The sequence below is a fragment of the Triplophysa rosa genome, linkage group LG16 (assembly GCF_024868665.1).
Source record: "Triplophysa rosa linkage group LG16, Trosa_1v2, whole genome shotgun sequence".
Lineage (NCBI taxonomy): Eukaryota > Metazoa > Chordata > Actinopteri > Cypriniformes > Nemacheilidae > Triplophysa > Triplophysa rosa.
Genome location: NC_079905.1, coordinates 16,582,943 through 16,655,031, shown reverse-complemented (window position 1 = coordinate 16,655,031; position 72,089 = coordinate 16,582,943). Strand labels below are relative to the sequence as shown.

At 38.8% G+C, this 72,089-nt stretch overlaps 3 protein-coding genes across 3 annotated transcripts in view; 1 reads left to right on the top strand and 2 right to left on the bottom strand.

Annotated features, from left to right (window-relative positions):
- Positions 1-14,190, bottom strand: part of tent4a (terminal nucleotidyltransferase 4A) — a 15,706-nt gene extending 1,516 nt beyond the window's left edge. The window contains exons 1-13 of the mRNA XM_057354243.1: positions 11,599-14,190; positions 10,209-10,332; positions 10,039-10,085; positions 9,371-9,491; positions 9,142-9,249; positions 6,170-6,298; positions 4,846-5,059; positions 4,609-4,735; positions 4,412-4,518; positions 3,129-3,310; positions 2,709-2,855; positions 2,432-2,584; positions 1-974 (exon numbers count right to left, since the gene is read on the bottom strand). The exon at positions 1-974 is cut by the window's left edge and continues 1,516 nt beyond it. Of these exons, the coding sequence (XP_057210226.1) occupies positions 834-974; positions 2,432-2,584; positions 2,709-2,855; positions 3,129-3,310; positions 4,412-4,518; positions 4,609-4,735; positions 4,846-5,059; positions 6,170-6,298; positions 9,142-9,249; positions 9,371-9,491; positions 10,039-10,085; positions 10,209-10,332; positions 11,599-12,395 (2,397 nt within the window). The 5' untranslated portion in view covers positions 12,396-14,190 and the 3' untranslated portion in view covers positions 1-833. The remainder of the gene's footprint in view (positions 975-2,431; positions 2,585-2,708; positions 2,856-3,128; positions 3,311-4,411; positions 4,519-4,608; positions 4,736-4,845; positions 5,060-6,169; positions 6,299-9,141; positions 9,250-9,370; positions 9,492-10,038; positions 10,086-10,208; positions 10,333-11,598) is intronic.
- A 3,220-nt stretch (positions 14,191-17,410) lies between these two features.
- On the bottom strand, positions 17,411-22,290 carry srd5a1 (steroid-5-alpha-reductase, alpha polypeptide 1 (3-oxo-5 alpha-steroid delta 4-dehydrogenase alpha 1)). Its single transcript, XM_057354255.1, has 5 exons — positions 21,897-22,290; positions 21,626-21,792; positions 21,219-21,320; positions 19,742-19,892; positions 17,411-19,331 (listed from the first exon to the last, which is right to left on the bottom strand). The coding sequence occupies exons 1-5, from the start codon at positions 22,202-22,204 to the stop codon at positions 19,265-19,267; spliced, it is 795 nt and encodes a 264-aa protein (XP_057210238.1). The 5' UTR covers positions 22,205-22,290; the 3' UTR covers positions 17,411-19,264.
- A 539-nt stretch (positions 22,291-22,829) lies between these two features.
- On the top strand, positions 22,830-47,881 carry nsun2 (NOP2/Sun RNA methyltransferase 2). Its single transcript, XM_057354244.1, has 19 exons — positions 22,830-23,041; positions 23,264-23,421; positions 23,593-23,697; positions 23,787-23,892; positions 24,031-24,102; positions 24,269-24,353; positions 24,747-24,939; positions 28,433-28,507; positions 28,784-28,914; positions 29,081-29,154; positions 31,234-31,364; positions 32,362-32,458; positions 32,931-33,145; positions 35,332-35,424; positions 35,889-36,024; positions 36,578-36,658; positions 38,916-39,054; positions 39,258-39,297; positions 46,361-47,881. The coding sequence occupies exons 1-19, from the start codon at positions 22,958-22,960 to the stop codon at positions 46,659-46,661; spliced, it is 2,316 nt and encodes a 771-aa protein (XP_057210227.1). The 5' UTR covers positions 22,830-22,957; the 3' UTR covers positions 46,662-47,881.
- Positions 47,882-72,089: the final 24,208 nt, after the last annotated feature.

The window sequence follows — 72,089 nt, the reverse complement described above, 5'->3', positions numbered from 1 at the left end:
GTCATTTTGCAAGATCTGCCACTTCAACTCCGTCTAATCCAGATGCAACCCATGCGAAGAAAAAGGGGAAGAGGGAATATAAATTCTCTTCACTCAAAAACAGTTTCACGTTTAAAACAGACTCTTCCCTTAAGGAGCCTGTCTGACAGGATCTGTAAACCATAACCAAAATTAAAAACGGTACAAAAATAAAAACGTTTCTGTACAAAAACAAACAAGACAAAACTGCTAGACACAGAACCCCATGTTTCTAGAGTGAACGAAAACACAAATAAACAAGTTATTGCACAAAAACGTAAAGGTGGCGTGATGGTCGATATGGTGGAGACTCTGGAAGCATCTACAGTGCAGGATGTGAAGCCGGCAATACACATACACAATCAAAAGTGGCGTTCACCTTAGAAACACATATCCATAGCCCCAAACAACGAATAACACATACATTCTACTCAATCGACATCTTCCCACACGTGGAGGGTGTCCCCAATATAACACGTGAAGACACGGAAAACAAGTCGCATGACACACAAAACACCAGCTTTTCGCCGTGGAGCGCACGACCGGAAAAGTTTCCTCGAAGCTTCCTCGGGAAGATTGCACGGGTCAAAAACAGTTCAACATACACATGCACAAATTCAGCGGCAGACTGAAATACTTAGCACCACCATCACCACAACTACCAAACAAGGAGCTGGGTTTCAAACGCTGGTCTCTCTGTGCTCACACCATCTGCAGGAGCACTCGATTGAGTTCTCATCATTTAAAGACTGGACCAGAGGCGTGGAAAAGGATGCGAGTGGAAGATAAAGGGTCCAGAGGGGTGCGGGGGGTCCTTATCTGCTGACGCTGGCCGGCAGACTGTCCCTCTTTCTGCGACGCCAGGTGTTGCGGTTGTACTGAAAGTGGCCTCTGTTGGACAGGACGGGACTGTGCACTACAGCGGGGTAGCCCTTCAGAGGGTACTTGGGACCTGTCTGCAGGAGAGATGAAAACAGGGACGACAACCTGAGAAAACATCATCTGACGAAACAAACACTCTCGATCACACAAAGGTAAGAAGGAAGGATACCTTCCTTCAAAGGACTTTGGTTTGACATTAGCATGTTGCTAGGATAACTACTTTATAGGTATAAAAATGCACAGCACAATACTTTGTTTGGTCATTTTTGTATGGAATACAATATATATTTATATAAAATATACCTAAATATACCAAATCTATGTATCCCTCTACTGGCGGTTTATAAAAGATTTGTGACGGCAACAAATGTAGCCAGTACTGCGACATGGCAAGAAATAACATTCTTGTAATGTCTTTCAGTACAAATATGTAAAAATCGTGGACATCGTTTTAAATGACCAAAAATAAAATGAAGTTTGTGTGTAAAATAGGAAAGAAAATTTGCAATAGGGTAACTTTTATCATTTTCAGAAAACGGGACTTAAAGAATAGTCCAAGGTTATTTTAGTTTACTAAAATTACAATTTTGAAAAGGTTTCTGTTCATTGAAATCCAATCAAATATTGACCTTAAAATGATTGGAAAAACTTAAACTAAATGAAAAATTGAAACGTTGCCTCAAAAATAAACTGAAATAAGTTTAAAGCACTAAAATGACAATAATAAACAAAAACTAAAATAGAATGAATTAATCTTATATCGCAACATAAAAATAAACAAAAATTATAAAATGACAAAAGCATACACCAAAATTGCTAAAACTAACTAAAATTAACATAAAAAATAAAAGCTAATTTAAAATATTATTAAAACGAAATACTATAGAAACTATGGAATAGTTCACCCAAAAATTAAAATTTACTCACCAAGTTGTTTCAAACCTTAATTATTTTTTTGTTGTGCCAAACACAAAGGAAGCCATTTGGAAGAATGTTTTTAACCAAACAGTTCTAGGGCACTATTGACTACCATAGTAGGAAGAAAAACTACTATGGTAATCAATGGTGCCCCAGAACTAATTGGTTACAAACATTCTTCAAAATATCTTCTTTGTGTTCAACAGAACAAAGAAATTTATAAAGCCTCGGAACAACTTCTGGGTGAGTAAATTAAATGAATGATAAAGATTTTTTATTTTTGAGTGAACTATCCCTTTAATATCTTAAATCATTTTGCTTCAAGTAAATGTATCTTGAGTTGAATTTTTAGATATTTGTACTGGAAAACAAGACAAAAATACTACAAAATATTTTTTTTTGCAGTGCAGTGCCCTACAACTCTTACGCGTGAATTAGCATTCATATTTGGCTTTTGAAAAATCCTCACAATATACATATTTTGTATAAATGGCCTTAGCCTTTTACATTCTTCGTAGGCCATTACATTAAACTGTGTTATTACGTTGCACATCTGCTCTTTTCATAATCCCTGAATGGGTTCAAAGCATTGTATCGGTACATGTGGGCCTACCTTTGGGTGGTGGTGGGGACTAGGTAGAGGGCTGGGGGGAGCTTGGGGAACTGCAGGAGGGGTCATGTTGTATGGGGGTGGTCCATCTGCCATACACACTTGTCTGCCAGGTAAAGCGTGGATTGAAAGATTGCCTGGTATGGACACTCTCGCCTGGAACAAAAATAAGAGTTGAATTCAAGGTTATGCTAATAAAACTCATTTGCAACCAAGGCTTAATCCCAGAAGTTTTAGTGCTATCTAATGTGTAAACTGGTATTACAGTTTGATATCTCACCTGGGTGGCTGGAGGCATGGCGAGCGCTGCCGTGATGCTGACTTTGCCAGGTCCCATCTGAAGAGCTGGCGGCAGGGGGCCCGGAGCCAGAATCTGGAGAGGGAAGGGGGCTACAGGTGGAGCAACATATGGTGTCGAGTCAGAGTCCTGAAGGAAAAGATGTGGAATGGAAGTCAAATATATGAGGGGGAATGACAACCAAAGACCCAAAAATGAAAACTACAGATTTCCCTCAAATCTGACTTGACACATCTAATGTCACATTATTGGACATGAAAGCTACAGCAAACGGCAAGATTCTCAGTCTGTTTGTGCTTTTTTGTCCTTTTGTCACGTAAAGTCCCCAGTCCCTATTCACTTTCATGATATGGAAAAAAGTTCACCAACTATTCATTTAAAGAAATGGGTGATGGTACTCACAATGTCACTGCCTGAAAGTGAAGATGCGGAGGAGGCTGAGGAGTGCTGCTGAGGGCTGGAGAGGGACATGGGTGAGTCTGCGCTATGAGGGGACACCGAGTCCCTCCGCTGCTGATCTTCCACACCGACACCCAGCAGTGTGCCAGACCCCACCTGCTCCATTGAGTCCTTATGGGGTGGACCTGCATGCAGATGTAGAAGAAAAGTCAGCCAAAATCTGACATGAAACATTTAAGGGAACCCAAAGCCTTATACATTTGACAAAACCACGGGCTGTGAACAGCTTTGTAAAGAAATAGCATTAAAGCTGCAATCCGTAACATTCGCCTCTTTGTCGCCATCTGTGTTTGAAACATAAAATTGCAGGTTGCTTTATGTAGTGACCTATACGTGGCTTGAAGTTCCTGGCCATTTTTAAACACATGGCTGAAAAAAATGAAAGTTCATTTTTGAAAGGTCACCAACTCCTTTATCAAACTAAAATATTCTATATCAATTTAATGAAATCAATCAATCACAATTCAAAGCGTTTAAAAAGAGCAGAAGGTGCTTGAAATGAGATAAAATACTGCCAAAAGACACTTTCTATGATAAAACAGTCCATTGCTTGCTTACATAGGCAGATGTCTTCTAACCATCCTAACCATCATGAAACCTTCTCCTGAGCACAACAATTTCCTGAGCTACATAATAGTGAAAAAACAAAAAAAATTAAAATTGATTATGATGAGATGGATATTAGCATGTTGCTAAACTAACAATATAGTACTTCAAGCCTGCTTCCGAAATCGTATACTTCCATACTATATGGTAGGCGAGAGTGAGTATGAGTCACAAATAGTATGTCCGAAACCCATGATGCCACAGGAGCTGAGCAACGGTCAAATTTCAAAAGGAAAATCAAATTAAAAAAGCAGAAAATAAGGCGAATGTCCGTTTTTCAAATGTAAGTACCTATAAGTGAATTTCTCGTGACTAAATTGTTTTATCAATGCAAATGTACAGGTTGTTGTTAATACGTCATAGGTCAAAGAGCATACGGGTCACATAACAATAAAACATGTCTGATGCAGTATGTCCAAAATGTATTCATACTACTCCCACTCATACTATATAGAAGGTACTTATTCAAATTCAGTACGTACTGTCACAGTATGCAATTTCGGACGCAGCGCAAGACTGCGCCAAATATGTCATGTCTTCGATTGTCGCTTGAAACTTTCTGTATGAAATTCTACACAACTGCAGAAAGCGTGTTACCATTTAGCGTGTGATAAACTCACCTGAATTCCTCTCCATGCGGGAGTTGTGTCTGCCACCCCACTTCTTTATAATCCACTCCCTGTAGTCGATCACTTCCTGTGTGACTTTGATTATGCGTCCCAAAGTGCTGAGGAGAAAAGATCAATCACCAGACCATTAACAAAAGACTTGGGTGGGTGTTTTTAAGGAATTAGGGTGAACATCCAAATGAGAGTACCTGTCACTGTCTTTGTTGGGGTAGGAGCGTGCAAGAGGTGAGACGGCGTGACCCAGTATTATATAAGCATAGTCAAATGCCTCTTTCACCTGCATGGCCCCGTAGGAGCTCCTGCCCACATCATTACCTGAGGGGTAAAAAACAAGTTGATACTTCTTGTGTATTTCTATTTTTTATGTAGGTAGTTGACCATTAGGTTTTGGACCAGAGCTCATTTTTGTATATGTTTGCTAGTACCTGGCAGGAGCGGGTCCTCGATACAAAGCATAGAGGGCCTGTAGCCATTGCTCATAGCCTTCATAATGTCTTCTTTAGCCATGTAAGCTCCACCGTTCTTTATCCTGATACCCGTCTTCAAGTAGTTGAAGTGTCTTCCATACAGCTCGAAGAACTCAATGAGCAGAGTCCCAAGGTTTATGTTGGGATTCCTAGCATCAATTCGTGGGTGTAACTGTGGGCGCAAGCCAAGAAACAAGGAAACAAGATTGAACAAAGTCTCTTCAATTTGGCAAAGGCATTTAAGAAATGAATGTAGCAGAGGCAGTTAGATATAGGGACCAAAACATGAATGACAAGTAATAACAGAACTCCAAATGACAAGTCTTCGATCAACAGATCAAACTTCGATCTGTGGATTTTAACAAATAGTTATATTCATTTTATGAAGCAGGAAAGGATCATTCTCATGAACCACTGAAACATCATGGCAGTAAAGATTTTAATTATAAAACATAATTTGGTAACACAAAATGATCATAATAACATAATTGTGTTCTCTATATTGCCCAAAGGATAATTTAAACATAGGAATGAAGTAATTATTATAGTTTTTTGCTTTTTCTGCAAAAATTCTCATTACCGTAACGCATCCTGGTTTGTCTGATTGCATTATACATGTTATAATTTAAACAGAGTGAAATTTTAACGTTCTGAAGAAGAGCAATTGGATGTTCTACTAGATGTTCTCAAATGACAAAAAAAGTAATTGACAGAATAATCTTGTATAATAAAAATGAAGAAAAAAATGGAAACAAAAAGTGTCCATGACTAATATTCTCATCTTCCGTAACATTTTTAAAAGACACACACACAAAGATTTTGTCATTAAGTATGACTGTGTGAAAAAAAAACATTTTCCAGTACCTTTCAAATGGCTAACAAGTTAACAGAACTTAATTTTTCTAGTTAAAAGCTTAGTGTTCTCTTGTCCCGCTGTGTACACAACTTTTTGGATTCTCATTACCGATACGGATAGTTTTCCACATTTAAAATAAAATGTTCTAATAAAATATACTTCATTAATGTCTTATTATGTACGATTAATAAAACCTTGCTTAGGCCTCATGGCTTCACTTTTTTTTAGCAAAACATGCGATAGAATTGACCGTTGGTTCCGGTAATGAGAATTTAAGGCCTTTTTGGTAATTTTTTTTTATTGTGTTAAACTGTCAGAAAAAGTATTAAATTAATACCTTTAAACATGTCATACCTTGTTTTAAATTAATTAAAAGGAAACGTGTTGATGTGAGTGTTTAAAAAAAATGTTACAAGCAAACTGCACCTGCAAGAAGCTGATGACCATCAGGATGAGACTGTAGGAGCTGATCCCTCCTGTGAAGACTTCATTGAGGTCTCGCTGTAGGAGGAACTGTTTCAGCACGAAGATTAAATAAGGCAGCACGGTATACTTCTGTGTGGACACAAATAAGAGAGAGAAAAAAAAGAGACATTTAAGGCTTGAACAAGCAGAGATAAACTGTTACAGCTGATATAACAAGCACCTCAAATGCAATTTCAGTGACTTCCTGTGACCATACTGAAGATTACATTAAATCTTACAAAATGTATTTTCCGACATTTTTGGATTGGGTGATCATTTTCTTTAAAAGATTGCTGAAAAATATAATATATATGTTCAAAACATTGAACATTGAGCACATGAGAAGGTTGTACGGATCATTGAAGACACCGCGGCTAATGAATTGTACGGTAACATCTACACGGGACCAGTCAAGCCCGCCCTATAAACACAAGTAAACAGTAGCGCTCAGATTTCTTTCTGGGAATGTTTACATTCCCCAACCATTTTCAATGGTTTATGATTATGTGGAGTGCAAAAACTTACAACGAATAGTTAGAATGAGACTAACTATTGAGATTTAAGTAACAGGACATGTACAGATTTCAGCAGATTCCAATGGTTTACAATCTATGTGAAGACATCGAGCGTGAATCATTGAAATCTGCTGAGAAATGTAAACATTTTTGCTTTTAATCCAGAAAAAGTGCCGCTTCTCAATTTAATTGTATGTGTTTTTATGGTGGTTTTGCACCGTCCAATATGGTGGACTGGACTTGACATATCACTGCAATGGGTAAAAGCGGTCAATGCGGCGTCTATCTATGTCTCTGGTTTGAATGCTCGTGTGATCCACCTGAAACAGATAATAATACCAGGTGTTAACTGGGTGAAAGAAGAAAACATGGAATGCAGACGGCCACTCAAGTCAAGGATCAGACCATTAGCCTCTAAACTTCACGTAAAGTGTATTATGATAACTGGAGACTAGGGATGGGCGATATGGCCCTAAAACTTTATAACGATAATTCCTGGTATTTCTTGCGATAACGATAAAAATGACGATATATCCATAATGTCATCCACCGCTGTTTTTTGCGTCAAGTGATAGTAGCTGCATGTAGTCTAGACCCTCAGAAAAACAAATATTATCAAAAAGTAAAACTTACCCCAAATCAAACAGCTCCTAAAATATACCTACAGTGTTTTTGTAAATATAAAATGTAATAGTGAGATTCGACTTCAAAAGGTTGTAGTAAAGAAAAGTTAAATGAACTAAAGCTCAATAAACACATCATGTCATACCTAAAACTGTATATATTCTATTGTTGGGTGGAAACAATCGATCGCATCACGCTGTCAATCACTCTCTCTTGAACTGTGTGAACCTTCTCTTCTCACAGCAACATACACTGAATCTGTCTATGACTCGCGCTACAGAAAGAGAACAGAAAAATGCGGGTAAAAGAAATCTAATTAAATAATCCATGCTTTTATACGCTCATAAACGTATTTAAAATAACGTAATACAAACTCGCATGTGTACCGTATGTAAACAGGCAGCAGTGCTGTGCGCGCTGTGTCGCTATGAAAGCACATGTGGGCGCGAGCTGCGCACGGGACGCTCCGTTCATCCTGTATATAACAAGCAAGAAATCATACTAAACTATTTGCGCACGCGCACATAACATCTAACGAATGTTTAAATAAATACTTTTAGCCAAACTAAATGTTGTGGTGTAACGCATTATGACTATCAACGAATACTTAACAAACGAATTAAATAAAACGAAAGTGAAACTAAACATTAACTCGGACGCATCTACAGTGCCAACCTAAACGAGATTTAGAGCTTTAGTGCAAACTCTTTCTCAGCTTCACGTCCGCCCTCCGCTATACCAGTTTTCACTTCACATGTGAGCTGTGAATGGGTCTCACAAAGATATCTACAAAGAGAGGGGATGACGTCTTCAACTAGAATTTATCGTTTATATCGCGGGAAGACTAATTCCTATCGTGTGGGGAATTTCTACCGGTATATCGCAAACGATATAATATCGCCCATCCCTACTGGAGACAAGCCAACAAACTTTACATTCCTATGAGTAAGGATAAGATCTCTGTTCCTGTCTTTACCTCATCTGAGAATGACACTCTCATTCTAACACAACCCTTGGCAACATGTTCTTGTAGACGCACAGATGAGAGCTATGAAGGTGATCTGCTGTCAGAAGGCGCTTACAGCGGGTATGCTGAGGGAAATGAGTTTGGCAGAGCCGGCAGGTCACCCTCTTATTCAAACAGCTGGGTTAAACGCTTGCTGACAGATGTAGCCTCCTCCCACTCAAACAAACATAAACCCTATACGCCTGGCAGACAAGTCAGCCAATGCGCAGCAAAGCAGGAATACAAAGAACATGTAAACACAAGCAGGATCCAACATTTTCCTGGCATGTGAATGGAGAAAATTTACAAACTAGATTTGGCATTATTTCTTTAAAAATACAGCCTTTTGCTGTGTCTATGACATTCACAGCATCACGCAAATGGCACGTCTTATAAAAACAGAGATCGCCATCGACTTATATTTTGGCATTCTTGAAAAATGGACTATGAACTTCTTTGAATGGCGTTTTTCATCGGTATAAATCTTTTAAGAGATAAAAAAGTATTTAGTCAACTGTATGTATCTTGTAAAATGGTCTGATCGGTATGTGGCTCCAATGTGAATCATTCAATACATGTTGCAATAATGCAATTCTTACTACAGACTAGTAACTACTCAGCAGTTTTATTTATTGACCAAAGTCAAGCTTTATGTGCGCTATGTGAGCGTTTTTTACATTAAATACAAGTATGACTCTTCCTCAACTGACAAACAACATCCAGTTCTTCTAACTCTCGAGACTAAACACAGACGTTCCAAAACACTGCTGAATTTCAGGCGTCATTACCTTCACATATTCTTTGATGAAGCTAGCAGCTTTGATGCCTGTCTCCACATTGAAACTGATGTCCACCTTCACTTCTGTCTCCTGATCGGTCAGTTTGATGATCGGTACCTTTAAAAGAATGACAGATAACAGATGAGAAATTCCTTTTAAGTGAGAACAGAATAATTGTAAAGAAAAGCAAAAAGGAACAAAATAAGGACAGATCAACAACGCAAAGAGAGACACCCACGGTGGCTTTGTCGAGAACTTTGATGGAGTAGGGCTCTGCCACACTGTGTTTTCTGAGGGCCTGCTCCAGTTGCTGCAGGGGAGGTTTCTCCCATTTCCCAAACACCACCAGGTCAATGTCACTACAGTACGAAGAATAAACCAGAAGCAAATGTTTTCATACAGCTCTGTTTAAAAATACCTCACATTTTTTGCTAAGGGAATATGTTCAAATCAACACTGGGCATGATGAAGAAAAAGCACAGATAACACAAAGCTCCCAATGAAGGCAAAACCACAGTGGTTTGGATGGGTCGTAAACATTCATTCATTATTTTACACCAGTGTTTAGCTGACCTACATAGTAACTAATATTAACACAAACCAGATTAAATAAAGAGCTTTTCAGGCTTTGACACAAAAAAATTATATATATATAATTAATAATGATGTCAGTTGTTGAGCTTTAACAATGAGCCAAATTTGGAATGAGAAATAACTTAAACACAGCTTAGTGGTATTTTTGGTCAATAATGAAGGACACATACATACATATAGCAGTTATTACTGTACAACAAGATCACGAGAGCATATATAATCTTATGAGGGTTATAATCTCAATTTATAACCTCTTACTGTTGAATATTTACTAAATGTGCAAGAGCAAGCCAGCCACACTTCTCAGTTTACCTGGTTGGGAGATAGAGTCCAGTGCTAAAGCTGCCAAAAATTTGGACCTAAGCACAGCACAGAAAAAAAAACACCTTTCAGACAAATACAATGTTGAAGATGTGCATTATGACGACTTCTAATTTTAAATGCAAAAAGTCCACATACACCAACACATTTTACTTGCTTACATCAGCAGATGGCCACAACTCTTTGATGATCGACTCAATTCTGTCCACAACCTCCTGCCTCATGGTGGCCTCTTCAGGACGAGGAGACATGAAATTGTAGAAGTCCATGATCTCCTCATGCAGCCTTGGTTGAAATGAAAAAGGAAAATGAAGTAGGTTAGGTGCAGATACAGGAAAATTAAGCATGGGACAGGATATGATGCCATAGAATTACATTAAAAAAGATCAGGAACAGCATACTAAGTCTATACAAGCTGGTTATCCCAATATACACGAACTGGCAATCACCATTTTAACTCTCAAAGTCTTTAAAAAGACGGCCGTGGCACAGAAAAGTCACACTGCCTCTCTAGACAGCATCTGAAGCTATCTAGACACAATGATGTCTAGATAGGTAGCCTTCAGGGTTTTGTAACACAATCATCGCTTCATTTAGTTGTTGATTCAAGAGGGGCGCAACCATCAACAGCAAATATAACATGTTCGTGTTAACCAAATCGACTTTCTTACTAGACTAACGTTACACTCACTGGCTACACACACATTTTATGAGGTGCATAGTTGAAAGCGTTAAATGTCAAGTTTAAGCTCCTTCATTGCAAACAGAAGGGGTTCAAATTCATAAATCAGCAATATGACTAAAATGTGTCCGACAATGAAACAGAACAACACGCACCGGTGCTGTTGTCACATTTACGAAAATTAACCATGTTTTTTTGTGGTACAAGTGTAGTAACCATGGTTTTTTGGTGCATTGATTACTTGGGGCAAAACCATGATTGTACTACAGTTACCATCGTTTACTATGGTTTTGACAAAAAACATGGTTTTCAAAACCATGGTTATTTTGTGACAACCATTGTTTTACTACAGTAACCGTGCTTTTTTGGTTTTAACTGTAGTAAAACCATGGTAAATTTTCGAAAGGGATATCAACACCTAGCTATGGTGGGAAAACTCTACATTTTGAAAAAAATACTGCTTTTATTAATGTAAATATTTATTCAACCGGATGTACTTTTTAAAAGCTCAGTCACGTAACTGTTAATCAATCGCGGAGGGCGCGCACATTCCACACAAGTGACCCAACCCACAGACACCCAAACCCGGGACACCCCAGCTAACAGGCTAAAGCTAAAACCACAAAACACGGCCCAACACGTCAAATAACAGTGACCGACACTGTATCACAGAGGTAGACACCTAAAGCCACATAAAATCATCACGGCGTGATGAATATTCATACCGACTCCCATCTAACGTTCGACTGCAAGCTACCCACACGGACGAACTAGAACGCGCCCATTACAATCAGTGTAACGTTACGCGTTGCCGTCAGATTCCCAAATACCAGAAAATGACACCAGAAGGCCAAAAGAAGTCATCTCACCCGTCAACTCCGGGGTTATATTTCCTCGTCTTCCACGGCGTGCCGGAGCTGACATAATTGCCATTAGTACAGTTGGAGAGCAAGTAGTTTATCCCGTAGGTGCTGGCCTTATTATCGCTTTTCCTTCGGCCCGGGTGATGATGGTGATGGCTCACTGGCGGATGGGACGGGTGTCGCTTCACGCAGTTCTGCTGGAAACATTGCTGCTGCTCTTGGTGAAAATGCCGTAAATGAGGATGCGGAGGGTGGTGATGGTGGTGGTTGACGTTATTCAGCAAGCTTTCGCTGCAACTAAAAGGCAGATGAGTGCCACCCTTGTTCATAATCCCAACGATCGTATTAGAGCTCGTAGTCCTTATTTTAGAGCAGTTTGAATCCGCTGACGACGAAACCGAGCCAGTCTTTTGGGGCATTTCACCGTCTCCCGTACCAACCTTCCCGGCGTTTCCATTTAGCGCATGAGACGCAGAGCCCTGATGGCTGCCGCTGTTCGGTAACGTTGCAAAGCCCGGGTTTACGGTGCCGTTTTTAATGTTCGTGCTGTTATTCGCATTGCTCTGATGATGGCTGCTGGATGGAGCGGAGGAAGGGATACCGCCGCTATTGCAAACGGCGGACGCTACATTCTTAAAAACGTCAAACGCCGGAGAATTGACACAGATGTTGTGGTGGTGATGGTGGTTATGGTGCTGACCTGTGTTGATCCGGTTTACCTGAGACGTTTCCCACACACGCATCCATAAAGCGTTCGCAGGACCTTTCTGTTCCGGCTGAATCCAAGCGACCCTCGGATCCATTCAACTTCTCTTTCTAACAGCCCTGTCAAGCAAATGAACGCCTTCTGCCCCCGTTCAAGCGGACGAGTGCGATTCCGGACCGACACAATCTGCCTGTAAACTGGGTTGCGCGAAACTGTATGGAAAATAAAGAAATGCCAAACGCCACAACCAACGGGAATCAATTAGTGGCCCTTTTACCCCGCTAGCTATAAACTGTTAGCTAAACTATACAGTGTTTCCAATATGGCGTATTCCCTTGAACCCCGAAATCCAATACGCATGTGTAGGATTTAAACCATCGGTCTGCGCCTATAGGCAGTACACTCCCCCAGACTTCACACCGAGCAGGCGCAATCGCGACATTTTCAGCAACCCCACCCTTTTAAACCAAACAGCATCAAGTGAGGAGTCGACTTATTTGAAATATTTTACATCTACAGTGCAAGCGACGCGACACTAGTTACATTTCGTAGTTGCCTACATATGGCCGAATAAAGACGACTTTGTTTTTGTAATCGCATACATGCATTGTATGTATATTCAAAATGAAATGCTTTGTAAAGTGACTGTTCTAGATGTTTAACACAAAACACTATACAGACATACATTACGAATTATAAAAAACAGCTGTTTTTATACAATGTTGCGTTGCCAGATATTCTGATATCTGAGGGGCGTGTAGTAGTACTCTTTGACTAAGTTTTCATTTTTTCATAATTTCATAATTAAGTTTTCATAATTTTCCTCAAAAATAACTGAAATACTTGAATGGCATTTCAATTCAGTCAGTTTTAAACCACTTATAATTTGAATGCAAATGTTAAAAAAATGAACGAGTCGTACAGTCTACAAATTATGGAAGGCCAGAAGGGCCAAAACGTGTGAAACTAACGTGTTAACGCGTAGTTTAAAACGACGTGTTAACACGTAAATTACACACGTGGTTTTGTGCATGCACATTGGACCACGTAGCTTTACCACCACCTACTGGCGTGGCGTTATTGCTTAAACAAAATAAAGCAAGAGACTATAGGCTTGTAAATTACAACATTTGATCTAAAATATATTGTGAACAATGTATTTTGAGGGCATAAGAGGTCAACTATATAGAATGATTAAAACATAATTAAAAATCAAGTATTGCTTAAATGGACCTATTAAACGTTGAAAGGCCATATTCAGAATATCAGGCTAATGAAGTGTAAGTTATGGAGGAATTTCATGATATGTCTTTATGTTTTTGATCTGTCTTTATGTTTTTGATCATTATTCACTATGTATTGCTCTTCGTTTTAAACACATTTGTATGAGATTCTGAAAAGCACCCTGCACAGCTGTGTTTTTGATGTCTGGCAGTGTTTATGAAATCTGGGGACTTTTTCCGGCCCCAACCCTACACTATGACCAAATCTGGACATGTTCCACCCCGTTACTATGACTACAATCTACATTGAGCAAGGCCACAGTTTTGCCACAGATAAAGACAAGAGAAGGAGGTGAAGAAGGGGAAACAGGTCATGATGACCATGACATAATTGTGGTGGGCGAGGATATATAAAAATATATTTAAAAAATGAGGTAATACCCAGCCTACCATGAATAGATACGCACCTTGTTGCCTGGGATATATTGGTGGCAGAAAATCAACAATTGGTTAATAAAAATAAGAGATAACGAGAATCTACCTGATTGGTTTTGGAAAGGACCACCTTTCAGAAGTTTCACTATAACTTTAGACTGAAAGCACTTGGTTTTTAGATGACTTGGAACATCTCACTTTGTTTGACTCGAGCAAATAAAGTTAACTCCTTGACACCTGGACCTTCTTTGTCTGAGAGATTTTTTGAACTACAAGACCGATATTTTTCCACAACAAAGTTTATTTGCATCTTTCTCTAAACATTTTCATATACACTTGCATAATTCTATAGCCATGTTTGTTTAGAAAAGAAGTAAATGAATATCAGTATTCATATGTCAAACCCAATGGATCAATATTTCTTAGTGAGCCCCTTTGATAACATTTATAAAGCTGACATACCTTTGTGCATTGTTCTGAAAAAAATCTGCAAAGGTTCAGTGCATTCAGTAATATAATTCATATAATGCCTTATCATCAGACACACTCAAGATTTGTGAAACCTTTTTTCAAATTTAATCACAATAAATAAAGGTGTATTATTTCAGTGTATGTGTTTGATTCAGGTTAACAGGTGAAAACTGGTGGGGAATAATATGATGTTTGAGGCACCTTTATTTCTTACAGAGTGTAGTAAGTACAGAGTGTACACTTTCAAGTCAGCTCGGTTTTATTGTCATTCTGTTATATGTGGGACATACAAAGGAATGAAATGTCTCACATGACCACAATGTTGCATATTTAACATATAACTTATACCAGTGGTCTCCAACCCCTGAAGAGCTAGCGTCCAGAAGATTTCAGTTCCGACCCCAATCAAACACACCTGAACCATCTTATCAAGGTGTTCAGGGTTGTTTGATCATTACAGACAGGTGTGCTGATACGGGTTGGAGCTGAAGTCTGCAGGACCGTAGCTCTCCAGGAGTAGGGTTGAAGATCCCTGACTTACACATTTAGCAAATAAGATGACACATATCTATACATATATATTATACAAATACTTTTAAACTACGAGTATAAGTGGGTCTAACCAATGAGCTAAAAATTCCCCAAAAAAGCCATTTTCCCAACGAAACTATTTCTCATTATCTTCTTCTGCGGTTTCTCTTGTATTTCTCAGTGGCAGGTTTTGCCTCTTCCGTGTGCGTTTACATTGCATCAATGTCCGTTGCTTATGAGGTAAGGCATTAAGAATGTACATATTTAACTGTTAGAGCACATCAAATCAAAATGTCATGATCTGAAAAAATAAACAGATATCTGGTTTTGTATAAATGAGATTTGTGACTCAGACAGTGGCCAGAGATTCACTGTTTCCAGTAATGCTCTTCCTAAAATGAGATGTTTTGGAAACGTAGTGTTTGGGTCACAACATAATGAATAATTCAAATAAAACGAAGGTGTGTTGTCATGTTGACACTTGGCTGTCGTAACAGCTTGTAATCCTTCTTATGACTATTAATGCAGTGATGCGCGCCTTCGTTTTATTGTGAATATTCATTAATCTGTAGACGTGCACTGACCTAGCTGTTACGACAGCCCAGCTCACCAATTTCGCAACTTCCTTTAGAGGAGGAGCTCTTAACAACGGTGACGAAGAAGAACGTCAATCTTTATACGCTTGTGCCATCTAGTGGTTATTTGTGGTAACGATTAGACATGTAATACACAAATGAAACATTTACATTAGAAACATAAACGCATAGGAAATACGAATGCATTTTAAACAGAGCTCTTAGAATCAGCAATATCAGACAACACAGGAAACACAAATAGTGTGAATGAACATTTTATTGTCAAGTAGCCTATGCTTACACGCACGCAAGCACGCACACACAAGGAATTTTGATTACAGCTTCCAGAGTACAGATTCATTAAAACACATAAAACGAATTAAAACAAACTCGCAATACTAAAGAGAAGTGAATGATATGTCTTAACGGGATTATCGTTAGCGGAACTGATTAAGACGGAACTGTTTTCATCCGGAGATATAAATATACGCACAGCTGAACACTAATGTACTAATGCGCTTGCACTCCTTTTTTTTGTTAAAATCAGACAGGTAAAGTTAACGAAGTGTGGAATAAGTGGAATAGGTTTCTTCCACCTTTCTGTAGGTGGTTACTGTTGAACGTTTATTACTTTGGCATGTAAAGTATGGTGTGTTTGTTTACTTGTGATACTGAATTTTATACCGCATGTTTATGCTTTAGTTTTTGTGTTAGTTTAATTGATATATGATTGTCAGTTAACCGTTATATTCTTCTTTTGGTGTTTGTTGTGATGTTACTATAACAGTCTGTTGATTGAGTCGTATAAAAGACAAATATGCAATTATTTGTCAATATTTTCAGTTCTTATGTCTGATGTGTATTATCGTTGTCGTCATGTTTGTTATTTATGACTTCTGAATAAACCCTTAGTGAGTGAAAAGAGCTTGTACGTGTGTTACTGGAGAAGCCACGTAAAACCACATTAAAAATGATACAATTACAATAGTATGATGCACATAGAATATGTACATACGTATTTAGGTATGTAAACTATGTTCTGTTGATCTCTTTCAGGCGAATTCACCACTTTGTCCAAAGATACTAGTAGTTTAAAGAAAAAACAGGATAAAGAGAAAAACAATATTTGTATGACAGGGACCTGTGAATAGTATTCCAACCTGAAAAAACATTACAATGTGATGGTAAAAATAGTCATTCATATGTGCTATTTTTTGTCTACCCAAAAGCATTGATATTCACAACAATAACATTGATGCGCACAAAAAAAGAGCAATACAATGAAGCTTAAAAGAAAACCGAGTGTGTGTCCTGTCATTCTCTGGAGACACAACTTATTACCTTGCCACTCAGTCAGAAGCTTTAACCCAGAGGCCTTACCTCCAGTTTAGGGCATTGGAATTTAGAATAGGGATAAAGCCTTTCAGAGATGTGATACTCCATGCATTAATTCAATTGTACAAACATGGAAATGTGTATAATTATGTGATAATGAATTGGTGATGAGTCTTTTATAAAGACTGGAAATCCTTAAAGGTTCTACCATTACTTATAACCAGTAAACAAAAATACATAAAAGTTGTGATGTTTGTTACCAAGGCCGGTGTTGGCTATGTGGAATTTATAAAAAAAGTTGACGTGAATATTCTATTCCAAAATTTCAATTAATTTAGATTTATTACTAATGCATTTTTATAATTTAGCATTGTTGCAAAGCAGCTTTACAGTGAATACATATTAGTACAGACAGTAAAGGCAAAGAAAAGTTAAAGAAATATAGGAAAAACATGACCATTACCTATAGCTAAGACTATTATTATGTCTAGCTGTAGCCTATTTACTGTATCCTAATTCATTTTGAACGTATATGGCTGAAATCATTCATTTTCTAGTACATAATAGTATTGTGATTCAATTTGAAAAAAGGTGTTATGTGTCTTGAGTGCAAAATGAAAAAAGGTGTTCATGGATTCACTGAACCTTGAAAAACATTGCAGAACAATGCACAAAGATATCTCAGTATACCAGCTTCCAATACCAATAATGGGAGATCTTTACACTGACCCTGGTTTGAGCCCCTTCTGGGACGGAAAGCCTTTCTGTGTGGAGTTTACATGTTTCCCCAGTGTCAGTGTGGATTCTGTAGGCTACACCTAGAGATGAAAATCTTGCAATTTAGAAACCTAGTCTGTTGGTTCTGTTTGTTTGAGCAATACCACCACGCCAGTAGGTGGTGGTAAAGCTCCGTGGTCCAATGTGCATGCACAAAACGACGTGTTAACACGTAATTACGTACGCGTAAATTGCGCGTTAACGCGTACTACGTGTTAACACGTTAGTTTCACACGTTTTGGCCCTCTCGGCCTTCCATAACAAATTACTTAACTATAAATGATCACGTAACATGTTGTTTTAGAATGAATAACTGCAGCTTTCAGCTCCTCCCACGGTGGTTACGTAATAGGCGCTTAGCCTGCAGTTCACGTGCAGCGTGTGTAAAGGGGGAAGCCCCTCTCCAACTTCTCGTGCGCTTACTGCAGCTTTGCATTGCTGTCACACCACCACAGTATACGCAGCGGAGCATGAAGAGATGCTTCATCATCCACACACTACTGGCAGCCACACTACTATATGTTGCGTTGAATGTTAGTATTTGGTATGCTCCTATCAATCCAAGCCTAAAGCCCATGGATCAGGGGTTTGCTGGTTGCTGTAAAAGGTGTGCCATGTGGTTTGCAAGGGCATTTCATCATTGCATTGCCTGTGGCTATTTCCCCGAAGAACAGTCAGATTGCTCGCTGCCCGACCGACACCTCAAACCGTTCTAGATTGACCATGCATGCCTGAGGGGAATGAACTAGAACAGAGTTGGGTTTGGGAATTCAAATGTCAATAGATAAAAGTTGCTGTAGTGTGTCTGTGGAATTACATCAGAGCCGGATAGAAAGATACATATGGTATAAGGAAAAACGGTAGAACGTCTTTATTTCAAATTATTTAAAAACAGAAACAACTGGTTTAAGAACTAAGTTATTAAAAACTACGGAGATAAGTGAACACAAGCCACTTGTCTTGCTGACAGTGTTCACACGCATAACTCTTGTCATGTTTAATGCATTACGAATTGAAGATATATGAGAACCCACCTGCAGCAAGTCAAGACATGTCAGCGATGGTAACAGATGATGTCACAAACACAATATATACACAAAAACAGATGTGTGAAATTGTGAGTGAGGTTCACTCTGATATTGTAGTTCTCGTTTCCATTAATTTACTCACAAAATAATTTTGTCTTGAAAACATTAAACATTTAAGATAAAGTTGTAGTGGCAAATTGATCACATTTTACAGATTTGTTAATACAATACTGACATCGCCTCATGCTTTTGGTGCTGTCACACACCTGAAGAACATGGCTGGATTATGAGCCCTCGCTGTCCAACAGATGAATCATGTTCGTCTTTTCTGAAGAGTTACCTATATCTCATATGCAGTGTAACTAAATGTGACAGCAGCAGTCAATATTCTACCACAAGGTTTCATTCTTGAAGGAGCAATTGATTGATAAAAAGGGAAGTTCTAGAATATGGATGCACATGTGGCCCTTTTGTATCTCATGTGATCTTTCCATTGAGACATTACATAGATCTCTCATAACCATGCTGATTTTAACTTCATATATTCTGTAAAAAGGTCAAATGAGTGTGGTGATGAAGCTTATCACGAGATCAGAACACGAATGGTATTAATGCTCTTCTTGATTTTGGATAGTCCTCAAATTTGGCAAGATACCACCTGAAAAATGAAACAGCACAAACTGTCACTTACGTCATTATAAACAACAATATTTCAACCAAGTCTTTATGGTTGAATCTTGCAACCTGTCAAGAACATGTCCAAGTAATATATTACATCCTAAAATGAATAACTATATCATATATAAACATCGTGGTGGTATTTGATCTACTGCCTTCATTATACAATGCTTAAATGCTATTGCAATGCAATGCTAAACCTATTAAAAACCCATATTAAAACATTGTATTACACAGTTTATTATTTGTATTGCAAATAAAAATATTATTGTCAATACATTTTTCACGTTCTTTTGAAATTTGATTAAATATTTCCATTCATCCCTATATCTGTCATTATGCTGAGAGTTGAAAACAAATGTCTAATTTTTTCATGCTGTAGTCGCTTACTTGTGGTGAGAAATAGCTCTGCTGGACAGCACAACAAGAGTGAAGATGGCAAAAGCAGCGCTGTGGATCGAGTGAGCAGCTAGAGCAAATCCAGCCCATTCCACAATCTCACCCAAGAAATTTGCTCCAGACACATAATTAAACATGCCTCCTGTAAAAATGCAATGATTGAAGTACCACTTCAAGAATACATCAGTAGATTTATCTATCTACCCGTGAAATATTATAATACACTATCATTTATATTATAAATAAAACTTCTACCACACCCCTAAGGTGCTTTTTTGTCAATTTAGAGCCTGACAGTGGCAGCCCTTATTTACAGTAGTATAATATGTGAAAAGTGTCCAAAACATTTTTCAAAAATTCACATTTTCCGTTCCTCGGAACAAAAAGTCACACAGGTTTGCAATGAAATATGGTTGAGTAAATAAATAATGGAGTTTTCATTTTGGGTTGAACTGTTGCTTTATAGACTGTTTCAAAGCAACAACATAAACAAATGTTACTGCGCATGCACGCTCTTGTGGCCCAAATTTAACTACCGGTGCACATTCGCAAAGAATATAATCCCTGTAGATTATTTCTGACAACAAGCAAAAGAAATAACAAGTAAATGACATTAGCTAGCAAGTTAAAAGTTATGTCTAGCCAGCATTATTTTGGGTTACCAGTAGAAGAACCGTTACTTGGCTAAACTTAAATGCGCCAAAGTTACACGGCCCATTCTGTTTATTCAAAAAATTATATGCAATAAAATAAACAAAAAAATTATTTAATACAATTATTATGCACTGAAATACTAATATAAATTAATATTATTATTATTAATTAAACCAAATTTAAATAGTTGTATTATTTGCCACTAGCCAGATCGATCAACAAACAGACCGGAAGTTAACTTCGGGTCAGGCGCGTGCGTCCGATGAAACCGTCTATATGGAAGACTACCAAAACACTTTTCGCTGACACCTGATTTATCGAGGCTTGCTGACTCACTTGATCTCAGTTTTGCAGAGAGTTATGAAATTAACATTTGATTGAAAATAGCCAATAAATTCTTGTTGTCAGCAGCAAAGGGTACAGGATTGTTGCACTATACTTTACATATTGCATGGATACTGTCTGTCTCTTGGAAAGAGAGATAGAAACTGATGTCACCAACTGTTAGCATCTCTATGCCAGCATCATCCTGACATGTTGCTGGGGCAATTAGTCATGACTCATGACCAAAAAGGGCATCTATTTTTATTTTCAGAGTCAAAACTAGAGGGAAGCAGACTCTTCTTAGTGTTGTGTTTAGCTCAATGATACAACGAGAACACAACACCACTGCTATGAGTGATGATAAAAAGAACAGTGATTATACTTTTTATTGAAATCAACATACAGACGGCCTGTTGTTGTCTCTGCGGGTTAAACTGAGGTTAGAGTAAAAAATTTAAAAAATAGTGAAGGTGGATAGCTGTTTTCTTACCTCTAGGTATCTTATAGCCCGTCTCTCCAGGCTTACGGAGGTTCCTGAGGATATGGTCAGAGTGAATGTTAATGATCCATCCTATGAGCCACAGACAAGACCCTGTAAAACAAAAATCACATTAGAAATGTGTATGCGATTTCAAAAGCTTTGTTAAAATTACAAAAACAACTGATACACTATCTATAGATCTATAAGGGAAATAGGATATGTTGAATGACAGCTACTTTTTGGTTAACCACGATAAATCATCTATAACTAGGAAGGTTTAACCTTTAACCTGCCGTTGCCTATGTAACCACTAACTAAAATAGCCTAAAGGGTTTTATAAACCTTAACATTAGGTTCTATCTTGAAATAGATGGAAATGAACCTTCTTGACTGTGAGGAAACCCACTAGCACCTACCTGTAATGAAATAGGGACGTGTAACCCAATCTGGTGGGTATTCTGCATAGTGACTCAGGTATCTTGTCTGCAGGTACCCATTATAGATGCAGAAGACAAAGGCTAGAGCAAATGAGATGAATGGTGTTGCTTTCCCTCCTCGAATTAAAAATGGGTAGACGAGGGACCTACAAAAATACATGGTCCAAAAAACACAGTGTTTTAATTGCATAACACACAAATCCATACATATATAGATAGATTTACATTTCATTAGATATACAAATCCTACCTTTGAGTATAATGGCAAAAGTACATCAGCAGAAGAAGCTGGTTGGGCAAGTGTGTTATTTTTGCACAAGAACTTAGAGTCAAAGCCAAAGGCAGCAGAATAGCTGGCAGCTCCTGAATGAACCAGGCGATCGTGACGTGTACAGGAAATCCATACCTGCTGGATGCATATCTGCCATAGGGCACGTTTACAAAGAGTAAAGCGAGGAAAGTTACGAAAGCCATAAACATCATAAAGTAGGATAAACAATCCAAAATGTACAGCTCTTCATCTTCAGAAGAAAACAACTTCTTCAGGATAGCGTCCATCGTTGCTGTTTACGAAAGAAAAGTAAATGGAAATCTTTAATATTGTGTGTGTTACAGTGTAAATGTTCGGCAAGCTTACAACGTGACACCCCATGGAAACGAATGAAACGCCCGGTAGGCGGGCTCTGGCGGGTCATGTGCCAAACCGCGCCTTAATTTATGAAATGAAATAAATTCATCCAATTATAAAACGACAGTACACACACACGAGCTCAATGACAAACTTAATTTAAAAAAGATGAAAAAAGTAAATCAAAATACATTTTTAATATATTTTATCATCTATAATTATCATTTTAAATAGAAATGTGCAGAACTTCGAACAAATCTAAAACCGTCAAGCTATTTAAATTATTTTTGTAATGTCTTGGTACATGATATTTTCAAACTTGGTGATTTTTTTTGCATTTCATATTTTCACATATATATTTAATTCGTGTATCCGAAAAAAAATATTTAAAAAAAGATAAAAAAACAAGGTTAAAAATAGTCAAATAAATACTGTCCAAAAATAGTACTGTATTGTTCTACGTTTCACTTTAATCGGAAAAAATCACTTTTAGATATGAGTCAGGCAATAAAGAGGACACCCAAGGGTCTTTCCGCTGAAGCGTGCGCGTCTGACTGCGTGCGCTTGTTTAGATTGCGTCAGGAACTCGTGAGTTCAGTGGGAGCAGAAGAAGATTGCAGTGTCTAATACAGTTAGTCAAGACGCATCGCAGGTTTATATCCAGAGTTATATGCATCTCTAACATGGGAAGAAGAAACAGAAACAGACAAAAACCTCAGAAAAACAGAGACGAAAGACCAGAAGGGAAGAGGAGCAGAGATGACGCTGTGAGTTTCCATCTGCCTCAGCGTCTATATTTCTGACCAACACCACACGTTAATTTTATGGATTTAACTTTTATGGAAATTAACATGAACTGTAGAATATATTTCTCATATAGTGACATCAAAATGACTGCTGTCAAGGATGTGTTACTCTATAAACGCGTTGTAAATGGTGTTGCATAGAGAGTATATTCATTGATGTACTCGCGTGTGTTGTTTTGGCAGGGTTGGGGAGCTGGATACTCTGAAATCGTCAAGGAGAACAAACTCTTTGAGCATTATTACCAAGAGCTGAAGATCGTCCCAGAGGGAGAGTTTGAGAAGTTCATGGACGCCATGAGGGAGCCACTGCCAGCTACCATTCGCATCACAGGATACAAAAGGTAACGTGATCTTCAATGGAGATCCAGATTGTCATGTTAAATAACAAGCAGCAATTTGTTACTTACATTGTGGCTGTAGTGAATAAGCGAGTTAAACGTCTGCTCTCAGCATCTGTTCAGCTTATGTCTAGATGCATAAAAGCTTTTTAAATGGTCATTTCCTAATAACAGCCACGCCAAAGAAATCCTTCATACTCTTAAAGAAAAATACTTCAAAGAGGTGCAGGACCTGGAGGTGGATGGCCAGAAGATTGAAGCCCCGCAGCCTTTAAGCTGGTAAGAGATGATATTTAATTTTGTTACACTATTACATAGATAAATAAAAAATGAAATAATACAAAATCAACTTGCATTTATTATTACAGGTATCCTGATGAATTGGCCTGGCACACAAATTTAAGTCGAAAGATCCTCCGCAAATCTCCACTTCTAGAGAAGTTCCACCAGTTCTTGGTCAGCGAAACCGAATCGGTAAATAAAACATTTGTATTGAAAGTCAAACTCCTCTGTCTCTGCTGTATTTCCAGGTCTTGTGGTTTCAATCAATGCTTAGTTTTGTTCAATCTTTCACCATCAGTGTAACAGTTTTGTTCAATCTTTCACCATCAGGGTAACATTAGCAGACAGGAAGCTGTCAGTATGCTTCCGCCTCTCCTGCTGAAAATCGAGCCTCATCATAAGGTGCGTGATCATCAGCATCATAAGTTTCTTTGTCTGATCTCTTGTGTTAAACAAACTTACTCTAAACAGTTTATTAGTTCATTATAATGCTGTAGGTTCTCTCTACCTCTCGAGAATTGTTTTATTTGCGGGAGCTCAACGCTGTCTCTCTGGCTTGTATGAATAGATTCTGGACATGTGTGCAGCTCCAGGATCAAAGACGGCTCAACTTATAGAGATGCTTCACTCTGACATGGATGTGCCTTTTCCTGGTACAGCATTTACTCAGTCATTCATAAAACCCCCTGGATTTTGCAAAATGCATTTACCTGTATTTAGGTATGCACCAATACTATTTTTTTAAAGGCCGAGTACGAGTACCGATATTTTTTTCTGGTACTCGCCGATACCGATGCCTGTACCTTTTCATAACACAGTGAGACTAATAAAAATAGAATCGCTTCATAATTACAAACAACTCCATTTTAAACATAATGAAAGAATAAATCGTTTTATGTGCTTGTCACAAACAAATTCCACTTCACATGAGGTATCTGTCTTTGGTATCGGTGCGATTACATGAGCTTAGAGTAGGGCCCAAAATCGATACTGGTATCGGTGCATCCTTACCTGTAATCTCATGGTCATCTCTTCTGCTTCTACAGAGGGGTTTGTAATAGCCAATGATGTGGATAACAAGCGATGTTACCTGCTGGTCCATCAGGCCAAGAGATTAAACAGTCCGTGCATTATGGTGGTTAACCATGACGCCTCCATCTTTCCACGTCTGCAGTTTGATCGGGACGGAAAGAAGGATGTCCTGTTTTACGACAGGATCCTGTGTGACGTACCTTGCAGGTGAGATGAAGCTTATCAGTTTGTATGTCAGAATGTTATTGTGAGCATTGATTTTTAAATATAGCTACACTGTACACTGGGGCGCCAGAAATAAATCGTAAAATATATTTTTTTCCCTGTAAAAATAAATTTTCCCCAGTTTTTCTTGTAAATTTGTGGTCGTTTTCTGTCATTTTACGATTTGGCCGTATTTTTAGAAATAAGTCAAGTGAAAAAACAGAAATTTTCTGGCAGCTGGGGCAGCAAAAATAAACCGCAAAATAGGGCTGTCACGATTATTAAATAATCGTCTCATCGCGATTGTTTGACATCATCGCATGGTTTCAGATCATCGCAATTATTGCACATCTCTATAGGAGACACTAGGGGGAGCTGTAGTGCATCTGCATATTGCATATCTTATTGCATATATTGTAACTAAAGAATGGTAATACTTGTAAAATGTACCACCACAACACAATCACTTAAAAAAAAACCTAAAGCATATACCATAAAAATAACCTGCAGTACAATTTAATATTATTTCAGTGTGAACACCAGTCTACCAAAATCTCATTAACACGGAAGTAAACTTTTATTGTAGTCTTGCAAGTGAGAGAAAAACAGACTAGAAGCTTTTCTATGACTGATAGCATTTTAATGGTGGCTTCAATTCACTCCTGATCAATTTAATTAATTTACAAGTATTTGGCGGTTGTATTATTGACAGGTAAAAGCCTAAACCTTAAGTATGATGACCCAATTTATTCCTATGTATTTCCAAGAAAAAGAACATAGTCTTTATATTCAGAACAATATGGTCGTTTCAAAGCTGAATAAAAAATGTATGAGAATTAAAAGTCAAAGCTCTAAAACAGACAATTAATCGTCATAATCGCAATGATTTATTAGACAATTAATTGTCATAATCGCAATGATTTATTAGACAATTAATCATCAGCCAAATTTCATAATCGTGACAGCCCTACCGTAAAACTGTAGTTACGTTTTCACCACCTTTTCTGTAATTTTACGTGTTTTGACCGTATTTCAAAAATACATGAAAAATCTGTAAAATTACAGTTTTTGACAGCAAATGTGGAAAATCTGTAAAAAATTATGTTTTCTACAGTGTACTCTATGAAAAATTTGGTAAGTTGTCATGTATGTCTCAGATAAAATAAGACTCGGATAAAAACATGCTGCAAAATATTTATTAGAAAGTAATTTATAATTCTTTCATAATTCCAAAGATAATATATTATAGAATAGATTGTAATATTGTACAATATCATTGTACCATTAGATTGTAAGAACATTAAAACCGTAGCAGTATTCTTATTTGCTCTTAAGGTTAGAATCTTGTACTCTCAAACATAAAAGCCAGCAGATGCTTGTTTGTACACAGATGGTGCTGTTGTGACCACAGTGAATACAATGATCCCATTTACAGGCTCGGGTGAGATTTGTGCTGAATTAGATTTTCCTCCCAGCATGTAACCTCATGTAGCAGAGCTTCTATTTGCCATCTATACTCGGCCTGAGCAGAATCAGGTGCCAAGCATAACACGGGCTCTTACGTACCGGGCAGAGCAAACGTCTTACACGCACAGTGTGGTCAGTCCGTTTTTGCTCTATAAACATTTCTCCTCGTTGATCAGATGGTTTTAGGTCAACTTTAAGGATGTAATTATGGACTTTTTGCCCACATAGGACCCACGGCTCTAACTAAAAGCGTTCATTTCTGAATAGCAGTTTTATTTGAAGTAAAATGTTCTGCATTGTAAATCAAACACTGATGTAATTGATAAAAAAAACTGTATGATGTCATTACCACAAGAAAGTTTAAAGATATACAGCTTGAAATGGTTGTTGCAGCAGTGACCTGGTTTAGAAATGTCATTGATGTTTAAACACCCTTTAATGTTTCTTCTTGTTTGTAAAGAAATAATTAAGAACTAGGGATGCACGATAAATTATCGGCCATATCGGTATCAGCCGATTTTTTGTTATCGGTATAATACAATTTAGGCTGATATAATGTAGCCGATAAATCATAAATCATTTCCTCTGGTTAAACTTCTTAAGCTGCACACGGCTCACAGTTAAAATACAGTACAGTACTGTCTTTCTGTCGTGATCAATCACTTACTGCTATTAGCAAAACATTGCTGATGTAGGTACAGTATTTATGAATGTGTAAATTATAGGAACAGAAGCATATTGTTTGAATCAGACTGCTTTCTGAATGCTTTCTGTCTTGAGACCTGTTAGACATGTGGCTATTAAGAAAATTTTCTGGGTTGCTCTGGAAGAACATCTATAATTTGTTCATTAAATTCAAAATATACCAGAAAAGGTTAAAGAATCGTTAACTAGTGTAAAGTAGGCTTGGTGCATAATTTGCAGGGGAAAAAAGAGAACTAATGGTTACCTTGTTTTCTGCAGTTAATGTTTTCAAATAAAAGCAGTTGTCCACTTTTTGCCTTTTGTTTCAGTCTAAGGGGATTTTATATTAATATTTAGATACTGTATATCGGTTATTGGCTTCCAACGTTAAAGAATGATCAGTTATCGGCCAAAATTTACATATCGGTGCATCCCTATTAAAAACATTAAGTTGAATGTTTTGGCTTGAATGTTTTGTGAATTTGTGGAATATAAATATTAATTGAATATTATTCATATGATTTTCATGGGGTACTAGTAATTTCAAGATACCAGATATAGATGGTTGCATCGGACGCACGCGCCTGGGCGGAAGTAAACTTCCGGTCTGTTTGTTTATCGTTCTTTATCTTATATATTAATATTTTTTTGTATAATAATTGCATTAATAAATGGTTAAAAGAAAACGTATATGGGACATTGACATCTAGCGGCTGAGCTTGGTATTGCAGTATAGATTCAAAATATTAGAGAGGCAAGGATACCCAAGTAACGGTTCTTCGATTTCTTTTGCTTGTTATCAGAAATCATTTAAAGACCCTTTATTCTTCGTGGATGTGTACCGGAAGTTAAGTTCCGCCCACAAACGCACGCGCATTGATGTTTGTTTATGTTGTTGTTTTGAAACCATCTATAGGGCGTCTTGTTTGTGCTTTACAATTTATAAACTTGATGATGCAATAATTCTGGACCACAGGTGGGTCCGCAGGGGTATCAGAGTTAAACATAAGTTCATGTTGTTAGTTGAAATGAAAACTAGAAGAAATTCCAAATTTGCAGGTCGCACATGAGCAAGTACTTTACGAGTACCACAGTCTGGAGCCTTGATGTGAAGTGGTTGGTTGAAAATTATTTGCTGAATGCATGCACTTTTTACCTTTGTCATTTAAATAGATCACTGTTTTGATCAAGGTTTAAATTAGCACTTTCAAAGAAGCAAGTGGCATATCAGTATCTGCCAAAAAACATCCATAATTATTAGGTTGCGTTAAAGACGCATGGAATGATATTAAATGAATAAAATGAAATGAACAGCAGGCATCATGAAACGCTTTTATCTCCGCAGTGGTGATGGAACCATGAGGAAAAACATTGATGTGTGGAAAAAATGGACAACCAGCAACAGCCTGCAGCTCCATGGGTAAGATAAGTGCAGTTTACTGAGGCTGTTATTCACAATTGTATGTTACTTTTACTAATTATACACAGTATTTATAGTATATACTGGAGAAAAGGAATGTTTTCTGTATGCCTGAAATCCCTAAAGAACGACTATGTCAAAATGAGCACTGCTGCCTGGATACTGTATCCCACAAATAGTCTTTGTGTTGCACTTTCATCGTTGCTGTGTGTGCGTGCATTTTTTTTGAGGTCTTAGCGTGATGTGTGTGTCTTGATTTCTTTTGTTGTCTGACAGGCTGCAGTTAAGGATCGCAGTGCGTGGAGTTGAACAGCTGGCAGTGGGGGGCAGGATGGTGTACTCCACCTGCTCGCTAAACCCAGTGGAGGATGAAGCTGTCATCGCCGCCCTGCTGGAGAAGAGTGAAGGTACGTACAAATACACGGACACGACAGAAGCCTATCAAAAATGCACCTGGTGCCTAAATTAAATTTATTTATTAAATATTTTTTGTGTTTTAGTGATATTTTTATTATCTTTCCTTTTATTTTATGTCTGTCTGTCTCCTTTAATTTCCTCATTTGTCTCAATCAGGTGCTTTAGAGTTGGCAGATGCCTCTTCAGATCTCCCAGGCCTCAAATATATGCCTGGGATTACATCTTGGAAAGTAATAAACTATTATCCCATATTTTTGACATGATTATCTTTTTGTACAGTTGATGCTTTTGAATATTGCGTTTTCTTTTTAACTGTTTTAAAATTAATTTAATAAGGCAGGGTGAGGGGTTATTTGTGGTGTTAGGTAGACAAACATATTGATATATACTGGCATATAGACGGTTTAATCTTAACAACATAAACAAACTTTACTGCGCATGCGCACTTTTGTTCCCAACTGAACTTCGGGTACACATTCACAAACGATAGAGTGCCTGTTTATTATTTCTCATAACAATCAAATGAAACCGAGAACCGTTACTTGGCTAAACTTGTCTCTCCAATATTTTGAATTTAGACTGCGTTACCAAGCTCAACCGCTAGATGTCATCGTACCATATGGTTTGTTTAAATGCGACCGAACTACAGGACCCATTTAACAAATTGTTTATTTAATAAAATGAACATACAACAAAGTTCAACAAGTCGTTTATTTAATTCAATTATTATACAGTAAAACAACAATACAAATTAATATTAACATTAATTAATTAAAATATAAAGTAACGTTATTTTATTAGACACTAGCCAAACACAAACCGGAAGTTAACTGGGGTTAAGGTGCGGTCTATTTACAACAGCATCTTAAATTCGTAATTTTTCATTTTTGGGGGGGGTTATTTACTTGGTCCCTGTTTGTTTAAACTTTACCTGCAACAAAAAGCTAAAGATGCATTGTGATGGTTTCATTTTTCTCCAAGCAAAAAAGAATGAATGTCCCCAGCTAACAATTTTTGGTTCCCAGAACGTTCCCCTAACGTTAGTTTTTGGTTCCCAGAACATTCCCCTAACATTAGTTTTTGGTTCCCAGAACGTTATTTTCTAAGGTTCGTTTTTGGTTCTCCAGGAAAGTTTTCTTTACGTTAATAGAACGTTAGTTTCTGGTTCCCATAACGTTCTGGGAACCAAAAACTAACGTTATAGAAACCATGAAACTAACGTTTTATTTCCGTAAAGATAACCAAAAACAAACCTTAAAACACTTTCTGGGAACCAGAAACTAACGTTAGGGGAACGTTCCCAGAACGTTAGCCTAAAATATTTTTCTCGGTCCGTTTACACGTCAGTAATGAATACGTCCATGCTGTGTTTTTATCCATCGCTTGTCTAACGTTAATCTAATTAAAATAAGTAAAATACATCATCCCACACAATATGGAGGATGAAATCAATGCATTAGATTATTCTTTTAGCCTAATAATTCCTTTTTCATCACTGAAGGAGCCTAATTTTCGATTTAAACAGCACAGTATATCATTTCTAATAAAACCACACTGTGTGTAGGCCTACCTCAACATCAGACATTATAGATATCGAAATAAAATAACCAATGACTTCAACACAATATTTAAAGCAGATTTTTATTGACAGAAGAATAAACATTTAATTATCTTCAGGCTAACAATATTCTTGTCTCACCACAGAAGTATAGCGCGGCTCCGTCTTTAGATAACACAATCAAAAGCCCTGAGTTTCAGTCCTTTCATCGTGGTCTGTTGATTTAGATGTGTCAAATCAATCGAACATCACGAAAATATAAGTCTACTCTCAAATCTGTACGGTTTTAAATAAAAAATTCTTAGAACGTTCTTTTTTGGTTCCCAAAAAAATAACCAAAAGGGAACCAAAAACTAACGTTAGGGGAACATTCTGTGTTTGCTGGGTCACCACATCATTAGTGTACGGTTTGACTTAAATAACGTGTTATGTAACAAATTCTCATTTAATTTTGTACTATTTAATATGTACTATTAGTATGCTAATTTCTGACCCTCCAGATTTTATGAGAGCTTGTATATTTTGGCTTTCCTGTGCAAATATAAATCCATCACCAATGCTGGTGAGCATATGGTTGAGGTGTATTTTACCCTGTGCTTGGTGTCCATCATCTCTGCCTTAAATATACAACTGACCACAGAAAATGTTGTATTTGTGACATTAGACATGAATTAGAATCATAAGTATAATGCGTTTTTCAGTGCTGTTAGAATCTGTTGGTTTTAAACTTGGTTTGTCTTTTTTTCCAAAGCTGATGTCTAAAGAGGGTCAGTGGTACTCCGACTGGTCGGAGGTCCCAACACGTCGACACACTCAGATCAGACCCACCATGTTTCCCCCCACAGATTCAGAGAAGTTGGCGAATATGAAGCTAGAAAGATGGTGAGTTGCTCCGTTGCATCTTAACAAAAACAGACGTTTTGAAACCCACGTGAAGCACACGACTCTAAGGTGTCAAACCATAGAGAACCAGCATCATACAATCTTTATCAAGAGGTTGCGCTAGACTTTTTATTGTCCGGACAGGCTCGTAAAATATCCGTCATCTATTATTACCCGTCACAATGGTGCAAGGTGGGGTTACGTGGTAATTATCATGTTCGTGACATCATCACGCTGTACTTGCGTTTACTCTCGGAACTTGCTGTATTTTAAATACAACTGAATGCCCAATAAAGTCGTTGTTTTTTATATTCATTTATATATTTAATGCTACTCTTATCACTTGTCAGACATAAAATAATAATTACAGACAAATGTTTATGTTCACATGTCAAGTCAGTAACAGATGACAGGTGCTTGTAAATGTTGTTTTGTACTCGCTCGCTCGCTCACTCACTCACTCACAAGTAAGCTGTAGTTTGGTCATGAATGTGCTGTTTCTGCCGCTCACTGAACAAAGACGCCAAGAGAGACATTTTTCCACTCACTGAAAGTTAAGGTTTATCCACGGTTTTCCTGAAGGAAAAAAACGCACCACTGCGTGCCTTTGTGTGTATGCGTGCACCGACACGGAGGTCTGTGACCGATACATCTGCACCTCGAGTCTCCGCTGACCGCGCGCGCGTTTTCCAAAAACGGACCAGTAAGCTAATGAATAGGAAATACACGTCCCTTCGCGAGCAGGGGTAGTAGCCTATAGTCACACTCTAATGAAGGGAAATGACAAAACGGGGAGTTACAAATTGCCCTTATTGTAATCTGTTAAACTGATGGACGGCCATCACGACCTCTCTCTTTACCTCCAGCTGTCTAACATCACTGTTTTAGAGCCGTTCTAAGTTTTACCAAAACTATCCACCAGATGGCAGTATACCACTGTAGTAGCTTTTCAAGTCATGATGGTGTCACGATACATTTTATGTGTCTGTGTTTTCAGTATGAGAATTCTGCCCCATCACCAGAACACTGGTGGCTTCTTTCTAGCTGTGCTGGTGAAGAAGGCGCCCATGCCCTGGAACCGCCGTTTTCCTAAGGTATCAGACTGTGATCCGTTTAAAAGTTCTACTCATATTATCACCCTTACGTTCCATATTTGTTTCATACAACTTCTATGGAGCACAAAAGGATTGTATGGACTTCTTTTATGGTGCTTATTTGTCTGTTTGGGAGTGTCTGGTCTATGCATTTCATTGTCCCTTTCCTTCCATTCCACTAAACATCTCCTTTTGTGGTTCATGGGGAAACATAATAGTTTGAACAAATGACCGAATGTTATTTGTGGGTGAACCTGTTTCCTTTTTAAGCACCACATAGGTTAGATTTAAGGTTTTGGAAATCGAGGTTTAGAATTCTCTACAAGGAAATGGGAACAAAGCAGACATACTGTCTTTACAATATGATTACATTAAACAACCTTTTATTCTTATGAAATAAATTGTTTATTGCCTTTGAATTAGGAAGCTAACATTTGTACATCACAATACCGTTGTGTCTTTCGCTCTCTAGCTTCATAATAAGGATGCAAACTCCTCCAGTGAGGTGACCCCCGCTGAGGAGACGCCCGCTGAGGAGACGCCCGCTGAGGAGACGCCCATCACCCCTGCACACGACTCTCCCACTGACACCCCTGTCGAAGCAGTGAGCGAGACTCCTGCAGAGGGCAACCCATCTGTCCCAGATGCCCCTGACCTCCCAGAGGCCAAGAAAGATAATGTTTGTAGGTGAGTGACCTCAATCAGGTGTGTGTGTGTACAGTACTTGTACACTTACCCTACAGTGTTGGGACAAAGATGGTGGTATGAGTAATTTTTTGAACTTGTGGAGACATTTCTTTGGTCACGATGAGGTAAACGGCTTATGAATCAAACTAAATAATGTTTATTTGAAAATGTATAAATGCAGGAAGGTTTAGTGTATATAATATACAGTTATATACTTTGTACAGTATAAAAACCATTAAGTCTATGTAAACTTATAGACGTGACTCCAGCGTGCGGGTGGACGTGCGTGCCTTTGAGCAACACTTGCCCCTCTACCAAGGCACCGATATTGAATTCTAGCAACCGAATGATAACTGAAATCATTTACACTAAATAATATTGGAAGTCTGTGATCTCATGGGAGCTTGACTATTTGAAAACCAATATACTTTAGTTGTTTCTGTTTATTAAAGGAATACTACTTTCTCAATGAAATTAACTCTTGTGTCATTCCAAACCTGCATGACTTTCTTCTGAAGAACACAAAAGATATTTTGAAGAATGTTGGTAACCAAGCAACATTGGCTTTTATTGACTTCCATTGTGTAGAAACAAAACCACTGAGACATTTCTCCAAATAAAAAAAACAGGTTTTAAACAATATGGTTTAAAAATATATTTTGGGGAACTATCCCTTTCTATGCACATTTTTTGTGTTAACATAGAGTATTTAAGTGCAGTGATGTATTTCAACTCTAAAAAGTGCATACTTAAAGTCCCAGTGAAATCAAAAATGACAATGCCTATTTTTTCATGAAATATTGCAGCGTTTATTGTAAATAGTTTATCAATGTGGGTTATTCTGTTTTTAAAATTTGTGTGCCCTCTTGATCTTTAGTTAAAATCTGAAAATGCACTTCCTTCCTGTAATGACTATCCGTCTGAAATGACATGTTAGACGGTTTGGGTGGAGCATCCGTAAACTCCTCCCCTTCAACTGACAGTCTGCTGCCAGTTCCATTTCAAAATGCGTTTTAAAATGCCTGTTTTTATACATCCAATCAAATCGCAGAGAAAGACAAAAGCCATGCCCACTATTTTTCTCAGAGATTCCGTTTCACTTGGAAATGCGTCAAAATACGGAAGTAAAAACGATGGCAACTTCCGGCTCACAGGGACTTTAGGTGTGTGTTGTAGGTTTTTCACTCTGCTACGACCATAGACTATAAAATATGGAAGTAGTGCTCGTGACGTCAGCCATAGGTTTCTGAGGAGCTGTTTTGAAGCTTAAAGTGGGTGGAGCAGGCCATCGCCATCTTAGCACGTCACTCCCGGATAATTGAAAATGGGTAAATAGGAGGGACGTGGTTGCAGCTGAGGCGCCTGGTTTGCTAAAACCACTTGTCACTCAAGTGGCCACGCACCTAATTTGCAGAATTTTAAGGCTTAATATAAGTTAAACAGGTGAGTTATAAAAAAATGTACCCTCCTCACAGTCTATGAAGGGCAAAATTAGCTGTATGGACCAAAATCTTTTTTGTATCAGGCTGTACATTTTTTTTTCTGCTGTAAAGTTGGTCATTATAACATGGGGCTCAATCTTTTGGAGCCAGTCTCTAGTGGCCAGTCGATGAATTGCGGTTTAAGGCACTTCTGCGTTGGATTCACGAGAGAGATCGGAAGGTTGCCGCTTGGTTACGACACTCGCATAGACGTCCGTTAAAAGAATGAAATGCGGAAGTAACTTATGTCATGGAGTGACCAATAGTTCCAAACACGGCACTGAAGCCCATTCATTTCAATGTCTCCCAAACGCATTTGCTGTACAGTTGGTGAAATAACGGCATGTTTACACATTTTAACAAGTTGGCGGACATATCTTCTATTCAGAGATCTTATATTTATCGATCTTATATTCATATTACTCCCCAGACAACATGCTGCTATAAATGTAGTCAACGTAGTATTCAGTGTACACAATGTGCTAATATATTTAGCTGTTGTCTGTCCTGCTAAAATCCATTCAAATAGGTTGACAGCACAGATTGTTTTGTTTGGAACTATTGAGCGCTCCGTGAACCACGTGACCATGCGGCGGCGAGATCAATGTGTGTCGCAAACTCTGTTTTTCAACGGCTCTGGTGTGTAGCATTGCAGTTCAACTAGTCAACTCATTCTCCATTGACATGAAGTGTTCTGTGTTCCAGCCCTCCTCCGCCAAAGAAGATGAAACTCTTTGGCTTCAAAGAGGATCCTTTCGTATTCCTGACAGAGGACGACCCTATTTTCCCTCCCATCCAGTGAGTACATCTCCTCTCCTTTAACAAAGCCATTGCTACTAAATACAAACACTGTTCTTACAAACACGCTTGTGGGTTTTTATATAGCATTTGCCTGATCCCATGTTATTCTGACTATGCCTCTGTTCATATACATGCACATAAAGGCCCTACCCACTAAACAGGGCGTGTAGCAGACTTTTATGTACAATGAGAACATTCATCTCAATATATATCCAAAGCCACCAATCACATGAATGGACTGTGATCGTGATCATTAGGTGGTTTGTGGCTCCTTTTGTCTGTGATGAATGTTGTTTATTTATTTCCTGCCACAGATGCCACCGTTTTGGCAAACCGCCACTTTAACTTGGACAGTTGGAGACGCCGCCTCTGCGATAGTACCATATGTCGCTGTGTGTTTGCCGCACTTGATTTTTTTCTTCCGGTTTTGTCTAACCGTCATTTATTTTACTTTATTTCAGGACTTTCTACAACCTTTCCCCCGATTTCCCCAAACTCAATGTGCTGACTCGAACCCATGAAGGAAAGAAGAGGAACCTTTACATGGTGTCCAAAGAGCTGCGCAACGTTCTGCTCAATAACAGCGAGAGAATGAAGGCAAGAGCGTACACACACACACACACACACACAGTCAGTCAGTCTGTCTGAAGGCCCTTCATCAGCTCCAGCAGTGATTGAGCATGGCGTTCAGGCAGATGGGGACAGTAGACCCTCTATGATCTCATCTCTATCTGTGCTCCAGTAGCTTCACATTAATCAAGCATGAAACAGCCATCTGCTGCAATGTAACCAGACATCACTGGAGTTAGAAGTGTTCTTTGTCTTTAAGATACTAAAGGATCAGAAATGAAATTGTAAGTCTAAAGGGAAGAAAGTGATGTGTAGGGCCACTGTCCTGCAGAGTTGGCTCTGCTTAAACATCCCTGATCGTATCATCATAAGAGTCCAAGTTGATCAGGGTCTTCAGGATCAAGATCAGACAGGCATGAACTGAACTGGACACCCCGCTAGGGTCCTTAAAAGAAATGGGGGCCAGTGAAAGATGACCTTCTTGAGTTTATTTAAAACGCTCATGTGGTGTGATCATGGAGCATGTGTAAAATGGAGAAAGTAAAATAATATCAAGTGCTCATTTTGTGTCTTGTTACAGGTAATAAACACAGGAGTGAAGGTGTGGTCCAGGAATAATGATGGTGAACAATTTGGCTGCGCATTTAGACTGGCTCAAGAGGTGAGTGTCTGAACCCAATGTTATTGTAGTTTACTAAAATGAAAACTGCGGTTTTGTTTATTGCAATCAAATAAAATATTGACCTAAAATTATATGGAAAAAGTAAACGACAACAAAAATTGTAATGTTCCCTCAGGATTTAGTGAAATAAGTTTAAAGCACTAAAATTAAAATATTAAACAAAATGAATATGAATTAATCTTATATAGCAATATAAAAAGCATATAACAAAGTTGCTTAATATTTAACTAAAATGAACTTGAAAGCTAAAAATCTAAAAATGAAAGCTAATTTAAAATATGAATAAATGCCAAGTAAAACTTAATTCAAAACTATAATAACTCTAGTTGAACAAAGACAATTTAATTTAATTCAACTCAATTTTATATACTGTATATAGCAAATTTCAAAGCAACGTACATACATTGAAGAAAAATACTAGTACATGAATAAATAAAATCAAGACAAGGCAAAGACAAAGGTGTTTGGTGTTATTCCAAAATCATTTACACCGACAATGAGCTTGATATAGTAATAAGGTCCAGGGCTGCGTTTCCCAAAAGCATCGTAGCCTTAAGTTGATCGTAGAACCATTGTCACCAGTGAAGCTATGATCAACTTAAGGCTATGATGCTTTTGGGAAACGCAGCTCTGCATGTTTTATCACTAATAATTATAAATTTGTCATTATAGTGTCATATTATGTTATATTATTCAGTTCTTTGTATATACAGTAGTTACTTCCCATAGTTTAATGGAGTGTGCAAATTTGGTCAAAAAGGTTTAATTTGCTTCTGTATAAGAAAGTGTGTATATATTGACCAAAATTGCATAAATATATGTAAGAAATAATTGACAACGGGTTGTTGAATTCTTTGAAAATAATGCACACCCTGAGGTGGTAATGCGGCCACGACGCGAAGCGGAGAATTCTTTTCCAAGAAGTCAATGGACCGGAGTCAATTATTCCACTTATACCACGGTTACCACACCACAAGACGTTGTTCCGATGTTTTATCTCAAGACATTTGTAAGGTATTTGTACCGGAATGCACTTGTTGGTAGGACTAATTTCTTATGCATCTCATCTGAAGCCGTTGCTTGAGCCTGCATATGCAGTTATCCGAGAGCGAGAGGAAAACGGACAGCGCACACTAGGGCTGTACTCAAAATATTGATATGGCGATACATCGTCATGAGCTCCTGACGATGCGCGCATCGATACATCTGCCTCCGTATCGATTCTGCAGCACTTTTGAAATTAGCCAATTATTACGCAAAAATATTGTCTAACAATTATTAGTGGTATAAGGATCTGATCGGCGTTTATCCGTGATCCGTACAGATCGCCCCTCATGATTCTATATTCATGTGACCCGCATGTGATCATGAAGAAAATACGTCATCTGTTTCTATTCAACACTTTCTTATTTAATTAAATCTATTTACTCTGACTGCACGTCAATGCATATATTCATATTTATTCGTTAGACATATAGTCTATTTGTAAAACACATGCACACATTTGATGTAGCCTAGAAACCCTGTTTAAGAAACAAGGGTCTCTGTATAAGGACTTGATCTTTTGCAACTTTATACTCATTCTCATAGCTACTTTATGCATTGATTTGTCAGATTAACTGATAAGTAGTTATGAATGGCAGTTTTCTGCAAGTATATTTTGCTGTAAATCTGTCGTATGATAAATGTAATAAAAAAATTGACCCGTATCGCATCGTGGCCTTGTATCGGGATGCGTATCGTATCGTAAAGTTGTTGGCGATACACAGCCCTAGCACACGCTTTGCTTCATTGAGAGAGAAAAGCCAAGTATCTGTATTTGGTTTGTTTTGCGTCGTATTTAACACCCGTCATATAAGAAAAGTAGGCCTATAAGGAGAAAAATGCGACACGGAGATTTCTGCGCCAGCTGCGGTTCTCGCAGTGACATAGAAAGCTTGCTGATTGTTTCTTCGTGTTTTATCTTTGACCCGCTGATTGTGTCATGTAGTTTGCCGTTACCTTTGATATATGCTTTGGTTTTTCACCTGAACAGTCCTGTACAGCGCTGTCGCCATTGTTGTTGAAATGGTCATGCTGTCCATAAATATTCAAAGTTATTTCTACTCATTGATTTTGATATTTGATATTGATTTTAAACTACAGAGAAATATCTGATAATTTGTGTGTTGGGATTGTTTATGTTGGCGTGTGAAAGAGAGTATGTTTTAACTCTGGGGTGATCTTCATTCTCCAGGGTGTTTACACCCTCTGCCCCTATATCAGAGCCAGGATAGTCAACATCAGCATGGAGGACGTGAAGGTTCTCCTCACCCAGGAGAACCCCTTTCTCGGCAAACTGGGTGATGATGCTCACAATCATGCCAAGAAACTTGGTCAGTATCTTCCAAGTGACTAAATTCGAACGTATTTATATTTAGTACGCAAACGATGCAAATGATGTCTGACTTTACAATGTCATCGTGGTAAAACCGCACCAGTCTGCAGGGCTACAGTTTGCATGCTTATTTGCTTTTCATAAACTTAAGCATCATTGAATCATCTCTCTGAAATATGCTGTTGTTCTCTTTTTCTCCAGAAATGGGCAGCATTGTTTTAAGATATCTGCCAGATCCACAGTAAGTGCTCATCTTCTTAATCGCTGGTATTACTGCACAAACCTCACGCTTCAGGCATGGACATGTATTCTGTGCTTGTGTTTTATGAAGGGTGTGAGCTAAACACAACTTTGCTCGATTTAAAATCCTAGGCAGCTGCCTTGCAGTCCACTGTCTACATAGGCCGCTATACTTCAAATTATAGCATCCTAACTAAAATGGAGCCTTTTAAGTGACTCTCCAACTCTGTGCATACTATTGTGATAAAGTGCACTGGAGACATAAGTCCGAGGATAAACTTCCAAAAGTTAAGAGTGACTGACGGAATTTGTGTATTTATCCAATTTGAGAATTAAGGTGAGCTATTTCTTTAAAGTTAAAGGAGAGGTACTCTCAAATTCTTTCATTGACACCCTCATGTCATAATAAGTGATGTATGTTTAAAATAAAACTATGTTTAACTAAAAATAGGAAGACATACGTGTGGGATGGCATGAGGGCGAACCAGTCAGAATGTTATTTTTTGTGAAGTATTATGTATATGTTAGCATGTTGCTAAGCTAACAAGTATTTTCATGTTTTGAAAATACACAGGAAACTGGCGTGCTAAAAATATAAGCGGGAGAATGTTATCATTGCAAAGTGGTCAGGGTAATGTCTTGTGTTTATTCCACAAGACTTATGGATAAGATGTTTGATTTATAATTATTAGATTATTTTCACAAATTTCACTTACCCTGCTGTGCATGAACAAAGCTGTTCCTCAATTTGTGTGTTTCCCATTTGAATGGTCAGCGTATGAGGCCAGGGTTTTTCCTGCATAGAGAAATTGGAGGCGGCCGCCTTAGTCAAATGTCGTGCCGCCTCAGGCTATCGCCAAAATTATGTTGTGAGTCTTCACAAGAAATGCTGCGTGCATTTAACAGACTCTCATTTGTAACTGCAGTTTGCGACATTACACCACAGTGGAGGCGCTGTTTCGTTATCAGCACACTGAGGCGCTAAAAAGAGTTGCAGAACAACAGCCAGCCTGTGTTTCACAGCTGTTTGTTTTGCATCCAAGTACGTTTAATTTCTTGAAATGTATTAAATTAACATGATGTGCATCATTGTAATGTCTTTAGCTGTGCAGCTGGATCGTTGAATCAGCGTATACTGTACACAGCGAGTTCGCCAGAATGAACGCACATTGCGTTTAGAACGACTCGCACACGAATGACTCATTTGAACCGATTCATTTAAACTATTGAACTTTTCAGTCACTAGCGAATATAAGAGATCCTTGAATCAATTAAAGTGAACCACAGAGAATGCAAGATGTGAATGAGCTTTGCTCATTTTGAAAGACTGGTTAATTCAGTTGGCTATTGTGGGCTGAAAAGTTAGTTGAAATGCTAAAAAAGCTTTATTTGATTAAAAAAATATTTCTGTTTGGTTGAATAAAAGTAATGTTTTATATAACTTAATAATTGTCATTTTTATCTAATTTTATTAGAACTTTTAATATGTCAAACTCAAAGTCACTTTGGTTAAGCCACTTAAAGGTACGGTAGGCCTACGTGTGTGTGTACAAGATCAGGATGGCACCACCTCCGCCTCATTTTGAGCCAGGAAAAACCCTGGAGGCGGCTGCTGCTTGCGCTGGGACCTGTAGGCTTTAGCTTCAATTTGATTAAATTATTTTCTAATCGGTTGCATATTAATGTCGTGGATATACCCCTCTAATGCATATTGCAGTCCCTTTTGTCTTGCTCTCTCAGATATTTCACCTGTTCGCCAAAAATTACTAATTATCTCCTTGGGAATGTCTGACACCGGTGCATACATACTGTAATAGACTTGCCAGGCGCGAAAGCTTGACAGGCGTAGCAACAGTAACTAAGGAGGGCGGGGCTTAGCGAAGGGTCAATTGCTGTGCAGCAGCCGCCTTTAAGCCTATGTGGCTGCTGCTTCCGTTCAGAAAAAGATAAAATATTTTTATCTTCAGCTGCGCCTGCCACAGAGAGCCCTGCCAGTGGAAGTTGCAGGATTTTGGATGCACGAGCACCGCTTGCGCACCGCCAATGAATGAAAATGAACTGGACAAATGCGACTGCCGCTTACCGTGTGAATCCACCATAAATGCTTGCATTCCACGTGGCAAAGCTTAAAAGTTCCCCTGTAGTCAATTTCATCACTTAAAACTCATCTTTAACCAAAAAATACACATTTAACAAACAATCAAAAAATACATCTTGCAGATGTTAATGTAGACATCAAATAGACGTCTCCCATATGTGTGTGCTATCAGGAGCTTGCCATAAAGCACATTAAGGTAACACGTGTGATAACATTAAAAACTTGATTGTCACCACAGGATGACTATTAATAAGATAGCTGTGTGAATTTTGTCAAAACTTTAATCTTTCTAGACAGGCAGTTTACAGTGTTTTGTAGCAGTTGTAGAGGTTTTGTATCCAGCATCACTGGCAGGGAGGAGAGCAGAAGTTGTGTTGTACGTACACAGAGGGCTCGGTGATGGCACTCCTGCCATTCATCAGCCAGTCAGGAGACAAATGAATGGAGATTGAGCGCTTTGTAGTCATTACGCCCCTTGTCTCATAATTAAAGGGCTCGAACTGATGCACCCGGTTTCCTCTTCACAGATAAACAGCTCTTCATTGTCTCTCTCAGCAGAAAGCTCATTGTTCGGCTCGCCAGATAGTCATGTTTCACGTTGATGGCCCTTACCGTGTAGAAAACTAGTCAATCTGAAGTGTGTTCTCTTTATCTCTCGTTCTCCGTCACACACAAACACGCCCAACATTTCAACCGGTAAACCTCATTGGGATTTGTATACATGTTTGTGGTGGTGCCAGATGTTCACTGGTGTTGGTTGTTTGTCTTGTCTGTTCTTTCTTTGGCCTTTAGACCTAGCGCACACTACAACAAAGAAACTTTTCGGGCTTTCATGTTTTCAATCTGCAACAAAAGCTCTTGATTGTAACAACCAGCAGTTTTATAATCATGACATCACCAATGACTGGATGCAAAACCCAGCTGGCCGTATCTCAGATGGCTATCGCCATCTCAGTTTGAAACATAAAATTGAGAAACGTTTTCGAAACGTTTTCTATTTCTGCAACGTTGTGGCTGACAGCCCCGCCCACACAGCGATCTCATTCGTTGTAGGTTCTGCACCTAATGAATATTAATCATCAAACATGGTTGAGGAGAGACTGAATCTATAAGTTTAAAATCTGAAATTACAGCAAAGCGTCTGGTGAGGCATCACAGAATTCATGAAAATAGGATTCAGGAAAATAGGACATGAACAGAAACAAACTTTCTGATTGGTGTTTTGTGATCGTCATGTCATGCCCCGTTTTTGTGTTCAGTGTGGACAGACAAATTGCTTATCGCTGGAATCGTGTCGCGTTAGGTTAGGACGTGGTGTCACGTCGTCAGGGCCGGCCCAACCTCTGTTGGTGCCCTAGGCAAGATTTTAGATTGCGTCCCTACTATATATTTTTAAAGCAAAATTCAAATTTATTTTAATATAACATGAATTGTGATTAACATAATTCGGAAGTAAATAAACAACAACCACAAAAGATTTGTAATAAAAATGTTTCTAATTACTAATAACGCTGAAAATAAAATAAAACTTTCTCAATAATACTGTAGTTGAAAATTAGAGCTCGTAAAATGAATATTTGATTATTATTATTATTTAGATAAAGGTCAATGAGAGTTTTTTTCAACATTTTGTAAAGCTATGCGCAAATGCTGTAGGGACACAAATAAAAGCTTATTGTATTGTTTTGGATTTTCTTAAATAAATGGCATGGCCTAGTCACTGTGCCAGTAAACACTTTTTGCAGTTCACTTAGTTTAAAGCAGTCAAAAAGTGTAAGTGTTACCAGTAAAATGGTTCTAAATAAGCCAGCTGCTCCGAGTGGGATTCGAACTTAAAACAGGCAATGAGTCCAGAATGGGAAGCAGGCACTTTAACCACAAGGCCACAGTGTAACATAAGTTAAGGGGGCGTTTCGTGAAGTCTCGGATTTAAGTTTACCTGCACAGACCACACTAGCTGGTCTCCGTTACACATGCATAATTAAGTCGTTAAGATAATCAGTCATAGTTAATCATAATTGCGTCATGATGCAAGAAGCTGTTCACATGTCACGTTTTTGCGCCCTCGAAAGAAATTTTAGATGAATTCGAAGAGCTTTCTGACCCCCATAGACAGCAACGCAATGCAACTACCACTTTTAAAGAGATAGTTCAGCCAAAAATAAAAATTCTGTCATCATTTACTCACCTTGAGTTGTTTCAAATCTGTATAAATTTATTTGTTCTGATGAACGTAGAGAAAGATATTTGGAAGAATGCTTAAAGTCAGAGTAAAGTGACATTGAAATATGTGTTCTGAGTTGGCACACAACAGAAACGTGTGTTATTAACCACCCAGCCAAATTTGAATGGAGAAAAAAACATCCAAGTAAATAAAATAAGTTATCAAAATCTTGGAAAAATAAGCAGGACTCTTTGCTCTCAAACGCTGTGGCGTGTCCGCTGTTGGCGCTGAAGCCACGCCCTCTCGAATCGCTCCCAGTAGGAAGTCCCCAGTCCAGTAGGCTATATGTGAAGTATGTGAATACGTTTTATAGGAGGATTTGAATTCAAACACGCGCGATATTCATCAATAGACAATTCATGAGCAGGTTAAAAAAAGACAGGCTTCATAGGCAGCATAATGGAAGGCTATTTGAATTATAAACGGAGAGTGTCTTTGCTATAACCAATCACATATTTAAAAACTACAATACTAATTTCTCGCTAGAAATGCAATCAGAAGTTGTTGAATGTGAAAATTAAACTTACATTTATACAAAACTATGCTCCAAGGGGCGTTTCGGCCGCCATTTTATTTTTTCGAGCTTGGGCCTCGACCAATCACGTTCCTCGCATGTTGTTATGGAAACGATAGGTCTCCGTCATTGGTTAGCTGTGAAAAAGGTGCTTGACAGGATGTTTTTTCAGAAAATTGTAACTTTTTTCCAACCTCAAAATACGCTCTGAGCTGCAGAAAAAGACGCTGGCGTTTTAAAAAAGCGCTCGGGACTTTTTTTGAAAATACTGTTTACTCCATAGGATTATAATTTAAAACAGATGCTAGCAGCTTCAAAAGAGAAGTCAAGTGTGACCGCTTTGTCTGTTTGTAGTAGTTCTCTCTTGAGCTGATAAGGTAGATGCTTAAATTGCTGATAGCGAACCAGCCGGATGGATTGTCTGTTATTTGGCGTGAGATTTGTTTAGTTGGGCAGAGTGAGAGCCTGAAAGCGTGTGCAAAAAGCTTACAACCCTGAGCTCGTGACTGAACAGACACCTGATGCTAGGCGCTCTAGTGATAGGGGAGGGGCCATGCATGCTCGGACGCTCCATTGCGTCATCGATCCCCGTTTTAGCCCCGCCCAAAAAATCCTGAAAAGAGAATTGGTGAAAAAACGTTTAATGGTTTAACTCCACAATTCAGTACTACATACTTCTGAGTCTTTGTAATGTGTTTCAGCAATACATTTCTAACATCTATAATGTGGTTAGAAACAATTCTCAGAATTCTCTTTACCCGGACTTTAAAACCAAACAGTTCTTGGACCCCATTGACCACCATAATAGGAAAAAATGCTTTATATTTTTTTGTTCTGTTTAACACAAAAGTAAATATTTTGAAGAATGTAGAAAAGCAAACAGTTCTGGGGCACTTTTGACTACCATTGTAATGTTTCCTGCTATGGTAGTCAATGGTGACCAAGATAAACCACGGGCCATGGAATTTCTGGAATATCATGGAATTTTAAAAGTTCAATTCAAGACATTTAAAGTCATGGAATTTAATATATTTTTTGTCGAAGTCATGGAATATCAGGGATTTTTGTTTGTCACTTTAAATTTTAGTTTCCATTTATCAAAATGTTATTCTTCTATACTGTATTTTATTATCGTGTTTTTTTACACATTTTTGCATATTGTTATGGTTATCTTCACCGCCATTTTATTCCATTCCCGCTTGTCATCTGGCAATCACTTAAGAGCTACAGGTGACTGCATTTGAGTTAACTAACGCAAAATGTCAGGAAAATGTACATTTCAAGAACTTTGGCTAAAAAACGACCACTTCAAAGACTGGGTTTCATTCATTATAAGCCATGGAAATTCAACTTTTTAGTCAGTAAAAGTCTGGGAATTTGACATTTGGCTTAGAGTGGGAACCCTGTTACAGATTTGGAACAACTAGAGTGTAATTTATGACAGAATTTTCATTTTGGGTGAACTATCCCCGATAAGACGATTGAAATAGTTAATGAATTTTATGATGCGACAAGAACACTTTTTGTGCCAAAAAATAATGACTTAATTCAACAATTTCTCTTACGTGTCAGTTTCCGACACTCGTTCATGAGAGCACCATGACGCATACCTGTGGTGCTTGCGTAGAACGCTGGCTCCTTTCTGCGCCTTGAGAGTGGTACTTGATAGTGAGTAACTAATGACAAAATGTTCATTTTTTGATGAACTAACCCTTTAACACATTTTCATCAGTGTTATTGATGTGTTGCATTCACTTGCACTGTCTAAATTAAGCCTAGGAAGAGATTCTGTGAATATAAAATCGGTTTATTTTCTCATTAATAGCCCCCGTAACACACTTGCACACAATGACGCATGCATAGTTGTTCACGGTTTTGTCACGCTGAATGACAGGAACCAACAGGAGCTCTGATGCCACCGCAATTAGCAGCGCATGGCGCTGCGGTGTCATTCTCCACCGTTGGCAGCATGTTGCTGGATCCCCACACGAAAACATGGCAGGATTGTTCCAGCACCATTAAACAGTCTGATTATCTTTCACACTCGCTCTCCATCCGTATGATCAAAGTCATTCTTAAAGTAGCCCGTCCACCACCATCACACTGTTAGTATTAGAGCTTTTCTTCTCATTTCCTCTCTTTCTTCCTTCTCATCTTCCTTTGTCATTCATTCTTTGGACCATTTCCTTCTTGTGTCTTCTAATTTGCTCCTTTCCCCATCTCTTCAGGAACCCTGATGCACCCCAGTGCCCCATAGATCTGTGCGGATGGAGGGGAAAAACATCCATCAGGGCTTTCGTGTCACGTAACGAACGGCTTCATTACCTCCGCATGGTGGGCGTGGAGGTCTTCCGTGACAAACAGGGGAGTAGGAACGACGCTCCGACAGAAGCCCAGGAAGGGAACGCTGACGATACTGAGGTTCAGGGTGAAGAAGAGGGAAGTGTTATAGAGCAGAAAGATGCAGAAGCAGAGCTTAACTCTTCAGAATCCAACCCTAATGGAACAGAGCCTGCTGAAAGCACTTGAAATGGGACTACGAGTTAGATGTATTGATCTGGGTGGAGCACATACGAAAAACGGCTTTTCCAGTGGCACTTGAATACCAGGAACGTTCGCCTCTGAAGTACTGTCAGATGATATTAAAATGGCCGATTTGATTTTATGAACGTTTTTTTCTTATTCTTTGGTTATTTTATGATTAAACATGCTGTTTGACATGTTTTCATATTTTTTCTCTGTTCACATTGAGAAGCCGTAACAAATTTAAAGGAGGCCTATTAAAATATGTTCTTGGTTCCTCGAGTAAGCCATGTGTACAGTAAAGGCTTCCCACTAATCCATTGCATTTGCTCGAACACTTTTACACATTGTAATTGTTGCAAAACTTTTAATAAAACCACATTTGTTTATCTCCTAATTAGTGCCATCCATGGAAATGAGTAATCCGCATTTCAATATAACTTTCATAACTTCTATGTAACTATTACATTTACTAAAGATTAGAAGTAACCTTGCCCATGCAAAACATGCTGACCTGATGTTCACTTTGTGCCGTGCTCATGTCAATTTTGTCATCAGAATAGTGTGCACACTTCCGGATTTTTTTCTTTGTACAAGCAGGTGGCACATGCTCATTTAATCGTTTTGCAGCTTTATCCGTAAGGTAGGGCTGTGCCGATAAACGATATCATATCGAATCGCGATAGAATGTATTTCAAAAACGATGATAAGCTATTGGCATTTTGACTCGATATGGATTAATCTTACAGTCTAACAGACAGCAGAAATAAACGCAACAACAGTCAGTCAGCGTGCAGCTTTTATCATGCGCGTCAAAGTACAAAGTCCATTTCATACTGCACTTGGCAAAGAAAACTCGACATGAGGAGGAAAACATTACTGGAAGCGGAAACAAAGGTGAAACTAACCTCGAGTTGTCATCACGCGGTTTATCAAGTGTCTTATTTTTTTCGCAATCGCCGGTTAAACAAAACAAACTTGAGGCGCAATTGCAAGCGAGTTACTTTCGAAACTCAAGCACAAACGTTTTAATATCCATCGTTAACATAACTGCTAACAGGAGCTGGTGCATATGAAACAAACCAGCGCTGCCCTGTACAGATTAGAGATGTAATGAAGTGAGTTTGTGTGCACATTAAAATATTGAACCTTGTATGTAAGATGCTTGCATGATTAAAGAAATGTACTACAGTTTATGTGAGATGTCTTTAAGGTTCACTGAATACATTGAATGAATCGCAATACTCGAGCAAGACATTATTGCAGCGTTATGTATGTGCGCACTGCGCAGGTGCTGAGCCAATAGCGTTCGAATGTACCAGTAACGGAGCCCTTTCGTTGGTTGAATGTACTGAATGAACACTCCCTTTACTTAACGAGTCAATACGCCCTTTTCACAATGACGTCACTTAACTTCCGCCTTTTTTCAAAGCAGTGCATCATAACATCCGTCTTGCAACAAACAAGAAGAAGAAGAACTTCCGTTTTGCCGTCGCGCTGGAATTTAACAACAGTGAGAAAAAAAGCTGACAGAACACGTATTCAAGTACTTATCCTAGCACCTTCGCTAACACAAAAAGAAAACAAAACACTTACCTTCATAATCAAACAGGTACTGTTCAACGAAGAATTTGTATCCTTTCTCTAGCTTTGATCTTGTCGTTAGCGAAAATTTGTCTGCAAGACGTATCATACGTATTTGTGGCAGATGTGCAAGCCACTTGGTAAACTCCATTCTGAGGCGCTAGCGGAAGTAACTTCTTGAGTTTTACTGGCGGTTGGAAAATCAGCTTATAGGTGCATTACCGCCACCTTATGAACTGGAGTGCTAGCGGAAGTAATGATACACTGCTTCGCGGCAGAACGGAAGATGCGTGACGTCATGTGAAAAGGGCGTATTGAGTCAAAATGAGACTGAATGAACTGGTACATGTTGTTTATGGCCTAATATCCTCTGTGTTGCAACAGTGCATTAATTTAATTGAATTTTAACTGGTTAAAGGTTAACTTTTGTTAATAAACTGTATTTAAAATAGATTCTTTTAAATACAGTTTTTTAATTAAATATATGTCGAAATAAATATCGTTATCGATCAATATAGAAAAAAACTATCGAGTTTACTTTTTTGCCATATCGCCCAGCCCTACCGTAAGGTGACAACCGTGTCTGTCATTTGTCACACGGTAAGACCTGCTTAACTGCTCCTTACGGACCCCTGTAGGCCAGGAGAGGTATTGCAATTTGTCGCAATGCACATGCGTCAAAGGGGGGGGTGTTGTAACTTGTTCAAGTTAACCGGACCTTTATTTTGACGGGACACCGCAAAGGGTGTTTGACAGTCAGTGGCGCCCCAACCAGAATGAGATTTTTTATATTAGAATAATAGTATTAATATTTATTAATTAAAATGTACATTATCGAAGCACTATGTAAAAAAATTACTTGTGTAATGTGTTATGTAGAATACGATCTCAACCCCTCCTCTCTCGTTTAACCTGCGAAACCGCGACTAATGTCGTCTTTAGACAGCAAAGGCGGCACAGAAACCGAATCTGAAGCGGCGTAAAACCACGAAAATGAATATTTACACAGAGCGTTAATGCAGCTCTAAAGCGGCATAAATGCATTTACACAGGAATTAAAATAATGAGAAATAATGCTGAACATAACCACAAAAGCACAGTTCTAACAATATGCTGATGAAATAATATCTTAAATTAAACAATATAAACTCAAAAAATATATATACTGACACTAATAATAACAATGCATACTTTAGGATAAAAGCAATAATAGGCTATAAATGCAACATTTTAAATGATTTTCCTAGCTAACCAACACTTTCGGGCACCTCGCCGCATATTGAAAGACGCCAAAAGTTGTTTTAAAGAGCCACAAAGTCACTGTCGACCAGGTAAATGAACAGTTCCGATGTTACAGCAAATGTTACCAGATCGTTTTCGTGTATGAAATACTGTCCTCAATGAGATGCGTCTGGAAATATAACGACAAAATCCTGCATTTCAATCCTAGCCCGACAAGACCCAAATAATTTACGCTCCTAGGACCGGGCATACGTGCACAAGCGATCTGGACCGAAGCACACTTACATTATTATGATGCGACTGTTTTGAGGTAAACGGTAAGAAAAGCACACACTCTCACAACACAATGTTAAGTTTGTGATTTATTAAGTGTTCGACTTCACGCGTGTGTTGCGGAGACCCATCTGCTTAGTAACAGCAGAGCCTTTCAAATAACTGCGACACTGCATAATGTCCGACAAACCTAATATTTGAAGTAGTTTGAGACGCACAGTAAAACATGTCTGCATGTGATCGTGTCACACTTACCGGAAGTTTTTTTCTATGAAGGAGAGGAGCTTAAGGAGGAATTTAAACAATGTCATGATTTCAAATAAAAAAATCTGCATGCCTGGCCTGAGTCACAAACAATCATACTCCAAACATTTTTCTAAATTAACTTTAAAAAGAAACGAAACGAAATAAATGTCATTTGCCATTAAAAACGAATCTAAACTATTTTAATGGCTGAAAAGGGTCTCAAAATTTACATCCTGCATTCAAACTGTGCCACAGCCTGCCTGAGTAAACAAAAATACTCCAAACATTTTTCTTCATTAAATCATTTTATGAAGAAATGAAACGAAAAATTTGTTTGAATTATTTAAAAAAACCTGTGTTGTTATTATTAGCCTAAACAAATGTGGCTGTGTGTTTTTGGCTTCATCTTCACTCTCTCACTTTCTGCTGAAATGACAATGACGTAGTTTAGAGCGGCTTTAATGCGCCTTCATTTACACTAAACCTGAGCCGCATCAGAGTCGCCTTTGATACTAGGGTCTGAGGAGGGTCAGAGGCGGCATATTTTAGATCGGCTTTAGTGCTGCATTGCGTCTTTACACAGAAATTGAATCCGCCACAGAGATGCCTTAACTCGCCTGTGTAAAGACGCCTTAATATGCGCAAGGCAGCCGCAGTACCACGCACGTGACGTCATGTTTGCTCCTGTTCAGTCAGCACGCATGAAAGGGGTAGAGGGTTGGAGACGAAACTCACAAACTAGTAAGTAAAACGTGGTTTATTGTATGATAAAACTTATTGTATCAAACTCTAATACGGCTTGGCTAACTGAGATTAAGCTAGTCGCTAAAGCATTGGATTTGAATTTTTCTGCTGCTCATACTCGCATTTTGATCGATCACTATACATGTTTGGTTAATACATTACTCCATCAGCTGATCTTTAAATTGTTGGATTTGCAGTTTTTGGCAACTATTACTATCATATTTTTTTATAGTCAAATATATGTAGAACAGTTAGCGAATTAGCATGTATCGATCAAACACTGAAAATATTAGTAAATTAAATTAGAAATTAAATCGTAAGACTAGTAATAACTTTATATGATCCCAGTAGTATTAATGGCAATGCCACAACTCTTAACCATTAGATTCAGGCATAATAATTTTTTTTAAATGTGCCACCCTAAGATTTGTACTGGCCCCTTTGTGCCACCCCATAAACAAAATCCTGGGGGCGCCACTGTTGACAGTAGCTGTGTCTCGTTTCGTAAGGCTGCGTCCTTGTGTCCTCCGGAGGTCTCACCCTCTAAAGGATGCGGTATACGGAGAATCCTCAATTTAGAATTAAATGAGACGTCCTTCGTAGGACATACTGGCAGAAAGGGAAACAGGAAGTACCATGTTGCTATGACAACACGTTGCACTCGCACACCTGTCACATTAATTAAAATTATTTCTACATGAAATTGAGTTAAAATTTGTACTGGAACGCACCCCAGTCCAAATTTGTATGCCCTTCCCTCGCAAACTTCCCTCAGTCTCGTTGACTCGGATGTGCGTCATTGCTTACGTTGCACGAGTGCCCACTAGGCGGAACTCGTAATAGGTTTAAATGGAACGCACTAAGCCCTTGATCACTTGGTATTCACTTTGAAGCTGAATTATTAATTAAACCCCTGTTCGCTTATGTATATCTATGAAACAAATTCATATCAGTTGTTGTAGAAAATATTTTTAAAAATCGTCTCGATAGCTAAGCTATTGGAGAGAAATACAATTACACATTCATAACATCAGTAGTATAAACTTTGACTAAACATAGGCTAAGATAGCTAGACGTATTATGCAATTAAATCTCACAAATTTGTAATCTGTATCTGTAATATAGCCTACGTTATTATGCGTTTCATTCACAAAAAATGAATACACCATAGACTACTGTACAGTTGGGCGATCTGCTGTGACGTCACATCAAGTTGAATTGTGGGATATAGAGCAGCTTGAAGTGTACACATGAAGTAGACTAGCTCCCTCTGTGAAAATCGAGGGAACGAGGGTCTATCCATATAAATTTCCCTCTGGCGGCGGGGATTCCCCCGAGGGGAAGTGCTTAGGGAAGTTCGGAGTCCGTGTCCTCGTTGTGAGATGTGGGCGCTGAAAGATCCACGTGCGTAGTACACGCAACCGCGTCACTTTTTCACTCATAGACACGCAAAACAAGCAGATTACATATTTAAACCGCATCTGAATAACTTTATTCATAGCACAATTCGAATTTTGGTTAAGAAATAATGCATTTGCCAGATTCCGTGTCATTCTGCGTTATAAATTCTGTTTTAATGCCTGAATTCCACCTGCGTTTTCCGCGTCACGAAAATCATATGGCCCTATCCACCTTATTTTTGGCGTAAATGTGGGCGCCGCCATCAGTGTTGCCAGATTGGGCGGTTTTGAATTTGATTGTGCAGGTAATAAATGGCTTGGGCGGGTGGACAAAATTTGGGATCAGTTTGGCGGGTTTGAAACATGTACATTGTATAGGCTTATTATTTAACAAAACCCACGTGTGCGTGTACCCTATCCAATTAGTAATCGTGACGTTACTAAACACGCCCACTGACGAGGTCGCAGGCAGCTCGCAGGCTAGCCCGCGGCTTTTAGCCAATCACGAGTGATAGTTTGCCACCGCCAAAAACAGTTTTGCAACCGCCAAAAAAGAAGCAGCCAGCATCAGCGGGAAATATAAACAGTCAATATGCCGAAGTCTAAGTGGGCAAAATATAAAAAATGTTACAGAAAGGAGTGGGAGAGTGATTCTGAAAAGTTGCGTTCAGCTGTGTTCTTCAGCATCTTGTCAAGTTACAACCGACACCCTACTGTTCTGCATTTAAAGGTAGGCTTAAGATCTCCCTCTCGCTGTCTGTCTGTCTCGCTCTTACTTACACACCTGTTTATAATGAGTAAAATGTAGTAATAATAATAATTAAAATAATAATATTTGAAGTATAAAATATAATTTCAATACACATTGTTGAACTCGTTATTAACGAATTGGGTATGTGAATGATCTTTAAACTAAATCTACACTGTAAAAGTGCATTGTGTGTGGTGTGAGGGCGGGGCCATGGGCCATAGATGTGAACGTCTTATGTTGTCATTTTGTTACTGTGGTTCCATTGCTGCTGGTGTATGTCGCTAGCCATAGCATGGTACATTAATTGTGGCATTTAAAATAGCTAAATATTGTTCAAATTTAACCAAATATTAATCAATTATTTTGTGCGGTTTTGTGTGCGTTTGGGCGGGTTTTGGGCTGGAAACCTTCAACTCTATCTGGCAACACTGGCCGCCATCTTTGAGCTGTTTGTGTTTAGACTTCCAGTGATCTACTATAGCTAATGACAGTCGTATTGCGAGTGAGACAAGTGTGCTGTTTTGACTGGCAAGTTAATATTTATTATGGAACCCAAAGGTACAAGCGTAATGTGTGCAGTTAGAGGTTGCCATAATAGCCGGTACAAATGCAAAAAATGTCAACAAAACATTTGCTTTGACCATAATACACGCACCAGAACTGAATCTGGATGTCACGCACCCTATGATCTTCATCCATTATTCATTAGCCTACTGGATTCCCTTTCTCCTGGACAATTGACTTACTTGACTCCAGTTACTAATAAACTATTACTAACGTTTATTAATAAACGTTAAAAGGCAGGAGTTTACGGGGAGAGTTAGCACAACTAAAACAGTATAGTGGTATAATAATATTAGCAGTAGCTAAAATGTAGCTGTTAGCATTTGTATATGTATTTATCAGTTAAAAACTTAATAGGCTAAAGCAAACCTACCTGCCAGAGGATCGCAGCTGCATGACTAACAGTTACAGGACTTGGCCTGTTACATTACATTTTCATTAATTTAGCAGACGCTTTTATCCAAAGAACATTTAACATTTTGTCAACATGCTATACAGTAGACTACTGCTGCTAGCCTTTACCAGGCCGTGTTACTAGGAGGGTTAAAGCTGAAGCAAGCAAGGGAGAGAATGAATAACATGAATCATTGTCTTTATTTAATAGATATAGATTGGTTAGTATGTTTTGAGTTGTTTTTAAAAAGTTGTGCTGGATGCTGCAGCTCGTTGGAGACCTGCCGTCTCCTTTCTTACATTGTTAGTTTGACTGCCACTTTGACTGGTATTCACATCTGCTTTTAAAAACACGAATTCCGTCATGCACAAATTTCAACGGACTTTCCCACTGTGCATGTAATGTTACTGGTACGTGTGTGCCATACATGGGGCCTCTAGGATTGTCCCATTTAAAGAAACCGTACGGGACATTAGCATCTAGCGGTTGAGCTCCCAGATAGCACAATCCATCTGGTTTACGTCTATTTGACGTCTGCATTTACATCTGCAAGACATCTTAAATACATAGTTTGCTCATCTGCAATACGTCTCGGAGACGTCTGAACGTCTGCAATACGTCTGCTAAAGATCTGGAGATCTGCTGCTTAAAAACATCTGCTAAACATCTTAGAAAGAGCTGTTGTACATCCATTCTAAATCATAAACATCTTACAGACATCTTCTAGATGTCTATATGACGTCTGACAGCAGACATCTCCGAGACGTATTGCAGATGAGCAAACGATGTCTTGTAGATGTCTTGCAGATGTAAATGCAGACATCAAATAGACGTAAACCAGATGTATGTGTGCTATCAGGGCTTGGTATCGCAGTCTAAATTCAAAAGATTGGAGAGACGAGTTTAGTTTAGTACGGTTCTTCTCGGTTTCTTTGGCTTGTTATCAGAAATAATCTACAGGCACTCTATTAGCTGCGACTCGTTTTGTAAGGCTGCGATCCTTGTGTCCTCCAGAGGTATCATCCTCTAAAGGATGCGGTATACGGAGGATTCTCAACTTAGAATTAAACGAGACGTCCTTCATAGGACATACTGGCAGAAAAGGAAACAGGAAGTACCACTTGCTATGACAACACGTTGCACTCGCACACCTGTCAAATGAATTAAAATGATTTCTACATGATTTAAGAGGTAAAAAGTTGGTTACTTTCTACCCTAAACAATGCCAAAAGAGTTCAACAAATAAACAATTTTTGCCTTAAGGTTTCAAAACGTTTAAAAATCACTAAACACTTGTAAACCTATTTACTACATATGCCTGCTAAGATTAAAAAAACGTGACACAAATTGTAAACTGTTAACATTTAAACACCACATATTTGATTGAATGTGCAGCTGTTGCCGTGTATTCAAATAACAGATGTTGGCCGACGCAAAGAATTGTGGGTTATCTCTAGCAACGAAGGATACAGCTCATGTGTCCTCCGAATTCCTGTCAAAGAAGGTCGCATTTGAAGGGTGCCTCCGGAGAGTCCTACCTGATTTTATGAAACGAAACAGCCTTGATGTCATAGCAGGCTTCAAATGAGACCTCTGGAGGATGCAACCTTACAAAATGAGACACAGCCTATTGTCTGTGAATGTGTACCAGAAGTTAAAGGTAGTCCACGAATTCGCGCATGCGTAGTAACGTTTGTTTATGTTGTTACTTTGAAACCGTCTATATTTTAATAAGCAAATAGTGTACCCTTTAAGTTATCATTCGTGTCTCTATCACATCTAAGTTTTCCTTTGTAGCGTTAATATTTGTGGTTAAGGGTTTTGTTCAAATCCCTAATGCTGAGTGGATGCAATAGTGATGCTCACCTTGGCAACTGTTGCTAATTTAAGCATTGGCAGGAGAGATGGTGCCTTATATGATTATGTCTCATTTACCCTGCTTTCAAAGAAAATACTTTATGATTGAATTGTATGGAATATAAGAGAAAACTATATTTTGTCCTGTTTTAAAATGTCTCACCCTGGACAAACTCTCCACCCACACCCCATCACCTCCTGTTTTCCCCTCCACCGTTGATTTATCTTCAGCATCCATCGTCCTTCAGTCATTCACACTGACTTTCCTTGTACGTGCTTGGAGGTTCCGTCTGTCTCACAGACTAGCATTTGTTTCCCTTAAAGACACCCAATAGGCCTTAGTGTTATATCATCGTCCCTCTCGTCTCAAACGTGTCGGGTTGGGTAACGCATGATCACAATCTCTCTGCTTTGCCCTTTTTTAAGCCTGTAATAGTCTGCCTTAGCTTGACTGCTTGTTTGGTTTATCTTCCTTCATTAGCTCATAGCGATTTTGTTTCTCCGAGGACATTCATCTCACTTACTGTTTAATGGTCAGTTTTCTTTCTCACAGACTGACGGAAGCTATTTTGTCTCGTTTTTTAGCTTTGACACTGACTTTCCCCCCTCTCTCTCATCTCTCGGCTGTGTTGGTTTGTTCTAGAGACCGTGGAGATTGTTACTATGGTCACTGCAGTGAGGAAAAGGCTCTGAACGTAATTAAGCACAATGACAGAAGCTGATCGATGCAGACACACAGGGAATGCCAAAGCACAACGCGTGTTGAGATCAGTCACATGAATAACACGAATGTGAGTAAATGATGAAATAATTTTCATTTTGGAATGAACTATCCCTTTAAACGTTTCACAATGTATTTCCCGAACTCAACACCCCTGTGTTCACGCTTGCTCCTTGTCATGCTGTTATTTTAAATTCAAAACAATCTCAGTATGCGGGAGTACGCTAAGTATGAAGCAAAAATTGTGCCAAAACTTAACAAACAAATTAGGGATGCTCATATTGACCGGTTAACCGTTAACCGACTGTTAAAATTTGACCGGTTAATACTATCAGTTAAAAGATTAAAAAGGTATATTTATTTTAAGTTTAATATTTTTTTTTAATAATCAAAATAATTTCATAATACGTTTTTAAATGACTATTAAATCGTACATGTTTTTAGTTTTCTGTATGGTGAAAGAAAAACATGCTAAGCATTAACTCACGGAGCATGCAGATGCGTGCGACTAGGTGTAAATGCCCTCCGAAACGTTTTCGAGACAGATTAAAATCCGATCAAGCAAATCACTTGACGAAACAGGACACGTGTAATTCATCTGATTGTTGAGGCCACCTTTGTCAGGGATTTACTCCTCCAAACGGAGTGCCACTGGCAGCCTTGCTCAAATTCTTTGTTTTAAATGTAGACACGGGACAATCGCGCTCACAATGCGCTGTGACATTCTCTGTCTTCCTGGCGTGTCTACGGCTCAGCAAAGCTAATAGCGGAGATACTGCAAGTGAATTTCTGTGCTAGCCATCTATTTATCCTTTACATAAACGTATCTCATGGATGCTTAGCATCGGCTGCCCGTGCGCTTTGGAAAGGAGAAGAAAACGGCGCGACCGGTGGTTTCCCTGCCTTCTTTTAGACGTGACGTAAAAATACATGAAATATGAATAAGTAAAAAATAATGTTTGTATTTTGGGTGGTATATATGATCGGATTTATATATGTTTAGCTAAGACTGGCTGGTGGAAAGCAAATGTGACGCGCTTCCCGAGGCGTTATCTCTACATTCCCGGGACATCCGTGCCATCTGAAAGGGTGTTTTCTGCCGCGGGTCTAATTGTCAGCAGGCTCCAGACTGTCACCACAACACGTAAACATGTTACTTTATTAAATAAAAACTCCAAGCTTTGGATTGAGGAACGCCTGCTATTTTTATTTGATGAAAAAACTTTCTGACGGAAATAAACTTTGCCGGTTCTTCTGTGTTTTCGTTTTGTCATAATTTGTTATTTAATTCAGTTTTTTTTCTTGCCTGTTTATTTTATGCTTTGGATTTATATTATTTTAGATTTTCTCCATTGTCCAAAACGCCGCAGGTTCGTGAAAATGTGATATGTGAATGCAGGTGCTGTTGTTGATGTATTCGTTATGCTGCTGTTTGCATGTTAAAATAAATCTGTGAAAAAAATTGTGTATATTTTACGTGTCACAGACCCTCGTCAACTGTAGCTGTGTCTCATTTCGAAGTCTGCGTCCTCCGGATGTCGCATGCGAAGGCGTATGCGGTGGACAAACGCGACCTCCGGAGGACGCAGCCTTCGAAATGAGATCCTCTCAGCTTGATTTTCTCACAAATGTGACCGTGCAGATTTTCTCACAAATGGGATCATGCAGATTTTCTAACAAATGTTACCGTGCAGATTTTCTCACAAATGTTACTGTGCAGATTTTCTCACATATGCAGTTATGCAACTTCTCCCAAAACAGCAGATGGTTCTATTGTTTAACTTAAATTTATATTACTGTTTTTTTGTGCTGGTTTATTTTATTGCAAAAATTGCCCAATTAGCTTGAAATAGCCCAAAAAATAGCAGCATTCATTTTAAACCTAAATAGACTAATGGCAAGCGAACAATGTAGACGACTGACTGAGACAACTCCCACGACAAATTATTTGCTTTTTCATCTTTTATAGCCTAGAAAACTCTCTACTTTAATGCCAGGGCTTAGAGTGTGACCAAATGGTTGCATTTTGCAACTATTTTTTCAATGCGACTATTTTTTCTTAATGGTTGCACTGCTGCAACTGCCAAAATTATTAATATATATTTAAACTTTGATGCGCATTAATGTTATATTGTTCAAGCAGTGCATCCAGCCTCCCTTTCACCTCCCCTCCCTCTGTCATTCGTTTATCTATCACCAAAGCCGGGTGTGAGAGGCGCATTCAATGCTAATGATGAAGTGGTCATCGACTTCTGAAGAGAATATATCTGCTAAAGGATCGACAGAACAGACGAGTAAAGCGCTCACTCTTGCAACTACAATAAATATGTTTTGACTGCAGAATGCAAGAATTTTCCTGGCTAAGGTAAATTGTATGCAGTGTGAAGAAAACAACATTTACAACAGGGTGTTTAAACTTTAAGCATTATACTACAGTACTGTATAAAGCTCCTCAACGATCCTGCAAAGCATACAAAATGTTAGACATGATGTTAAATACTTTTTATCTGTGAGTTGCTATGGATAAAAGTCAAACATATGCATCAATGCAACTTTCATGCAGAAAAATCACTAAAAACCAGTCGCATCTCCGAAAGAGCGCAAAATACTATACTTAAATCTCTTTCAAGTCATTTTACTAAAAAATTGACATATAAACCAGGCCGGTTCCTGCCAGGTGCAGAAGGGTGGGCTAGCAGATATCCTGGGTGGGCATATACCCCGACCACACAGACAGTACATAACTGCAGAAAAAATTAAGAGACCATTTAAAAAGTATTTTCCTTTTTTCTGATAAGAATGTGTTTTGGTAAAATGATCATTTTTGTTTATTTCTGTGAACTACTGACAACATTTCTCCCAAATTTCATATACTTTTTTATTTGCCTTTATTTGCTGAAAATGAACTGGAGAAAACAACAGAAAAGATTATCTGCATCTTTTAAAACGAAACATCACAAAAAACCAAGTTTATATTTAGTTTTAAACAAAACAAGACTAATGTTTGTACACGTATTAGAAAAATTAAAAAATATATGTTTATAAAATAACCCTGATTTTTTAAACAAGTTTATTATCATGCACTATCTGTCTTTCATATTGCTGTTGACTGTCACTCTTGAGCATTGCTTTTTTAGAATTCAATACTACATTATGACTGCAATACATGCAGGATTTAAATGATTTATGATGTTATAAATATAAAAAACACGCATTCATTACAGAAGACTGCGAGTTTAAAACAAAAATAATTATTGTTGATTATTGCCTTTTATATAAGTGTGTACATTTAATTTGATTGATGTTTTACACCTTAAATAAAGCGGTTATGTAAACTGGACATACATATAAGAAACTATCCTTGTAAAAGTAGTGTGTTTTGTGAACGTAAACAGTTGGGAAACAAGAACAAGATAATGAGATGGGGTGGAAGGGGTGACAACATTGCAAATGCATCCAGGTTTGTTGTACGTTATTTGTATATGAAAACCAATGCATAATTTATTGTTTATTATTAAGAACAGCAACTGATTATTATTAACAGTTTCAATAAATTTAATGAGACTAACTGAATGAAACTTGACAGATGAAATTGGTCTTAATTCAGTTTCTGGCACTGGCAAGGGTGGGATGCAAGGTAATGTTCAAAGCTTCTTCCTATAGAAACTACTGTAAAATTCCCAATAGCACCACCTGCTGTTTTGTAAGAGGAAGTTGCGCATGCATTTGTGAGAAAATCAAGCTGAGAAAATCTCATAAAAATGTGAGACTTAAACACAGTACATTTATATGTTACACGTTTGCATTTTCTCTCGAATTGCATTATGTATTTGTAAAACGCTTTCTGTTTGTTTCAGAGTTGAGTTTCTTTTGCAAAAAAGGTTGCGTTGAAAAACGCTGGATTTGTTTGTTAAGTTTTGGCACAAATTTTCGCTCCATAGGCTAAGATTTCTCACATTTCGTGTCTTTTCCGCGCGCATATTCGTTATGGTGGTTTCACATGGTACGCGGCAGTCGCGTTTGTCCAGCTCATTTTCAAAGGGAAACATGGGCCGCTTCACGGGCCGCTTCGTTGGCAGAGCGGAGGCGGCTCGTAAGCGGTGCAAATGCATCCAAAATACCGCAACTTCCATGGGCACGGCTCTTTGCGGAATGCGCAGCTGAAGATAAAAATATTTTATATTTTTGTGAACGGCAGCGGCAGCCACATCGGCTTAAAGGCGTCTGCCGCGCGTAGTGTTGTCACGGTACCAAAATTTCAGTAGTCGGTACCAATACCAGTAAAATTCCACGGTTCTCGGTACCAATTTCGGTACCAAAGCAAAACACCAGTACATGCTAATTGAAACACAATTTTATTAATAAAGCTCATTGTTAATATAAATGTATAGAAAGCAATGCCATTTTGTATACATGAAGTATAAGTTAATTGTTGCTGAAACTGTTGTGTGCTCACTGGGGTCTTTCATGCTGATGAACATCCTCCTCAGTCTGCTGCTGTAGAAGACAAATAGAATAAACTTCAGTAAGTCAACTGACTGAACAAACATGCATATGCAATATTAAAACAAACCTCAGTTTTTATACTGCATTTACACAAGATTACTTACATTAAGGTAACTGTATATTAAAATAATAAATGCAACAGATATATTTTTCTTTAGTTTAAATGTGGTTTTTTAAACCTAATAGAGTTATCTATCCAAGACATACACATTGCTAGTCATGCAGTTAGTATGATAGTTTTCTAGCACATAGATTGCAGATAGGCCTAAATAAAATACTAGGTACTGTAAACCCCACCCTGTCCTCCCATTTATTTTACTCCATTACAGTTATAAAAGCATTAAATGGTTAATAAGGACACTTGACTGGATTAGCATTGGCGCTAACAAATTAACACGCAAACAGGGATGTTTATTTTAACGTAACCTTTAACTTAACATATGCTACAACATTCATAATGCAAACGCGAACAGAAATTGAAACTTACCGCTTGAACTTGTTAACTTAAATCCGGATGCTTCCTCGTTTCACCACAAAACTCTGTTCGTTTTCTTCGTGATATGACTTGAATCTGAAGTATTTCTGTGCGCATCTCTTGTGGATCGGAGCCGCGCATATCCGCTCATCACGTCTTATTGCGTCTATAAAAAGTTTCCGACTAACAACCTGTCAGACAGAGCATCAGTACCCGGTTGACCCGGTACGTCGGTACTACCGGGTCTTGTGAAAATTAGGTACCGACAACTTTTTTATTTTTAGGTTCCGACTTGGACCCGAAGTACCGGTACTTTTGACAACAATAGCCACGCGGCAATTCCACCGCTTGTGTGAATCCAGCATTACTGGGTTCACACCAAACGCTAATTAAGCGTTTTGCACGAGTAAATTACATACAAAGTCAATGCAAAGACGCGTACAGATGCGAACTCGCGGCAGGCTGTGCGAATGACCCCTCGTTTACACCGCACGCATCTGCGGCACGTTACGACTCCCAGAGCCGGCGGGTAACGACTGAGGTGCCCCTGAGCAAGGCACCTTACCCCTACTTGCTCCCCGGGCGCTGCAGTAATAGCTGCCCACTGCTCCGGGTGTACGTGTGTTCACGACTTGCTGTGCGTGTGTTCGCTACTCTCTGGATGGGTTAAATGCAGAGGTCACATTTCGGGTATGGCTCACCATATCTGACTAATAGGTCACTTCACTTCACTCACTTATTTTAGTCAATGCTTGTTTACACCAGACATGCCGTGGCACGTTTCAAAGGCGTCCCAGAAGCGGCTCTCTGTGCCGCTTCGCTAAAGATAAGCGCCTAGTCTATTTTTGACAGACGCCGTGTCCAAACCGCACAGCAAATACAAAATAAAAGTAAAAAAATCATGTCAATTTCAAAATAAACACCCTGTGCAGACTTCCGTTTGTATTTCACATCACATATCCCTGACATAAGACCATAAATGGACGACGAGAGATTCATCCTCGAACAAAACCATGGTTATTTTGTGGTAAAATAAAGGAAAATGTACTGGTAATTTTCTGCCAGTACTTTATCTGTTATAACGGGGTTTTTTTTACAGTGTATGTAATTACGTTTAATTAGGCCTACTATTCGGAGCAATGGGATCAGTAGGCTTAACCACCATCTTTGTGCAAACCAACTTTTTAAAATAGTTTTGCCTGTAGCTTGTAAGTAGCATGCCTGCATCCCGACTCATTTTGCCATGTTCTCGACAGGCTAGGCTGCATGGGTGGGTTGCCAGGCCTGAATCCCAGACTTGAATAATATTTTTTTCCATTTCAAAAGGAAACGTGGACTGGACGCCGGCTGGATCACCGGACTGGACGCCGGCTGCACCGGACTGGACGCCAGCTGCACCGGCCCCTGGGAAACTCCCAGGGCCAAAGACTGTTCCCACCAGGACTCCCCTTAAGTCCCCCAGGACTCCGCGCCCTCGAGCGCAGCAAGGGACTGGGACTTCTCCCCACCCCATGGACTGCCCCCTATGGGCCCTTGTTTTGCAAGTTTATGAAATTCTAGTCGTGTGGCGGGACTGCGGCAGAGTCCTTAGGTTTTATGTGAGAAAACCATGAGTTGTTTGTTTTTACCTCTCATGTGTTTTCTCGTGTCTCGTCATTGGTCCCGCTCCTCTCGTTTCCTTGTTATCTTTCCCTGAGTGTTTGATTACCCACACCTGCCCTGTGTCATTATCCCTCATTTGTCTTCCCTTTAAATACCCTCTTGTTTCTTTGTCTTGTGCTCGTGGATTGTACTGTACTTCGTTCCATGTGGTGGTTGTGCCTTGTCTGTGTACACCAGTGTTTTGTCCTTGGAGTTACCGTCGTGTCCGTTCAAGTTTGTGAGTGTGTATTTGTTCTGTTAGTTTATATACTTTGCCCTATTTAAGACGTTGTGTCGTGTTCTGTTTAGTTTGTTTTTCCCCACCGAGGGAAGTGTTTTGTTCCGGTTTGCATTTTAGTTCGTTCTTGTATTGACACCCCCTCGTGGGTTTTTGTTTTGTGTTTTTTTTTTTGTAAGAATAAAGATCTTGTTAACCCCTTCATCCACTGCCTGCCTGCAATTGGGATCTTCTCCACGCACCGTTCGTGACAGGTTCTTTGCAGTTCCACGCACGATAGTGTCAGTCTCTTCACGGAGGTAAATGGTAAGGCATTTGGCATTGACTTGGGCTGTGTTATATTTTAGTTAATAAGTTCATACTTGTTACATTACAATCATTGCGCAACATTATCGCATCTCCTTATAGTCAATCAATTTTTGTAATATGGAAACTAAAATCACACGGGCTACTGATAAAAGACATGCATAGACTAAAAGGCCTCTGTAATTCGCTTTGGATAAAAGTGTCTGCTAAATGCGTAAATGTAAAATCTATTACTGTTCGTTCATCCTGTTTATAGCATGAAAGTCCACTGATGTGTGAGTTCAGCATCAAAAATCAAGTGCAGATACGGTTTATAAAAAGATCTCTCATTCCAGACTTTCTTTTCATACTGACCACGCATTAAGTACTGAAATATAAATCTAAAAACTACCCAGCGATACAGATAAACAGAACAAGACCAACAACGTAAAAAATTTCTGGTGGTTCGAGCAGGCCTCGAACCTACCTATGATGCTGTCAGCGATTGCGAGTCAACCAAGCTAACCAGCAGTCTACCACTCACAGTCCTAAGTCTCTGCTTAAAGGGAATGCAGTTTACTTTTTACTCTGGCTGACCTCGCTTATACCAGGAATGATTTCTGGTGTTGGAAATTAACTAATACAATTTCATCCGATTGTTTTTTTGCTTCCCGGACAGTGCAGGGAAGACTATTCCAAAGTTTAGGCGCTAGATAGGAGAAGGATCTACCACCTGCACTTGATTTTGAAATTCTAGGTATTACCAACTGACAGGACGCCTGAGAGCGTAATGCATGTGAAGGACTATAATACAAAAGGAGTTCATTCAAGTACTGAGGAGCTAAACCATGTAGGGCTTTATAGGTAATAAGCAAGATTTTTAAGTTAACGCGATGCTTTATAGGCAACCAGTGCAAGGTTGACAGAACCGGGCTAATATGTTCATACTTTTTTGTACGTGTAAGAACTAAAGCTGCCGCGTTTTGGACCAATTGGAGTTTTTGTAATAAGCCTGCAGGGCAACCACCTAACAGTGCATTACAGTAATCTAGTCTTGATGTCATGAATGCATGAATTAACTTCTCTGCATCTGAAATTGACAGAATATGACGTAATTTAGATATATTCTTAAAATGGAAAAACGCAATTTTACAGGTGTTGGCGACGTGACTCTCAAATGACAGATTAATATCGAATAGAAAGCCAAGATTCTTTGCTGACGACGAGGGTTTTATGGAACATCCGTCAATAGTTAAGCAGTATTCTTGGTTGTTACTTATAGCAGTTTTTGGTCCAATAAGTAACACTTCTGTTTTGTCCGAGTTCAGTAATAAAAAGTTGTTACTCATCCTGTCACGACTCTGCATTATCTTGTCATGGTTTTCTTGGTCTTGTGGCAGAGTCGTGACAAAGCCTTATGTTTTGTGTGAGAAAGCCATGGGGTGTTTATCTTTTGACATTCCATGTGCTTTCTCGTGTCCTGTCATTGGTCCCACCCCTCTCGTTTCCCGTATTGCCTCCCTGCCGTGTCTTATGTTTTTCACCTGCCCCTCGTTATCTTCCTTTGTTTGTCACACTTTAAAATGCCCTGATGTTTCATTTCAGTCTTGTTGCTCGTGCATTGCGTTCAGTGTACCCCTGTTCTTGTTTGCCTCCCATGCTTGCTGTTATTGCCTGTTCCTGTTGTTGCTGTTTCGTGAGTCTAGTAAGTGTCCAGTTTAGTTAGTCTAGTGTTGTTATCTCAGTTTAGTGTTAGTTAGTCTTCGTCCTGTTTATTATCCTGCTATTCTGTTATACCCCATCGTGGGTCTTTGTTTTGTGTTTCTTTGTTTAAATAAAATCTGTCTTGTTAACCCCTCCTGCCTGCAATTGGGTCCTTCCATGCTATCCGTGACACATCCAGCTCTTGATGCGATGAAGCGCTAAGATAAGCCTTTCGGACATGAGTGTGCATTTGACATTATGTAATAAAGGGGTTATGCAACGGCCGTCGGGCACAGAAGCAGCGCACCAGCAGATGAGCTTGTGTTTTCTGAGGGGATTAAACAGATCTTGTCTTCCTGTCTTTTAGTCGATTAGTGGTTATGTCTCTTACAGTATGCATCTATTTTCTCTCTGTCCTATAAATTGTGTGGACTGCAGTTGCGAATACTGATATTTAAACTAACTATAAAGTGAAACGGTCACAAAGTCACATGAGCCCAAATGATGCATCTCATCATATTCTATCATATTTTAGGAATTCAATATACAGTTTCTTCAAACAAAAAAGTACAGTTTAACTGATAATAATATATAACCTGGTGTTTTATTCATATTAAAAATACCTGATTCTAATTGGTCAGTCACCTCAGTCATTCTGTTGTCAAATATGTTTGCATAATCGCAGCTAAGCTGCATGTTTAACTGGCGTTCTTGGCAGCCGATCTCTTACAGTGCCCTCGTTCTATTTCATTTCACATAATTATTTTAACGCAGATTTAATATTTCATGTCTGTTTGGTTATTTAGTAAGTAGTTGTGTGTTAACGGGACAGTGCTTCACATCAGGAATGCTATGCATCTTTTTTTTTTGTGATGCACTGTGATGTTTTGATGCATAACGTTGCTTCAACCATACAGACAGATGCAATTACGGATGAAAGGAGTAGATATTAGATATATCATTCGTAAATGAATGTCATATTGACCAAACTGATGTAGCCTATATGATCAACAGTAGTGGCCAAAAGTTATGTCCGGAAGGCAAATTTGTAGAATATTTGCTTTTAATGACCCCTCGGGTTAGATTAAACTATCAGCATGAGATGTATAGTAGCCTATAACATGGACAAAACACTTGATCTTTAGGGTATTTAAAGGGATAGTTCACCAAAAAATGAACATTCTGTCATTTAATCACCCTCAAGTTGTTCCAAATCTGTATAAATTTCTTTGTTCTGATGAACATAGAGAAAGATATTTGGAATAATGCTTGTAACCAAACAGTTCTTTGACCCCATTGACTGCCATTGCAGGAAAAATTACTTGATTTTTTTTGTTCTGTTAAACACAAAAGAAGATATTTTGAAGAATGTAGGACAGCAAACAGTTCTGGGGCACTTTTGACTACCATTGTCATTTCCCCTACTATGGTAGTAGTCAATGGGGTCCAAGAACTGTTTGGTTACAAGTATTCGTCCAAATATCTTTCTCTGTGTTCAAACAAACAAATAAATGTATACAGGTTTGGAACAACTAGAGTGGGTAATTCATGACAGAATTTTTATTTTTGGGTGAACTATCCCTTTCATAGACAACACGTTTGGCAAATTTGTCCTATGGTGTGATGGCAAAAATCTTGGAAAAAAAAACTAATGATGAAGATAAATCTCTACGATACGTATATTAATGTAATACCAACAGTTTGTTTTCTAAATTTTGCTATGTCACACCATAGGACACAATGTACTATTTATTCGTCAACTACGCATTTGTTTATTCCTTCTTGTAGTAATATTTTGTAGCCAATCTCCTGTTGCACCATGTGTTGTATTTTTTTGTCAAGGCTCCTTAAATTCTCAAAGCTGAGCATCATTTTATACTCCAAGCACAACTATGAAACATGCATACATTTTTAATAATGTATTTGAATAAAGTGTGATAACATCACTTTTGGCTAACATACTGTATATCAGTGTATCTTTAATAATTTTGCATTTATCTTTTTGATTCTCTTGTGGTCATCCATCATAAATGTCAAGGCATGGGATGGATGGCAGTTCTGGACCAACTTTATGGAGATGCAGATTTCATTTTCCAACAGGACTTGGCACCTGCACACAGTGCCAAAGCTACCAGTACCTGGTTTAAGGACCATGGTATCCCTGTTCTTAATTGGCCAGTAAACTCGCCTGACCTTAACCCCATAGAAAATCTATGAGGTATTGTGAAGAGGAAGATGCGATATGCCAGACCCAACAATGCAGAAGAGCTGAAGGCCACTATCAGAGCTACATGGGCTCTCATAACACCTGAGCAGTGCCACAGACTGATCCACTCCATGCCACGCCGCATTGCTGCAGTAATTCAGGCAAAAGGAGCCCCAACTAAGTATTGAGTGCTGTACATGCTCATACTTTTCATGTTCATACTTTTCAGTTGGCCAAGATTTCTAAAAATCCTTTCTTTGTATTGGTCTTAAGTAATATTCTAATTTTCTGAGATACTGAATTTGGGATTTTCATTAGTTGTCAGTTATAATCATCAAATTAAAAGAAATAAACATTTGAAATATATCAGTCTGTGTGTAATGAATGAATATAATATACAAGTTTCACTTTTTGAATGGAATTAGTGAAATAAATCAACTTTTTGATGATATTCTAATTATATGACCAGCACCTGTATATACCTCAATCTGCATCAGCCGGAAGAAGAAGCCCAGTTGCAGCAGCTACTAACAGGGTGTTAACGAAATAAAAACAATTAATTTAAACTGAAACAGAGAGAACGCCCATGTGGCGATAACAAACATAACTGATAAATCCAAACTAATATTCAACACAAAACACTTCCCACATGGAGGGGCAAAAATGAAAAACTAACAAAACATACTAGCCGACAGCAATCTAAACGAACAGTAAGGTAAGGGTTGAGTCAAGGTCAATGATCCACAGGCAAGGTAACCAACCGAAGCATAATGAGCACACGACTCTGGAATAAAACAAAACGAACTGCCAAGGACAGCAAAAACAAGCCGCATTAAATAGGAGACGAACAAAGGATAATTAACAATTGGCAGATGTGGGTAATGAAACAGTGGAAGGGGAAGGCCTACGACGGAAACGGAAGGGACACGGGCCATAGACGAGACACTGGAAAGCACTGGCCATGCCTAAATATAACAATACCCACATGATCTTTCTCACATCTCTAAACCACATGACTCTGATAATCCTCCACCAGACTGAAAAAACCTTCATATACACTCACCTAAAGGATTATTAGGAACACCTGTTCAATTTCTCATTAATGCAATTATCTAATCAACCAATCACATGGCAGTTGCTTCAATGCATTTAGGGGTGTGGTCCTGGTCAAGACAATCTCCTGAACTCCAAACTGAATGTCAGAATGGGAAAGAAAGGTGATTTAAGCAATTTTGAGCGTGGCATGGTTGTTGGTGCCAGACGGGCCGGTCTGAGTATTTCACAATCTGCTCAGTTACTGGGATTTTCACGCACAACCATTTCTAGGGTTTACAAAGAATGGTGTGAAAAGGGAAAAACATCCAGTATGCGGCAGTCCTGTGGGCGAAAATGCCTTGTTGATGCTAGAGGTCAGAGGAGAATGGGCCGACTGATTCAAGCTGATAGAAGAGCAACTTTGACTGAAATAACCACTCGTTACAACCGAGGTATGCAGCAAAGCATTTGTGAAGCCACAACACGCACAACCTTGAGGCAGATGGGCTACAACAGCAGAAGACCCCACCGGGTACCACTCATCTCCACTACAAATAGGAAAAAGAGGCTACAATTTGCACGAGCTCACCAAAATTGGACAGTTGAAGACTGGAAAAATGTTGCCTGGTCTGATGAGTCTCGATTTCTGTTGAGACATTCAAATGGTAGAGTCAGAATTTGGCGTAAACAGAATGAGAACATGGATCCATCATGCCTTGTTACCACTGTGCAGGCTGGTGGTGGTGGTGTAATGGTGTGGGGGATGTTTTCTTGGCACACTTTAGGCCCCTTAGTGCCAATTGGGCATCGTTTAAATGCCACGGCCTACCTGAGCATTGTTTCTGACCATGTCCATCCCTTTATGACCACCATGTACCCATCCTCTAATGGCTACTTCCAGCAGGATAATGCACCATGTCACAAAGCTCGAATCATTTCAAATTGGTTTCTTGAACATGACAATGAGTTCACTGTACTAGAATGGCCCCCACAGTCACCAGATCTCAACCCGATAGAACATCTTTGGGATGTGGTGGAACGGGAGCTTCGTGCCCTGGATGTGCATCCCACAAATCTCCATCAACTGCAAGATGCTATCCTATCAATATGGGCCAACATTTCTAAAGAATGCTTTCAGCACCTTGTTGAATCAATGCCACGTAGAATTAAGGCAGTTCTGAAGGCGAAAGGGGGTCAAACACCGTATTAGTATGGTGTTCCTAATAATCCTTTAGGTGAGTGTATATATACAGTGAGGGAAATAATTATTTGATCCCCTGCTGATTTTGTAAGTTTGCCTGCTTACAAAGAAATGAAGGGTCTATAATTTTTATGGTAGGTTTATTTTAACTGACAGAGACAGATTATTTAAAAAAAAATCAGGGTAAAAAATGTTATATAAAGGTTATAAATTGATTTGCATTTCAGTCAGTGAAATAAGTATTTGATTCCCTACCAACTAGCAAGACTTCTGGCTCCATAGATTGGTTATGTGCCTATATGGACCGCAGATTAGTCCTGTCACTTTAAGAAAGTACTCCTAAGTCAGCTTGTTATGTATATAAAAGATGCCTGCCAACAGAATCTGTATCTTCCATTTCAACCTCTCGGCCACCATGGTCCAGACCAAATAGGTTTTATCTTGTCCCTGAGGATGTCAGGGACAAGATTGTAGACCTGCACAAACCTTGAATAGGCTACAGACAGAAGCTTGGTGAGAAGGAGACAACTGTTGGTGTGATTATTTGGAAATAGAAGAAAAATAACTATCAAATGCCCTTGGTCTGGAACTCCCTGCAAGATTTCCCCAATGGGGTAAAGATCATGAGAAAGGTTAAAGATCAGCCCAGAACTACACCGAAGAAGCTTGTTAATGATTTCAAGACAGTTGGGATCACAGTTAGCAAGCAAACCATTAGTAACATGCTATGCCAGAATAGACTGAAATCCTGAAGCACCCGCAAGGTCCTCCTGCCCAAGAAGGCTCGTCTGAAGTTTGACAATGAACATCAAAATTATTCATAAAAGGCTTTGGAGAAAGTGCTGGCACTGCTGTGAGACCAAAATTGACTCCTGTTCCTGAAGGAGAGAAATGCTAACTATGACCCCAAGAACACCATCCCTACAGAGAAGCACAGTGTTGGAAACATTCTGCTTTAGGGCTTTTTCTCTGCTACGGGTACAGGATGACTTAACCGCATTGAGGGGCTGAGGGACGGGCCCATGTACCGTAAAATCTTGGACGAGAACCTCCTCCCCTTAACTAGATCACTGAAGATGGGTCGTGGATGTGCCTTTAACATGACAAAGACCCAAAACAACCAAAGAGTGGCTTAAGGAGAAGCACATTAAATGTCCTAGCCAGTTTCTAGACCCTAGTCCTATAGAAAATCTGTGAAGGAGGCAAAAACTCCAATTGGCTGAGCGACAGCCAAGAAACCTTAAAGATTGTCAGAGGAGTGGACTAAATGTATCCTGACACATGTGCAAACCTGGTGACCAACTATCAGAAATGTCTGACATCTGTGCTTGCCAACAAGGGTTTCTCCACCAAGTACAAAGTTATGTTTTGCTCGGGGATCAAATACTTATTTCACTGACTGAAATGCAAATCAATTTATAACCTTTATATAACATTTTTTCCCCTGATTTTTTTAATATTCTGTCTCTATCAGTTAAAATAAACCCACCATAAAAATTATAGACCCTTCATTTCTTTGTAAGCAGGCAAACTTACAAAATCAGCAGGGGATCAAATAATTATTTCCCTCACTGTATACTTAAACTACTTGAAAGCTCTTTCAATTCTCAGATAGTTCAGATTGTAATGCTTGTCCGCTTCAGGTACTAGATCAACTAATCAGGAATATCATGTCAGACGCTGTGAGGTGACCATTATAACTTATAAGAAAGTATGGGCTGTGCTTTTGCGCCTCTTAGAAGTCATTACATCTCTGCCAGGCGGCTTGCCTGGTGCTAATCTTTATTTAGCACATGCCAGCAGGTGTTGCCTAGTAACAGAGGAGTATCAGGTTGGGGGTGGAAGCTCGAGGGGATGTGCATCTCTCTACTACAGCTTCACAACTCTATAAACCTTAAGTCTCACCCAGACTGATCACCCCTTTGAGAAACTCCAGCAGAGGCACCAAAGCCACGTAAGAGAAATAAGGAGGTATTCAATTCCACAGACATTGGAGATGTTTGGCACTGAAGGGGCCTCGGTGAGGAGCTCTTTTTCATAAAGAGAGGGGGAGTGGGGGTTAAGAATTCCTTCATTTTAAACAGTGCCGTGAAACGAAAAAGGGTTGCTATGGTGATTCTATCCCAGCCTCTGTCTGGAGTTCAGTTTGCACATCCAATGTTTGTTTAAAAATATAAAATAAACAAACAACAAAACGGAAGTTAAATTCCGGCAGCTCCGTCACGGTCGACTGCCGGTCACACATAATAAAACATAACGTAAAGTTCAGGCCTGGTTCTCTCTCGTCCTTTACTGTTATCGCTCCTCCTTTTATATAATGCTAAAAGAAGAAAGAAAACAAAGACGCTATTTGGTGTATTTTCCTAC

Bases quoted from the DNA above. Each gene is read 5' to 3' on its own strand.
- srd5a1 (XM_057354255.1), bottom strand. From the start codon at position 22,204: ATGGACGCTATCCTGAAGAAGTTGTTTTCTTCTGAAGATGAAGAGCTG. The intron at 21,793-21,896 runs GTAGGATTTGTA...GTATTTTTGTAG, and splicing joins TTTTGCCATTATACTCAAAG to GTCCCTCGTCTACCCATTTT. The intron at 21,321-21,625 runs GTAGGTGCTAGT...TTTGTTTTACAG, and splicing joins ACGTCCCTATTTCATTACAG to GGTCTTGTCTGTGGCTCATA.
- nsun2 (XM_057354244.1), top strand. From the start codon at position 22,958: ATGGGAAGAAGAAACAGAAACAGACAAAAACCTCAGAAAAACAGAGAC. The intron at 23,042-23,263 runs GTGAGTTTCCAT...TTGTTTTGGCAG, and splicing joins AGAGGAGCAGAGATGACGCT to GGTTGGGGAGCTGGATACTC. The intron at 36,659-38,915 runs GTGAGTGTCTGA...TTCATTCTCCAG, and splicing joins CATTTAGACTGGCTCAAGAG to GGTGTTTACACCCTCTGCCC.